The 70950-nt window shown below is 48.1% G+C and overlaps 3 protein-coding genes across 6 annotated transcripts in view; 1 reads left to right on the forward strand and 2 right to left on the reverse strand.

Moving 5' to 3' along the window:
- FBXW10B (F-box and WD repeat domain containing 10B) overlaps positions 1 to 7539 on the reverse strand; it is a gene marked incomplete at both ends in the record, with an annotated part of 35391 nt that extends 27852 nt beyond the window's left edge. Inside the window, 5 exons of the mRNA XM_082861462.1 lie at positions 2660 to 2782; positions 3474 to 3601; positions 3707 to 3910; positions 4934 to 5110; positions 7035 to 7539. Of these exons, the coding sequence (XP_082717588.1) occupies positions 2660 to 2782; positions 3474 to 3601; positions 3707 to 3910; positions 4934 to 5110; positions 7035 to 7539 (1137 nt within the window). The remainder of the gene's footprint in view (positions 1 to 2659; positions 2783 to 3473; positions 3602 to 3706; positions 3911 to 4933; positions 5111 to 7034) is intronic.
- Positions 7540 to 14268: 6729 nt separating this feature from the next.
- Positions 14269 to 46520, reverse strand: TRIM16 (tripartite motif containing 16; the record flags this gene model as incomplete). Of its 2 annotated transcripts, none has more annotated exons than XM_082860072.1 (6): positions 14269 to 15476; positions 19290 to 19385; positions 19820 to 19985; positions 22219 to 22452; positions 25656 to 25751; positions 46393 to 46520. In XM_082860072.1, the coding sequence occupies 6 exons, from the start codon at positions 46480 to 46482 to the stop codon at positions 14893 to 14895; spliced, it is 1266 nt and encodes a 421-aa protein (XP_082716198.1). In that variant the 3' UTR covers positions 14269 to 14892. The 2 variants fall into 2 exon arrangements, with proteins under 2 accessions (XP_082716198.1, XP_082716197.1); XM_082860071.1 differs by lacking the exon at positions 46393 to 46520 and adding an exon at positions 31415 to 31921.
- Positions 46521 to 56789: 10269 nt separating this feature from the next.
- ZNF286A (zinc finger protein 286A) lies at positions 56790 to 68725 on the forward strand. 3 transcript variants are annotated; one of them, XM_082860260.1, is made up of 6 exons: positions 56790 to 56955; positions 58005 to 58093; positions 61780 to 61894; positions 62961 to 63053; positions 66327 to 67581; positions 68458 to 68725. In XM_082860260.1, exons 1-5 carry the CDS (start codon positions 56910 to 56912, stop codon positions 67556 to 67558), a joined length of 1575 nt encoding a protein of 524 aa, XP_082716386.1. In that variant the 5' UTR covers positions 56790 to 56909; the 3' UTR covers positions 67559 to 67581; positions 68458 to 68725. The 3 variants fall into 3 exon arrangements, with proteins under 3 accessions (XP_082716386.1, XP_082716385.1, XP_082716387.1); XM_082860259.1 differs by lacking the exon at positions 68458 to 68725 and having other exon boundaries at positions 66327 to 67846; XM_082860261.1 differs by lacking the exons at positions 66327 to 67581; positions 68458 to 68725 and having other exon boundaries at positions 62961 to 63641.
- The last annotated feature ends 2225 nt before the right edge of the window (positions 68726 to 70950 follow it).

The raw sequence follows: 70950 nt of genomic DNA on the forward strand, positions 1-70950 counted from the left end.
ACATTCCTTCCTCCTTCCTTCCTTCCCTCCTTCCTTCCCTCCTTCCTTCCTTCCTTCCTTCCTCCTTCCCTTCCTTCCTTCCCTCCTTCCTTCCTCCCTCCTTCCCTTCCTTCCTTCCCTCACTTCCTTCCCTCCTTCCTTCCTCCTTCCCTCCTTCCTTCCTTCCCTCCCTCCTTCCTCCCTCCCTTCCTTCCTCCCTCCTTCCCTTCCTTCCTTCCCTCCTTCCTTCCTTCCTTCCCTCCTTCCTTCCTTCCTCCTTCCTTCCTTCCCTCCTTCCTTCCTCCCTCCTTCCCTTCCTTCCTTCCCTCCTTCCATCCTCCCTCCCTCCTCTCTCCCTCCTTCCCTTCCCTCCTTCCTTCCTCCCTCCTTCCCTCCCTTCCCTTCCCTCCTTCCTTCCCTCCTTCCTTCTTCCCTCCTTCCTTCCTTCCTTCCTCCCTCCCCACTCCCTCCCTTCATCACACACTTTCTGAGTAGCTATGGCCCTCCAGGGATGCTAAACTCTGGTATAGATGACTCAACTGGAATTCCAGTTCCAGTCTTCTTCCCAGCCTCATTTTCTTCAACCTCAAAAAGCAGGAAATAGCAATCACACTAACAGGAAACCGATAAGACAAGGTGAGTTTATGATGAAAGCAAAGAGGACCACAGCACGACATCTGTGTCTGGGGACCTGTCTTCCTTCCCAACCTCAGCCTTCTCTTCCATGCCCGTCCACTCTTCCTCAGCCCATCCTCCTTCTCGATCTTTCACCGGGTCCTGACGTCCACATAGAAGTCTCTCCCCAGAAGAATCCATCAGCCTGCTCCCCCTCGCGTGTTCAGGCAGCTCTGATATCCTGCCATGAATTAAACGAGGCTTCCCTGGCTTCTCACAGCCCAGGTTGGAATTCCTTGGCTCTCGCCTACCCACTGAGCTTTGAGAGCCTGGAGGCTACTCGGTGGAGTCGATGGGGTGAAAAAGATCTGGGTTCGAATCCCAGCTCTGCCATGACCAGCCAGGAGACCTTGGGCAAGTATTCTAACAGCACAGCCTCATTTCCACACCCACACACTGGGAGCAACGCTGTCCACCCGACCCGTTGTGAGGACCAAGTAGATCAAGTAGATCACGGAAATCAAGCACAGGCAGTACCCGCTGTAGCCACCACCCCCGGAAGCACTCGCCACTCGCCTCGGCCTCTTCCCAGCAGCCCGCTCTCTGCTGAGTCCCACTGCCTCCCTACCGGTCTCCATACCTTTACCTGTTTCTCTTTCTTTTCTTAAATTAATTATACATTTCTAAGCAGCAAACACTGTCCGGGTAGTCCTTGTTTGTCTGGCAATTACTAGCTACATCACCTAAGGAAGAAGGGTGCTGGCTGTGTTACACTTAACAGAACGACGGGCTTGGAAAGAGCGGGTCAGCCTTGAACTTATGTCTCTTTCCCTCCAGTGGAGGCCTGACACTCTGTTTCTTCTTCTGTAAAATGAGTAGAGGGGCCAACTCAAAGATTTCAAAAATTGCAGGCCCACAAATGTGCTTTCTTTGGCCCATGTAGTTTTGGGGTTTTTTTTTAATGCTTTTAATTGGTTGCCTGCATTAAAGAAAAGCAAGAGTTGTCCCGTGATAATTCAGATTTCTCACTTCCCTTGAAAGCTCAGGCAGCCTGGGAAGCCGGGGTGCACAGTCTCCCGTGGCAATGCTCAGCTGGACCTGAGTATTGACTGGACCCCCCAGAGTCACCACGGTCCCATCATCCTGCTGCCCTCCCCGCCTCCCTCCCTCCTTTGTGTCATCAGAACGGCCTCTACAGACATAAGAACTGGACCCTTCTCTTTCTCAACTTCTGATTGAAACTGCACAGTCTTCCTATGAATAGATTTCAAAATAGAAGGCCCTTGAGCAGAGAGGAGGTGACAGGAGTCCAATGGTCTGGAGAACGACCACCACGCCTGAATGGGCAGAACCCAGAGCTCAGAGTCTCCCATCTGAAACACGGCACTTTTTTTGTTACTACCCAAGGTTTTGTAGAGAGGTCTGAGGCTAAGTAACGCTCTCCTTCCATCCTAGAACCAGAATGAACCTGGAAGTGAAAGGTCGGAAAGCTTAATTCATTCTGGACCCTGGACGTTTGGGGACGGCCCTAGCCCTGCCCTCATGTCCTCAATCCCGAGCGACAGACCCCCCTGCAGCCTCTCAATGCAGGGACAGAGGTGGTGAGGAAAACCCCAGCGATCCTGACACTGCTCCTGACTCTGAGCTCCCCGCTAGACGACAGATGCCATGGACACAGGACCTGACGTGGGAGCTGCAGTCAGGAAGAACCCTGAGAAGACAACCATATCAGCGCCCTCATTTAACAGAAGAGGTAGTTAAGGCTTAAGGAGAGAAAGTCGCCCCCTTAAGGACACACAGCACCCAACTGTGGTCTCCCTTAGGGAATGTTAGGGAATGTAGGGTCTCCCATATCCTACATCTGTATGCTCTATGCTACACCCTCCCATACCTTACATCCATATGCTCTAACCTACAGCCTCCCATATCCTACAGTCATATGCCCCATCCTACATCCTCCCATATCCGACATCCGTATGTGAGGGCCGAGTCTGGACTTCAGCCTTCGATGGCCAGTAGGAAACGACGCCCACAGTCGCTTGCCCCAGGTGCCATTGGAACCCACCTTCGTTCTCAGTTTCCGTTTCGGATTTTTCACGCATAGGTGCTTCCCGTCATCCGCCATCTTAGGAACTGGGATAGTAACCTTGTTGGCGTAAGTAGGGTCTATTCCCCTGGTGTAGGACCCCTGGGGGAAAAGAACCGAAAATGGCTACTCTTAGTTCCTACACTCCAAGAGGAGGGGAAAAACTAGTGTTTGGCAAGATCTGAAAGATGGGTTAGTTCTGGGCAAGGAAGCCCTGGGCCTGGCCAGCTAGGCCAGTGGTGTGTGTAGACTGGCTGAAGGAGGGTAACACCCACCAAACATCCGGAGAGGGACCAGCGAGGATGGTGGGCAGTTCCCAGCTTCCAGCATGTCCCCTGGCTCAAGGCCTCCTCTCCCTCTGCTGGGAAAAATCCAAGCTACCAGGAACCCATGATTTAGGGTCAGGCTTCTGGCAAGAAACAGAAGTATGAATACCCGAGACAGTTACTATCCAGGGAAAACTGCATTTTAATCTAAAAAATACTCTGTGGCTCTGTAAACATCTGTGTACACGAGGCTTTCTTATATGGCACAAGCTGCAGTATGGCTGCCTGGGGAAGTTCCCTGCTCTGTGAGGCGCCGGAAAGGCTCTGCCTCTGTCTTGCCAAGAGGTTTCTATACACGTCATCCCTGCTAGATGCACCAACAAGGGGAGAGTAAATGGGGTTATCGGGAGTCCGGACAAAAAGGCAGTTGAGGAAGCAGCAGGAGGCCAGCTCAGGGTCTACCGCAGATGGAAAGGCTGGTGCAGACATGAGGCTGGTCTACAGCTGTCCCCTCCCAAAGAAAGTACCTGCAGTACGGTGATCTGGTGCTGGATGAAAGACTGCATGGACAGGTCGGTCCTGACCTGCTGTGCCAGCACTGCCCAGTGCTGGCTCACGAACACACACCTGTTCAGGCTGTTCTTATCCAGCATACCTGGAAAACAAGAGGTGGACCTGGGGACCTCCCAACTGCGCTGCGATGGTGGCGGTGGGGGGGGGGGGGCGAGTCTTGAGAAATCCCCCAACAGGCCCCGTGTACCGAGGATATACTTGGAGAGATGGACCGGCAGGTGACGGATGAAGTCGCGGTATGTGCTGACCCCAGAAGACAGCTCTCTGACGGCCTCCAGATCCACCAGCACATCGGCGGCGGGGGCCAAGCCTGCTTTGAACACGCTTGCTTTTTCAGAAGACAGCCTATTCATCTCGGAAATATACTGGAGTGAACTCTTCCACTGTCCTTCTAGAGGAAAGCCGGAGAAGGGGGCACGGTTGGGGCGTCTTTGGGGTGACTCCGGGCCAAGAGCAAGTCCTTGCCAAAAGCTTTCCCCAAAACAGAGCTCACCAGGGTCTACCCTGAGGCCACCGGGGTTTGGCCATTTCTTCCGCCAAAATGAAAACAGAGCTTCCCCAACCAAACGCACCAGCAGTTTTCAACGTTCCCAGCTCAAGTCGATGTCTGTGGCATCCAAACTGCCCTGCTGGTGAGATGGCATGGTGTCTGGAGTTTCCTCTAAATGAGCCCAACAAGAAAAAGTCGCAATTTCAAAAGCGGGGGTTGGAGGAAATAAGATTGTAAGGCGGTGATAATTGTTGAGGCTGGATGACGGTTATGTGGGTAATGATTACACTACTTTTGAAACTTGAAAATTTCTGTATAAAAAGCGTTTCTGAATCTATGTTTTGTGTTTCCCGTAATTTTTCCGTGTATATGTCTTGCTTCAAAACCCAAGTGAGGACGGCCCTGAGGTCAGGGCCCAATTCCCCACTGCTTTTGTTTCCACCTCAAGACTGAATCCAATGCTGCAAAAATAGCTCCTGGGGGGTTGGATTCTGGAGGTGCCCCTCCCCATATCCCCCCACACCAGAGGTCAGGGGCTAGACCTAGAGATTCCGGCCTGGGGCAAAAGGGCACTTAAGGTCACACTGACTGATTTTATTTTATCTTTTGGCCACGCCCCACAGCATGTGGGATCTGAGCTCCCGACCAGGGATCGAACCCGCACCCCCTGCAGGGGAAGCGCAGAGTCTTAACCGCTGGACTGCCAGGGAAGTCCCACACTGACTGATTTTAATCCTTGTTTCTCTCCTTACCAGATGTGGGATTAAATGAGGGAATAAATATCACAGAGCCCAACCCACTTCGTAGGTGACAAGTGAATGTTAGTTGCCCAACTCTGTCCTCCCCAGATACGGCTGCCCTACCAGCCCCTCCATCTCCACGGGACTCCCTCCCCATCGGCTTTCTTCCTACCAGCAGACTTACCAGTAGTGGCTGCTCCCCACGACACATTTTCGTGCAAGCTTGCTTTTCCTGTAGTTTTGGAGAACGGGAAGGATGTGTGCCCGGGTCTGGCTGCCCAGCAGACTTGTGAGGTCTCGCACGGGGGCGTGTGGCCTTTCTCAGGGACGAAAAGCACATCCTTGGAGTCTGGGTCGTTCCCTGAAAAACAAAAGGCCAAGATGAGTGGCTCTTTCGTACAGGTGTGTGGAGAGGAAGTGGTAGAGAGAGATGGTGTTATTTCTACTGGCTTCTTTTTCATCGACACAAAGCGGACCAGGCCAGTTGTGTCTGTTTTTATTTGGGGCCTCTGAGTTTCTACATAAAAATCACAGAGAGCCTCTGTTAGCCTTTGCCAGCCCACCTGCACTGCAAACTTCATCAGAGCTCTATATACAGGAGGACAGAGAGAGAATGAGAGGGAGAGAGGGAGGGAAAGAGGAAGAGAGAGAGCGAGGAGCTGGAAGAGGGACTGCTTTTCTGAAGCTTTTGCGTCATGTTCTTCAATGATATGAATAAATGCCCTTGAGTCAAATTAGAAAATTTAATTTTTTTTCTTTCTTTTTGGCCGTACCGCGCAGCATGCAGAACTTCCCCCAGCAGGGATCGAACCCATGCCCCCTGCAGGAGAAGCACAGAGTCTTAACCACTGGATGACCAGGGAAGTCCTAGAAAATTTAATTTTTAAGACAGAAGCTCCCCTAGGAAAAGGGGAAGGTTGCCACAACCCGTAACTGGACTTACACGACTTTTAATACAAGGAGCTGATTCCTGTGGTGGGTGAGGACCTGTGTGTACAGATGAGGCTACTCAAGCCTGCCGCCCCTGTCCGGGGGCCAGCATTGCCCACGGGAGATGATCAGGATGGGGGGCCTGGTTTTCAACCCCCCGACTGGGTGACCACGGCCAAATCACTCAGGTTCCCTGAACTTCGACTTCCTTACCTATACAATGAAGGAGCTGGACTGATCAATCTCTAATCTAACTTATGGGATCCTCTGATTTTCTCCACCACTTCTTCATTCCAGATGATTATTCTTTTACTTCCTGGACACACCAAAGAAATCAAGGGCATCTAACGGGATCTAACTGCCCCCAAGGTCACGTAGCTTTAAACTTCCCCGGGATTCTATGAGTCTGCAAACAGGACCACAAACCAGGTCTCGTGGACAGCAGGAATTCCCCGCCCTCAAGAGCTCAACCTCTGAATCCCTCCATCTGATGCCCTCTCCCAGCCTTGTCCCAGTCTGCTAATCCTCTGCTTCTCATACTGGACCCCCTGCAACCCCCAGTCCCTTGCCTCCTTTCTGGTTGCTTTTGCTGCCCCAGTCCAGCTGGCCAAACATGTCCAAGACCTTGTCACCGACACCCTAGACCACCGGCTCTCCAAGTGAGGTCACCAGACCAGCAGCAGCATCCGCTGGGAACTTTTTAGAAATGCAGACTCGTGGCCCACATCACACCTGCTGGGTCAGGACCTTTCAGGGAGGACCCCGGCCACCTCGGTTTTAATAAGCCCTCCCAGTGATTCTGATACAAGCAACGATCGAGAACGCCTACCCCAGCCTTATGTGGCCCCTCCACTACCTCCAGCCTTGGATAAACTCCAAGTCGAGGTTGGATTTTATGTGCGAGCAAGGAATACGGTGGGATGAATGACCTCTTGGCCTAGTTTCCGTGCAGTGCAAACCGAAGGGCAAGACAACTCAGTAGCACCCCCCTTACCACCTTCTCAAACCCGCTTCAACCCCTAACCCGCTAAAGCAGGAACCGCCCCAGCATTAAGCAGCAGAGGCGCAGACCCGCCACTTCTGGGCCTAAGGGAGGCAGAAATCCCTTCGAAAAGCCTGACAGTTGAAAGTTCCTTCTGCATTTGTCCTTTTAGAATTTTCTAGAAGGAAGTCACATTCAGCAGCTTCTCCTTCGGTCAACAGGATCAGGTGTCAGGACAAAGCGCTCTGTTCTGCAATCTGGAAGATCCCCATCTACCTAAGCTTGTCCACACCTCCCGTTCCTTGACGGGCTCCTGAAGTCTGGCCTCCTGGTGTCTGGGGACCCTTAGGTCTCTACCTGTGGCCTCGCTCACCTGAGGCATCGTTCCGCCCTCTCAGAAACAGGACTCTGATGACATCAACAGCAGTGAGCAGTAACTCGGGGTCGCACATCTGCAGCAGCAAGAGTGTGTAATTCGTCTTCGTCCGGTAGCTGCTGTTCCCAAACCAGTACAAAATCTCCCTCATCTTCTGTTCCACCATCTTGTCCAGCATTTGGTTCAAGGAGGACTTGATGATTTTCCCCTCCTTCTTGCTGAGGTTGACCCGGGACCTGTGGTAGACAAAATCCTTCCCCTGCGTGGTCTGAAGGATATTTTGAAAATAGTGTAACAAATGCAAGCTATCCAGCTGCTGCAGGATGCTGACTAGAAACCTCCTCTGGGACATCTTGCCCACCCTTCGGAACCACTCTTTGGTGGAGAAGATCTTCCAGGCCAGGACACACGTCTCACACTTCTGGCACACGGGGACAGAATTGTTCCCCTTCTCACATAGAAAATAAGGGGCATTCTTGAGCCTCGATGCCATGTTTTCCATGGTCCCGAGACGACCAGCTCATTTGATCCTTGCCGGTTGTCAACTGCACCAAACCCCAGAGGAACAGGAGAGGCTGATAAATATCCCAATTGAGCCTTTTCTTCCTCCCAAAGAAAAAGGAAACTGCTGCAATGGGCAGAAGGCTGCTCTCCCCAGAAACTGCCGTTGAGTCTGGCTTTCCGTACCGACCTCCTAGGAAACATGCCTTTACCGTAAATCTCCTAAGCCTGGCGCTGCTCAGGAGGAGGCAGTTGCTGTATATTCTGAAAGAGCCGGTCATGTCGTTTGTAGAACAACAGAAAGAGAGGTAGTCAAATTTAAATAATGTATGGACCCCTTTCAAAGGGGGGAAAAAAAAACATCGTGGAGCCTGGTGTTGAGCTTCCATTGTTGCTGTTTGTGAGTGACTTTTAAATATTTCTGAATATGAAATTAGATGGAAACGTCTGTGTATGGCTGTTTGGTTAGAATGATCTTGAATATGTTTATGGTCATCTTCTTAACTCATCATCAAAGTGAAAACACAAATGTTTAATATATATTTGTTACTTAACTGCTTCAGAAGGTTAACCAGAAACCTCTGCAGGGAAAACTCCCTGGTGGAAAAAAATGTCTGTGGGCCTGAGAATATATTTGGGGACTTCTAGCCTCAATCACACACCAACCCAGGTATCTGGGAGGAAGCACAGCTGAGCGGAGTGTGGGGTCTGGGGTCAGACTCCTGGGTTTGGACCCCAGCCCAGCTGCTCACTAGCTCTGTGAACACGGACACATTACTTAACCCTTTATGCTTCAGTCTCCTCGTCTGTAAAATGGAAACAACAGTAGTTCCTACTTCAGAGGCAGTGTGAGGATGAAATGGGGTATTATATGCAAAGCACTTAGAAGACTGCCTGGTACATATTTAGCCCCCAATAAACGCTAACTATCGTCCTACTGTCATCAGTATTATTGTCATTGCGATCATTATTCTGGGCAGCCACATAATCAATGTCCACTATGATGTTTATACATGCATATGTACAGACATTGAGATGCATGGGAAGAAACAGTATGTGTGGAGCTTTTAAAAGAAAAATGACATGACAGTGACTTACCTGTTTCATGAGATCATTACCATTTAGCACTGGCTTGGGATCCACTCAGAAGTGGTGACTTGGGCCATTACAGCCAAACACGTGAGCACACACGGCCCTCGGGGCCCCCGAAAGATGGTCAGTGATGACCCAGAAGGAGACCAGGGGCTCACTGAGATTTCCAAAACTTTTTAGTAACAAAAGCCTGTTTGCAAATTATATCTTCTGTAAAAACCCAACATGCAACACAGACATAGTGATAGTCTATTAGTACAAATTTATAAGTTCAAAAGTTGACTTGTTAGCAGGGCAGTTGTTGAGAGCCACGGGGCTATTCTGAAGACAAAACCTCTACACCTGAGGCCAAAGATGACAGACATTGTCTTACACCAGCTTCAGACTCCACAAAATTTAAATTAGCAGCAGCTCCAGAGAACCCAGAGAGTCCACAGAAAACAGCTTGAAAATCACTCCTAAATGCTGACATACTCAGAATGAAGTGTCTCCAAATAACTTTCAAAAGGTCTGAGAAAAATACGCACACACGCACACACACACACACCACACACATATTCAGTGTGTATATGTGCATACACAGAAAGAGAGCACAGATGCAACAAACTGCTAATAACTGGTGAAGCGGGTGAAGAGCATGTGAGTGTTCATCATTCTATTCTTTCAGCTTTTCACAGGTTTGAAATTTTTCAAAATAACTAATAAAGCTATACTGCTAAATTAGGAAAAATGACTGTGAAAGACTACTACGTAACCATAGCCCCTCAGCTCACCACCGCAGCCAAAATGCCCTTGCAAACGTAGGACAACCCAGAAAAGAGTTTTGAGGACACACTGAGACAACTCTACTTCAGGTGGGACCAGGTTCACACACTGATTCTGGTACCACGGAGCTGGATGATCATGAGCTCCCTGTCTGGCTTCTCTGAGCCTCAGTTTCTCCATCTTACTGATGATGAGGAAGGAGGAGATGAAGGCAGATGATGGAAATTACGCTACCTTCTACCATCAGATCAAATGTGTGAGGCCAGTTGCCTCTGCTCTCGGTGTTGTTATTACTACCCCGCATTAAACCAAAAGGTTGGCAATACCGTGAGCATGTCTAGCGCCCGCGTCTGGCGACCGGGCACCGATAGAGAAAGGCAGCGTGAGTCATCGCTGGGTTGGTTGGCCGTGAAGGTCTTGTAAAGAGTGGGGGTGGGGACAGGAACCAGGCCGGGAAGGAGGTCAGTGCTAACAGCTCAAGCTCCTCTAACTGACAGATGCCTGGAGAAAAGGCCAGAGTGGATTAGCATCTCACCCACCAGGAAGGCCAGACAGAGGAGGGAGGCCCAAAGCACCTGAGTATATAAGGGGGCACATTAGCCCCAGAAATGCTACAAGCTGAAAATACAATAGCTTGTTCCTAAAGGTCCAAATAAATGAGGATTTTCATCTGTGAAGCTGACATACTTCAAGGGAGCAGTTTTACAATCCAACTCAGCCTTGGAGTCAGAGATTGGCTGGAATCCTGCTGCTTTCTTACTAGGGCTGTGGCCTTGGGCAAGCCCCTCGGCCCCTCTGGGCCCCCATCTCTCCTCCTCTGTAGAAGATGTGTGATCACCAGTGCCCTGCAGGGTGAGGCTTACATTCGTTAGTGTAACTAAGCCTGGTGGTTACTTCTGCTGCTGCCGCATCCCACATACACAGGTGTGAGCACGCACACACGTGCACACACGGCATGTCAGCCGGCTCAGGCAGGGACACTGGAGCCATTTGAGATCGGGTGTTAGAGTTTAGAATGTGACCTTGGCGGATGGCGGGATGCGACAGCCTGATGGGTAAGCCAGTGGTGGGGAAGTGGCGCCGGTGGTACCCAGAGAGGTAGGCGGGCAAACAGGTCTCGCTGGAGTAAGACCCAGGAGGGGAAAACACTTCTCAGAGGAAAGCTTTGGGGCTGAGACGTACATCTGGAGATTTCTCAAATATCCAGGCTACCAGCAGCCTGCAGGCTCCACGCAGTCCCCGAGCTGCCTTCTGCCCTTTGCATTGTTTTGTTCATGACTGATTAAAGCCTACACCGCCCCAAGCCTTCACCTCCTCTGCCCGGCCCCTGCATGGCGTAGCGAGCCCCAGAAGGCATGGCTGCTGTACCCCCATCGGCTCCGCTGTCCTGCCCAACGACGTGCACCTGAGGTTCTGCTGGTTCCCACCCAGCACCTGACCTGGGTCAGATGGCGGGAAATCAGGGAAGGGCTCAGGCTGCAGAGCAGGAGGGTCTCGGCTACGGAGCAGCAAACATACCTCCACCCCGCGACTCCCTTGCCGCCCTCGGCTGCCCGCCTCTGTAGATGGAGATCGTGAGTCCACCTCGCTCACAGGCGGGTGATGTCTTTGCAAAGGCACTTGATCACATGGGAAAAGCTGTACTAGGATCGTTCTCAAGAGGAAAGGTGGGAAAACCATCGTGTTTGAGCCACCGCCTGCCCATCAGGTGGTGTCACACTTGTTGGCAAAGTTAACTGAAACAAGTCTTCATTCCTGAGAAATCGTGGAGTTTCCAGTTGCCATTTGCCCTTTGGTTTAAAGAGAAGCAGGTGGGGGGCTTCCCTGGTGGCGCAGTGGTTGAGAGTCCGTCTGCCGATGCAGGGGACACGGGTTCGTGCCCTGGTCCGGGAAGATCCCACATGCCGCGGAACGGCTGGGTCTGTGAGCCATGGCCGCCAAGCCTGCGTGTCTGGAGCCTGTGCTCCGCAATGGGAGAGGCCACAACAGTGAGAGGCCCGCATAGCGCCAAAAAAAAAAAAAAAAAAGAGAGAGAAGCAGGTGGGGAACGAGGGCATTGGCTAGAAATGTCTCCCTCTCCGGGAGGGGGAGAAACACGAGAGCACAGAAAAGTTCTGACCTGGCTGACACGGCCAGGTCCTCAAGGAGGTCGGGTGACTTCCTGCTTGTTCGGAAACTCACGGCCACTTGCCATTGGTATGAAGGGTGGAACAGACTCAAGAGAGTAGATGGGGCAGACAGAGGTTCTCAAACCCAAGTCTGCATCAGAACGCCCAGAGGCCTTGTGAAAACACTGCCCAGAGCTTCTGATTCAGTAGGTCTGGCTGACGCCCGAGGATTTGCTTTTCTAATAGGTTCCCAGGTGGTGCCGATGCTGCTGGTCAGGAAGCCACACTCTGAGAACCACTGATGTTCATGTCTCAGAACCTGTGAACGTAACCTCGTTTTAGAAATAAACACAAACGTTTTTTTCAAGACGTCCTACTGAGCGTCCTTGACCAAGTTTTGCCTCTCTGAGCCGCCAACCTTTTCATTTTCATTCCATAGAACAGGAAAAATACTCCCTATCTCACAGGGCTGCGAAGATTAAATGAGGTAAGAAATGGGGGACGGTCCTCAAAATGCCAAAGCCCTCCCTACTCATCATTAACTTTAAAAACCTAAGCTTTAAAATTTTTTTTAATTTTTATTTTTTGCCGGCGTCGCAAGGCAGGCGAGATCCTAGCTCCCTGACCAGGGATCAAACCAGAGCCCCCCGACCTCGCAGTGGAAGCGTGGAGTCTGAACCACTGGACCGCCAGGGAAGTCCCCAAACCTAAGCTTTTTAGAGGAAACCCGAGGGCCTCAGCAAAACTTCAGTGAAGGAACGCGGCAGCCAGCAGTGGGTGTGAAGAGGAAAGAGGACCCAGAACCTCTGGAATGTCGGATCAGCTGCATCTGCTATTATATGTTCCTGTCTATGCTTAGGGAGTTGCCAACGACCGTGGAGGCTTCTGTGGGACATACAGAAGAGTGGCACACACTGACACAGCTTGGGGAAAATGACAGAGGGCGTAAAATTGGCCTTTGTTATCTTTTTTAATTTCTTATTTTGTTTGTTTTAGGCGATTTTCGGTTTTTGGACCCAGGGGAAGAAAAAAGGTATGCCCATCGCTTAAGGCAATGCTAATGCTCAATTTTGCTTTGATCTTCTATCTCGAGAAGAAAGGTCTTAAAACCAAAAATGAGTGGACAAAAAGAGGAACTGAAGTTCAAAACAGGTAAGGAGACACCCAAAGGGTTCCTTTTATGAATCTGAGTGTGGCCTAAACAAATTACATCTCACGACACTGACACAGTTTACCGTCGTGACTGAAATCCAGGCAGTAAATTTTGAGAAATTAGGGAGAATGGTGGAGGATGAAGACAGGCAACGTTGTCTTGATTTTTTAAAAGAAAAAAAAGGTAGATTCTGGAAACAGCAGATGATGTGTGAACTTACACCAGAATTCTAAAATGGTTTGTCAAATATTATGTGAGCATTTGGGGAAGAAGGTAAGGAGCGATCAACAACCCAGCCAAGCTGATCTCACTTTCCCCCCAGAGGGCATCATTAGAGAGGAAATGCTGACATAGTATATCCTGATCTCTGCCACTGCAAAGGCCTTCATGGTGTGCAGTGGATAAAGGGCCATAAGGTGGGCTACATTAGCAAACAGTTCTACCGATGCATAACTTACTGAATAACTAAACCCAAACCTTGCTGAGGACTGCAAGATCCTAATCAATATAGGTATCAACCTAATCAATATGTATAGCAACAAGAGTAAGATTTAAGAAGAAAAGGTTACCAATTCTGTAGGTGACACCGGGCTAGGAAGGAGAGCTATTACACTGGGCACAGAGTCATGAATAAAACTATCTCCGCAAGCAGCAACGATGTGATGAAATGTAAAATGCAAATTTAAAAATTTCTAAGGACGCACAGTATAGCCCAGGGAACTCTACTCAATACTCTGTAATGGCCCATATGGGAAAAGAATCTAAAAAAGAGTGGATATATGTGTACGTATAACTGATTCACTTTGCTGTACAGCGGAAACTAATACAACATTGTAAATCAACTATACTCCAATAAAAATTTTTTTTAATATTTTCAAGGTCAATAAAATTCAAAGCTTTTAAATTCAATTAAAAAATTCAAATCCTATACTATATAAATCCTAGAATTCAAATGTAGGGCAGGGTCTCTGGAAACGAGTCGAGTGACGCTGAAGTGAAGTACTCTTGACACAGGACCGTCAGACTGGCCAAAGAGGAAGGGACTTGACTTGACACAGGTCACGGAAAAGACCCAGAAGTTGTATTTCCAGGGAATCCCAAAAGGGGCCTCAGGTTATGTCCTCAGAAACCCATTTAAATACAGTTTGTCATTTGCCTAAGGGTTTGATGAATGTATATCATTAATCTTAGGGAGCGTGTCTGAAGAAAGGAGGGGGATGTGATCAGAGGAGTAGAAGGTCCGGAAACCACAAAGGAAAGTGGGAGATAGAGTGAGAAGCCAAGAATAATTCCCGGGGGGGACGGTGTGAGAGCTGCCCCCAAACACGTGGAGAACTGCCCTTGAATGAGGAATCAGACGCGTCCACACCGTCCGGGTGGCTCCAGGAGCAAGGAAGGAGCCCCGTTGCCTGAGGTCACAGGGACTATAGGACTCGGACCCCACTAAGACATTCCTGCAATCCTCACTGTCCCCAAACCAGGTGAGCTTCCAGGTGAGGTAGTGAGCTCTCCATCACGGCACAGCTGCAAGACCCGGTCAGACATGCGGGTGCAAAGCGACGGAGGCCGTAAGACGCTCTACTCCTATGAACGCAGTTCATGATGTGGTTTATTCCCGTGCACACAACACCCACCGTCTAAGGAGCAAGGCAGCGTGGGGTCGGGGTTAGAAGTTCAACGTCAGCCCTCCCAGGTCTGAATCCCGGCTCGGCCACTCACTCACCACGTGACCACGGTGACCCCGAGCAAGTTCACGGACCCCCACCGGACCACAGCTTCCCCACCTGCAAAATGGGGACGGTGTGAGCAGCTACCCCACGGGGCTGCCGTGAGAGCCACGAGGGCTGACGCACGGGAGGAGCTCAGGACAGTGCCAGGGACGCGGGGGAAGCGAGATAAAGTTAGCGATTTATTCTGATTCCTCTACAGTCTTTCTGACGGTTCTGAGGATTCCTGGTGACCACCTCTGGGCACAGTGCGCCGTTCACCTGAGCAGACAGGACATCACGAGAAGATGGCGAGGGGGACTTAGGGCCTGAGGATTATTGCAAACGTGGGGAACAGCGCCGCACGGAGCCCAAGACGGCGGCCAGAGACCCTTCCCCTCATCCTGTGACCCACGTGATTTCTAAAGCCAGCAACCGCTGGCAGGGATTCTGCCCCCCAGTCAGCCTTAAAACGCAAGCTGCCGCCCCGTCTGTGTGTTAGCACAGGTCTGGGCTCTGGACCCCGGCATCTAGGGTGCAGGCTCTACCGGGGTCGGTGCCGGCTTCTCGGGTTCCTCTCCCAGATCCGCAATCCGGATGGCGTTGTCCTTCTTGGAAAGCCAGAAGGCTGGGTAGACGGGCTCCGAAAACTTACAGTCGAAACGGTGCACCAGCGTCATGGCCTCCGGCTCAATGCCGTAGAAGGAGAGGACGCCTCTGGGGAAGTCCACATATACCCCCAGCCTCTGACAAGGGCGGGCCCTGAGTGGGGTCTCCGTGTCACTGTGCCAGGCCCTGAACCCCTTGCCATCCCACTGGAGGCTCCAGGAGAAGTCGTTTCCGGAAATGCAACCATTGCGTTCCTCGCCCTTGCGGTCGATGCCCTGGCACGTCAGGCCCACGTAGATGCCCGCCCCGGAGAGCTCCACCTCGAAGTAGTACCTGTGCAGGTAGAGGCTCTGCTGGGCCAGCACCTGCCGCCAGTGTGTGAACCTGCTGGGGAGGCCCGGGTACGGGTGCGCCCAGGGCGTGGTGTTGGTGACCTTGCGGTTGTCCTCCTGCAGCCGGAGGTACCTGTGTGCCGTGTCGGGGTCGAAGGCAATGTCACAGGCATCTGAGGGGACACAGAAAGTCAGGGACCGACAGCTGATTCAGACCCAACACTTCAAACCTAGCGAGCCTCCAAAGGACGAAAAGACATCCATCTCCCAGACCCCTGTTCCTTCCCAGAAAAGAGGTGGGTGAAAACCAGAAAACAGAACGCAAGTGTGATATTGTGATTTATAATAAATATATATTTGGTCTCCGGTTCCCGGTTGCCGGCACAAAGCTCCTTGTGATCTCCTGAGTGATAAGAGCACTAGGACCATCTGTTGTTCTAATATTTGCTCTTTGGCCCCTGTTCCCGACACAGAGCTCCTGAAACCCTTGTAATTTCCCAGGTTATACATGTATCTTCTGTTCTGACGAGGCAACTCTGGGTGGGCTCCTGGAGGGGGCTGGCTGGTCACCAGAAAGACCAAGTCATGACTAGAAGCTTGGAACTTGCAGCCCTGACTCCTATTCTCATGAGAAGTGAGAGGGGCTGGAAATGGAGTTAGTGGGCCATCATGCCTATGAGATGAAGCCTCCATGAAATCTCAACAGTGCAGGGTTCTGAGTGCTTCCAGGTTGGCAAACATCCACACCAGAAGGCGATGCACCCCATCTCCATGGGGATAGAAGCTCCTGAAATCGGGACCCTCCCGGCCTTGCCCCGTGCCTCTCTCTCTCCATCTGGCTGCTCATCTGTGTCCTTTACCACATCCTTTAATAAACTGGTGAACATAAGTGTCTCCCTCAGTTCTGTGAGCTGCTCTAGCAAATGCTCGAGTCCAAGGGGCGGGGGCAGGAGGGGGGGTCCTGGGAACCTCTGATTTGTAGCCAAGTCGGACAGAAGTTGTCCGTCACCTGGGGACCCAGTACTTGGCGACTGGCATCTGAAGTGGAAGCCATCCTGTGGGATCTGACGCCATCTCCAGGCAGTGCCAGAACCGAGTTAAACTGTGGGATGCCAGGCCAGTGTCACGGGGAACTGCTTGCGGGGGACACCTTGCCCACGCAGGTCGTAAGTGGTCCCAGACCCCACCTCCTTCCTTCCTGAAGCTCAAATTGCTTGGAATTTGCTGTATTATTTGCTGAATTGAATCAAGAAATAAAACCTACGGATGGGCTCATGCTTTCATTCATTCGACAAATACGTCCTGAAATCCAGGCACTTTTCTACCCAGCGTTGGCAAGGGTTTGGGGCAGACAGGCACTCATACACCCACATTTGATTCACTCATTTGTTAAAATATCTGGCCAATATTCAGCAGGGGAACCCTCAAGCAGTCCCCCACCCCACACATTCTCTTCCTGGTCCCAGAGAACAACACCTCCGCGCACCCAGGTGCCCAAGTCACACTCCATTTCTTTTCCCTCATCCTCCCACGTCTTGTCCCACCACACACACAGGCAGCCCTGAGTCCTCTCAGTGCCCTGCTTCACCCCCATCTGAGCCACCCCCAAATCTCCCCCAGAGCGTGCAGTAGCCCCACGCTGGTCGGGGTGCTCTCTCCCGCCTCCCCCGCCCAGACCTTCTCCCCGACAGGAGCTCGCTTCAGGGAGCCAGCTGAGCTGAATCGCGTCGCCCCAGCTTACAGCCTCTGATGGCACCCCTGCCCTTAGGAAAAAGCGGTGACCCGCCTCCCTGGCCTCCCGGCCCTGCGAGACTGGCGCTTACCTGCCTCAGCAACCTCGTCTCCTGCCCTCTCCCCCTTGACCTCCACACTCCAGCACCCTGACCTCAGACCCACCCAACGCTGAACCCGCTCGGGCGGCTTCAGCACAGACCATTCCCTCCGCGGTGGGGTCCTCGCCCTGACCTGAGTCAGGGAGCTCCCGACTGATCCGTTTGGATTGCGGTTGTGAGTCTGTCCTCAAAAAGGTCTCCATGCCTGCCTGTCAATGTCTCTCGGAGCACCCTGGCTTTATAACTTCCTGGTACTCATCACAATGTGTAATTATTTATCAGTGTGCTTGTTTCGTGAATGTTCTCCTTTTATTCTGTCAGCTCCATATCTTATGCGGGACTCTATCCTGGGGTTCTAGCTCTGAGAAGATGCTCGGTATACACGTGCCAAATGAATGAGTGCGTTAGTACTCTTCTCATCTAGGGGGACCCAGGGCTCCTTACAGGGTAGGTGATTCTATGCCTTGGGACAAGAAAACCAGAATGGGTCTGGAACATTCTGTTAGTGCCAGAAAGCAGCAATACTTTTTAGAATCTCAAGGGCAGAAGGTCAAGGCTTAAAGGTCAAAGAGGCCAGCTTACAAGTGGCTCCCACTGGCCAGTCAAGTTGGCAATTTGACAGAACTTGGACAGGTGAAACGATCTGAGTCCATAAAAGGCTACAAGTTCACAGCAATACTCTAGGAGCAAAAGTTAATGTCATGCATGAAAAGAGACGACTGTCATGCAACAGAAAACAGATTATAATAGGATGTGGTTCACTTTTATTTTAATATTAAGCACAAAAGGTGTTTGGCTTCTTGTATTAACTATATCTGTTAGTAAAACATACACGTGGGGCTTCCCTCGTGGCACAGTGGTTAAGAATCTGCCTGCCAATGCAGGGGACACGGGTTCGAGCCCTGGTCCACGAAGATCCCACATGCCACGGAGCAACTAAGCCCATGCACCACAACTACTGAGCCTGAGCTCTAAAGCCCGTGAGCCACAACTACTGAAGCCCATGTGCCACAACTACTGAGCCCACGCGCCACAACTACTGAAGCCGCACACCTAGAGCCCGCACTCTGCAACAAGAGAAGCCACCGCGATGAGAAGCCCGTGCACCACAACAAAGAGTAGCCCCTGCTTGCCACAACTAGAGAAAGCCCGCGCGCAGCAACGAAGACCCGACGCAGCCAAAAATAGATAATTAATAAATAAATAAATTTATTTAAAAAAAAATAGACGTGCTGGTGTCAGGAAGCAGGAAAGAATAAATCAAGGAAACTGTGTGGAAACCGAGAGGTCCTGGGGAAAATGAGGAGCTGTGGAAAGAACAGGAGACAGTCATCGAACCCGAGGCTCCACGTCACGACCAGAGCAAAAGGGGCTCAGGAGTTGGTCCGCCAGCACTCACCCCCAGAAAGCAAGCAGAAGCAGGGTTCAACGGCACGTTCCAAAGAGATGAAGCAGCTGCATGTCCTAAAAGTGAGCCTTGACTACCCAGATGCAGCCCTTCCTCTCCTGGGAGATGAAACCTCCCTGCCTTGTTAACCATAAGGAAGTATTGATTGGAAATAACGTGTTTTCAAAAATGCTGACAGCCCAGGACACTCCCACATCATGACGGGACAATGGGTTTTGCAGTTCTGGCCAAGTCAGACTTAACAGGGAGCCATTTGGGAACTAGCCAGGATCTTTGAAAGGGCCAAGGTCATGAAGGACAGAGAAGGACAAAGGGATTGGACCCAGACTGGAGACAAAGAAACATCTGTGACCTTGGACCGGACTTGCAGCCAGAAAAAGGACACTGGGAGGAATACCTCGCGAAACCTGAATAAATTCCATAGATTAGTTAATAGACTTGCAGTAATTTCATTTTCCAGTTTGGATCAGTGGACCATTGTAACGTAAAGTGTTAACGTTTGGAAAAACCGGATGAAAGGTATACAAGAATTCTTGGTCCTCTTTTTGCAATGTTTTCGTAAGTTTGAAACTGTTTCAAAATGAAAAGTTCAAACGTTTTTTAAATTAAACTTTTTAAAATGTACCATTTGGGCATAGACCCTGATGTTGCAAGAACCTGAAACCTACGTGAAAGACGGCATCCTTGCTTCCAAAGCCTCACACGTACACCCACACCCAGGGAAAGGGAAGCTGTTCACGACTTACACAGGAGGAACTGCTGCCTGGTGCTGGGCTCTGGTTCTGAGGTCCAGTGTTTGTGTTCAGTGATGGCACACACCTGAGTTCCGATGTCGTACTCCTCTAGAAAAGCAGAGAATTGTGAATGCACACCTGTCCAGGTGGGCAGGAGAACCTAAGAAGCAGGAACCCCCAGTCCCTCTTCCCTGGGCTTCCTCGGGGAAGAAGGGCCCGGACACTAGTCACGTGTCAGAGACCCCTGCTCAATGGACCACACTAAAGTAAAACACGCCGAGGAAAGACCCCAGCCTGACTTGCATTTCCCTTGAAAGTACAGGCATCAGCAACCTCGGAAGCTAGTCTCGGAGATGCTGGCCAAGGGCGTGATGTGACTGACTCACATCCTCTGGTCTCTGTCATCAAGGTAAGTGTCCATCAGTAGCACGGCTAGCCAGAGGATGGCTCTGAAAATGAGAAGCTCCCCGGTTCTGCTCTCCCTCCCAACTCCCACCTCCCGCGTCAGCTCCTCCGAGACACTACAAGCCACAGCTTCTCACCTTCCTTGGAGAACTCCTGGAGCTTCTCCTTGTAGTTCTGCAGCAACTGGATCAGGTGTGCGGTGGAGTCCGTGATGACCTTGCGGATGCCCGAGAGCTTGTCCTTGAGTCCAATGTAGACACTGGGGAAAGCATCGTCCTTCATGTTCTTGAACTTGCAGTACTCCTGCAGGAAAGGACACATGGCAGAACTTGCCCTGGCTTTTGTGCTTCTTAAACAGGACTGCCCTCCTCAATACGGCACCTTCCTCTGTAAAACAGATCTGTAAAACAGACTGATGGTGACGTGCACTTCACAAAGAACGTGTGTGTAATGGGTCCAGCTCAGCATCTGATCATGTAGAAAGCATTCGTGTTTTTTAACTGGGAAAGTGGACTTTTAAAAATCAAGAGATACTAGGCACCCACGAGCAGATGCAATACACAGCCCAAACAGGGAATCGAAGAACAAACGTGTTACACCAACAGCGCAGATGGCGGTAACATTCCTGCAATCTTCATTCTATCAGTACTTTTTTTTTTTTTTTTAACTAATTTAAACACAAACCACGACACGGATGGAGGAAGGGGTGTAGCACGTGGAAGATTCACAAACAAGTCCTCAGGCGGGAGTGCTTGCTGCTGCATTTTCCTGGTCGGTTCAATCCAATACACAGTGTTCTCTAATTCTTGTTCTGTGCTTTAGAGTTTGAAAAGTGTTTTCAAATAGATAATCACATTAAGCCTCTCATGCTTCAAAACTCTGCAGTGATCAGGAAAGGTTGCTTTCAGGTGTAACACATTATCAAAATTCAAATGCAATGGAAGCACTGAATTACAGAGTGGGTACGGCAGAAAACTGAGTGATGAAAACAGTTGTACCAGAATGGTTAGATTAATAATGGAAGAGAAGAACGAGGCCAAGCCAGAGAGTAGACAGGGAGGAAAATGAACATTTTAACACCATATGCAGAATTAGTGCCATATATGATAAAAGTAACATTTTAGATCACTGGGGGGACTTCCCTGGCGGTCCAGTGGTTAAGACTCTACGCTTCCAAGGCAGGGGACGAGAGTTGGATCCCTGGTTGGGGCACTAAGATCCCTCATACCACACGGCACAGCGAAAAAATAAAAAACAAAATAAAATAAAATGGTCTATTTCTAAAAAAAAGAATCACGGGGGAACAATACATGTCATTTCGATTGGCTAAAAATTTGTGGAAAAAGAAGTTATGTTTAACTAAAATAAGTTGTCCTATACTAAAATATATTTTAGACATATTAAAGTTTTTATGTTAAAGTTACAAAAGGAGAAAAAATAAAGAGATTTTATTTCTTTTTTAAAATTATTTATATGCTCTTTAGGAAACTCATGACATGGGAAGCCAAGTTTTTCTTCATAGTTTCTTTGTTTTGATATTGAAAAGTAAAGGAACTGAAAGACATTCTTTGGTATGTCTGTCTGTCTCTGTCTGCTTCTCTTTCTCTCACTCACTACAAGGCTAACGATGATTATCTTGGGTGATGGGAATATGAATGATCATGTTCCTTTATATTTTCCCATATTTTCCAAGGTTTTTTTTCATAATAAACATTTATGTTTGCCATTAACTAGAAGGGAATCTTCCCAAAATGCAATAAAAGAATTATTTGTATGTAGGAATATTAGCACTGAAGGAACCTTGGATATCACTGACTCCGACCTGCTTGTTTATAAATGAGGAATTTGAGACCCAAAAAGGTTAAGTGACTTGCTAAAAACTACACAGCGCTCTAGTGACAGATCCAGGAGGATGGAAGGTCTGATGGCAGGTGGCTTAACATACAATGAATGGCACATTGTAATGAAAGGTCTCATCTTCTCTGCTGGGCTGTCTGTCCTCAGTCACCCCCAGCACGTGCAGCCCTCTCCGAAAGGCAGCAGGACCCGGGTCTCACCCCGGCCCAGCAAGCATCCCTCCGCTGTCGGAGTGGTTTATAAAGCACACTGAGGCCTGAGCTCATCACCCCTCAGCTGAAGTCCTCCCTGGGCTGCTGTGACTTCACGATGAAGAACAAGCTTCGACAGTCAGAGGCCCACCTGGCCCCGCCAGCCTCGCCTCCCATCACCCTGTGCCCAGCGTCCCACACCCCATCCTTGTGAAAGCACCTTAGCTCCCCACATCAGCTGTGCTGTCTCAAACCTCTCTGCCTCTGCACATGCCGTTACCTCTGCTGGCACGGGATGCATCTTCCACGACCCGGTTCCAGCCTCTCCGCTCTGGAAAGCCCTCCCTCCTGTACCCCTGTACTCAGCTCCTCTCTGCCCTCACGGCTCCCTGCGCACCCGTTGATCAGCGGGCAGTCCCCTTCCCCCGTGCGCCACAGGCCGAGCAGAGCGAAGGTCTCCCTGGCATCAGCGGCACGGCAGCCCATACCTCCAGGAAAAGCACGGGGTTGCCGATGGCAGCGATTCTGTCCAGTTCCTGCCTGGTCTTCTCCATCTCTGCGCTCCTGTACTCCAGGTGGGTCTTGATGCCATTGGCCTGGCCCAGGGCAGCTTGTTCCTTCTCCTCCAAGAAAAGCATCATGTCAGCCTGGGCCTTCCTCATGGCAGCAAGGAGATTCCCAAACTGCTCCTTGGCCACCGCCTTTACCTCCGACACCGACACCTGGCGGGGGCGGGGGGGTGAAGAACCTGTTAGTGAGGCGTCCAACCTTCTCAAAGCTCAACACACAGAAACGCAAACCCGAGAAACCCGCAAATCAGGGAGCGATTTCCTATTGTAAAAGGAAGCCTTTATTCTCATTTGAATCCTGGGTTCCCGGAAACAAGAAGGACTCTCCAGGGTATAAGGACTTATTTGCCAATCATTCCCTTAGTCTCTCATCCATCAGATGAGAGAGTGAATTATCTGATTTCTGAGTCCAGCTCTGACAGTCGGGCTGCTCTTCAAGTCTGTGACATCAGTCTTCCAAGCAGGACAATGTGCGTATTCAGTATACTTGATAGTCATGTCTCTTGCAGTAAAATAATAATTTGGCTTCTTTGTACAAATCAGTAGCATGAATTTGCTTTCCTAGCATTTCATTCATGTCCAGTTAAACTGCCCACCGGGTCCGTCTGAGCCAAAAGTACATCTAACCGTATGGTGTCTGTGCCAGGCACGAAATGTTTAGGGTGTGTGCAGGTGTCCACAGCACCTAGGCATCGCAGGACCAGCCTACCTATGCAGAATGGATGCCACGTTCAAAAACATATAAAACAAATTCCATGCGATGAATAGCAAGGATCTGCATGACGGCACTTGTGCATGTGGGATGCTACCCTTCCACATCCTTTACAAATGCCTTCAGTCAATGTCATATTCACAACTTCAATCCACGTTTTCAACGGTTTCCACTCCTCTTTGGTAGTTCTTAGGTCCTGGTGCTGACGGCTCCCTCTGACAATGCCCAACTCCAGATCGTTGCCCCAACACAAATTACCTGGTTAAACTTCATGTAAAGTTCTTGGAAACGCTTTCCGCTCACCCTCCCTTCACCCCACTCCACAGCCCGGAGCCCATGCCCTGCCTGCCTCAGTCTCCCCCATTGTCCCTCCATGACCATCCCATCCGAGAGCCCTCTGAGCAGCCCCTCCAGGTACTATTTTTGGTTCTCCTGGGGTCCTGCCGCCTGCCTGGTCACTTTTTAATTACATAACATAGTAATACAATACCGGCCACATTTAGTAAGTGCTTATCGTGGGCCGGGCACTGTTCTGAGCACTGTATACATATTCTCTCATGGCAACCCTAGAAGGTAAATACAGATGTCCCTCCACATCTGCGGATTCCACATCCACGAATCCAACCAACCACAGAACGAAAATATTTGGGAAAATATTCCAGAAAGTTCCAAAAAGCAAAACTAGACTCTGCCAAGCTGGCCACTATTTACATAGCATCTACATTTTATCCGGTATCGTAAGTAATCTAGAGAAGATTTAAAGTATACGGGAGGATATGCGTAGGTTTACGTGCAAATACGAGGCCATTTTATACAAGGGACTTGAGCATCTGTGGATTTTGGTATCCGTGGTGGGGGCATCGGGGGTTGTCCTAAAACCAATCCCCTGAGGACACCAAGGCACGACTGTACTACTACAGTCCCCATTTCTTAGATAAAGAAACTAAAGCACCACCATTTCAACAGACTGAGTAATTCTTAGGTCAAGGGAGCAACACTCGCAGGCCCTCCTGTCCCATCAATCTAGGGACCCTGGACGATTCTTGTTGTCTCTGTGTCCTCATGTACCTCCTACATGGTGGCCACTGTGGTAACTACCTCACCTGGTTACCATGCAGTTAAGAGAAGAACTGAGTAGGGATCAAAGTGTCTGGAAAATAAAGAGCTGGAAAAAGGCAAGGTGCTCCATGCGGTTCTCCAGATTACGCTGAGCACGGAAATCAACAATCTCTGAAGGTTTCCAAGGCTTTAAAGGGATAATTATTGTTCTTCTTTTCATAAGATTATATGGGTGAGAAATAGGTATTCATTCTTCCACAGCCAGTTAGTTATAAACACCAAGAAGGAAGAAATTAAGTTGAAATGGTTACATGTATTAGATATGGATGGATGGATGGATGGACGGATGGATGGGTGAGTGGATGCGTAAGTGATGGATGGATGGAAGGATGGATAGGTGGATGGGTGGGTGGGTGGATGGATGGATGAATGGATGGATGGGTGAGTGGATGGGTAGGTGATGGGTGGGTGGATGGATAGATGGATGGGTGGATGGATGGATGGATAGGTGGGTGGATGGGTGGATGGATGGATGGATGGATGGATGGATGGATGGATGGACGGGTGAGTGGATGGGTAGGTGATGGGTGGATGGATGGATGGATAGGTGGGTGGATGGATGGACGGATGGATGGATGGATGGATGGACGGGTGAGTCGATGGGTAGGTGATGGATGGATGGATGGGTGAGTGGATGGGTAGGTGATGGATGGGTGGATGGATGGATGGATGGGTGAGTGGATGGGTAGGTGATGGATGGATGGATGGACAGATGGGTGGATGGATGGATGGATGGATAGGTGGGTGGATGGATGGATGGGTGGATGGATGGATAGTGGATACATAGGTGGATGGATGGATGAATGGATAGAATCATTCTTGATATGCAGAGATGCTGCTGCTGACTGACTGCCATAGGGTAGTTGTTTTGCATTCTCCTCTGAGCTGTGGTTATTGGCTTGCCACTAATGAGAAGCCTTTGTGGAACTGTTTGGGTCTACTTAGGGTTTATTATAGAAAGTGGTCACAAACCAGAGAGACTAAAACTAAGTAGCCTGGCACGCCACTGGCCTTATCAAGTACCATCCACTAATCCAGCAGCTCTCGCCTCTCTTTTCTGGCTGCCAGGATTTAGGACTGGTGAGAATTGCATGCAGAACACCCTCCTATGACGGAAGAATCCAAGATTATGCATAATTTCTGGAGCTCTGGCTAACCACCCCCCTTGATTCCCACATACACCCTTTTCTCCCGGTCAAAAAAGCATATACACATGTACAAATAAGGACACTGTCATTACAGGACTAGCTTGCTTCTACTCTATAACATTAAAAAGTAAATCACTTGCCAGTTCTGAATCTTGAACTAATTTCATAGCAAATCCCCATAACAAGTTGAAGCCACCCTGCAGTGTGGCCGACCTTATCTGTACCCACAGTTCTCACCCAATGATAAAACCCATGGGGCCCATGGACATGGGGGCCGGGCCTGCACCCTGCATCCCACAACCCTGGGTGGGGCTGGCTGGGCATGCAGCAGCTGCCAGGTGTGCCAAAGCCCGGCAGGTGACCCCGGCCAGCCTTACCAGAACGGATTTATGGTTGTCTTGGAGCCTGGCGATGGCGTTTTCATTCAACTTGAGTTTCCGCTCCAGGTCTAACCGGGTGATCCGAAGCTCAGCCTAAGAAGAGGAAAGGTCAGCGTCAAGGAGGAAGGAGCCCAGGGCACTCGGAAGGTCCCCAGGAGCAAGGGCACCGTCTGCCCTTCTTCCATGGAATGGGGAGTCTGTCTCAGAAGCTGCTCTCAGAAGCCAGGCTGGAGCACCCACCCTCAGTGGAGGCACAGAGGGTCAGCTGTGTGCCAGCACTTCCTGGGATGAACTGGCTAAAATGCAGGGAGAGCTTACGCTGCACTGGGCATCGCTTCAAGCATTTCTCTGTGTCACCTCTTATCATCCTGACCATGCCCATAGCAGGTAAACACATTATCTCCGTTGTACAGGTGAGAAAGTGGAGCCACCTATCCAAGGTCACACAGTTGTTAGTAGAGTTGAGTCCAGCCCATCCGGCCCAGAACGGCCTGACAAGGAGCACAGGGCGCTTGAAGTCGGGGGTGGGCATCCCAGGGTTTCTAGTTAGCAGACGAGACTTCGGGAAAATCTACTTGATGCTTCCACACTTGCATTTCTTCACCTGTGAGGTGGGAGCAGCTAAAGTGCCCAATTCACAGGGTTCCCGCAAGGATGGGAGGCGTGTCAGCAGGAACTCTGTACGGTAGCGGGCACGTTGCAGGCGCTCCCTCCGTGTCGGTGGTGTCATCATCCTCATCGCTACTAGCACTACCTCGGCTGCTTTCCATCACGGACTCTTATGCTCTGCCGGATGCAGGCAGAGCGAACCCTCCCCGCCGAGGCAAGTGCCCGCCTGAGAACGCCGGGTCTGCCACGTCGACGCCCCTGCCCAGCCCCACTCTCGCCTCCTGAAACTCCCCAAGCACTGTCTGCCGAGAACGTGCCGAGGCATGAAACCAGAGCCTTTGCAGACTTCAGAGGCCCTGTCACTTTCTGCGTCCACAAGGGCACGAGACAGCAGCAACAGAAAGAAGAGGTTTCACTGATTTTCACAGCAGCGTGTCTGCACTCGCCCTAACAGAACTCGGGGTGCGGGGGCACCGTGACGCGTCTCCCCTTCCTCCCACTGAAGCCCACGGGAATCCCAGGCCCCAGTGGTGGCAGCCCAGGCAGGCAGGGGACTCGCCTCCCTCTGCAGAAGCCTGGCAACGTTTGCTCAGGCCCTGCGGCCCTGACTCAGAGCCGAGTGAGCCCGGGTGACCTCCCGCCCCTGAGGCCTGAGACCTGATGCCCGGGAGTGGGGGAAGAAGGGAAGATGCGGGGTCCGACCTATTCGGGGGCAACGTGGAATCTTGGTCTGTCTAGAAGGCTTATTACCCAGTGACCTGTTCCACGACGGGAGGGGACATGAGCTGCTTGTTGAAAGGTGGTGGGAGACACAACAGAACACACATTAGCAACGAGTGCAGAGCGTATTAAAGCGGTCGGCCCCAGCACCATCCGGGGACACAGGAGACCCCCAGAGTGTCCAGGGAGGGGGCTTCTCCCCACTGTCTGCGGATTACCATAAAAGGAGAAAGGGACTCCCAAGTGCCTAACGGGACTTCTGAGTGAATCACCCCACAAGCAGGCACTCCTGCTTATCACAAGAGGCGGGGCCACTTCGGAGACCAGCATCTCCAGTTTTTCCTGTTCCCAGGAAATGACGGGGTGCCTTAGACCCTGGCTCCGGGTCGCAGGCCCAGGCAGGCCCCACACAAAAGCAGGACAGCAGTGCCAATGAGAGTAGACGGCCCCATGTCCAAGGGCACAGAGAGTCCTCCCCGCTTCAGCAAAAGGCACCACATCCGGGGTACAAGACCTGCCTCTCTCAGGCTCTACGACCCTCATCAGATGGTTTAGTGTCTCCTCCGGTGCCTCAAGAATATGTTAACAAAATCGTTCTTGCTTCTGTCTCCAGGGCAAAGGTGGTACCCAGCTCAGTGGCCAGGGTCTGGGTAGAGATGCAAACTGGAACAGCAGACGGAGGGAGAAGAGAGAAGGAGATTCCACATGGTGCCAGTTGCTTTGTGTTTCCCTCTAGAGAGTCTGTGTCTGGGAACACTAGGGTCCCAGCTGGGCCCTGACTTCACCCCTTGGCCTGCTGATCAGAGTTCACTACATGTCAGTCCAGTTATACAAGACACCGCCCCTGCTCCTGAAAGACGCACAGCCTGGTGCAATGTTCAGGATAAAACAAGTCGCATAATACTGAGTCCAAGGCACTCCTCGGAACTTCCAGAAGAAATTCTCCTGAACAGCCTCAAGCCATCCGCCTTTCGGCAGCAGACGGGCCGTGAACAACGCTGGTTATCGGCGCCCCCAAGAAGCGGGAACACTTGTGGCTCTCAGAGCTCAGCTCCCGCTCTAGCTGCAGACTGCGTCCGAGACCCCCGCCATATCCTGAGCTTTCTGGAACCAATGCTGAGATCGGATGCGGTGACCTGCCACTAATGGACCTGAAGGTCTAAGGCGGGGCCCAGCCGAGCCTTCCTTCCCCCAAGATACCTGCCCTGACCTCACTGCCGGGGGTCTTCCTCCTTGGAACACGCAGCAGGGCCCTTGTGCTGCCCCAGCCCTTTGGCATCCAGGCAGACGTGGACCTGCCCTGGCTTCCTGACTACAGCCCACGCTCCCTGAGATAGTGTAGCACACTTAGCCCATAGAAAGTGCTCGATAATGTTTGATAAACTTGAAAAGGAACAGAAAAAAACAGGAAAGCAGTCACAGGAAGAGTGCAAACTTCACAACTCACACACACGCGTGCTACAGCTTCCTTTCCCAGCAGCGAGCCTGAGTTCAGAGAAGGTGAGTGGAGTTAAGATCAGCTGCTCTTAAAAGCTAAGGGAAGGGCTTCCCTGGTGGTCCAGTGGTTAAGACTCTGCACTTCCACTGCAGGGGGCACAGTGGTCGGGGAAGTTCTGCATGCTGCAGGGTGCGGCCAAAAAGAAAAAAAAAAAGCTAAGGGAGAGGGATGGTCTGGGAATTTGGGGTTGGTAGATGCAAACTATTACATGTAGAATGGATAAACAACAAGGTCCTACTGTAGAGCACAGGGAACCATATCCAATCTCCTGGGGCAAGCCATAATGGAAAAGAATATTTTAAAAAGAATGTCTATATGTGTAAAACGGAGTCACTTTGCTGTACAGCAGAAATTAACACAACGTTGTAAATCAACTACACTTCCATTTAAAAAAAAAAAAAAAAAACTAAGAGGCTTTGGGACGCTGGCCTGGGCAAGGGGAAGAGCTGAGTCCCCATTGGGAAGAGCTGGGCTCTGGAAGCCCAGCGGCACAGAACAATAATCAGAGAACACCCAGATTCCCAAATCCAGAGTTTTTGCCCACTGGCATAGCTAGAGACCGCAGGAGCCTCAGAAGGGGCTCTGTCGGTGAACTGAGAAATCCATCGCTGTGGACCCGATGCAGCTCCCGGCCGCTCTGTGTCCCTGTGGCTGGCCCTGCTGTTCACGGTTTCCCTTGCACAACATTCCTGAGTGACTAGCGCTTGACTCGATCCAAAGTGACCTTCAGTAAGCAGCCCCGGTGGGCTTGGGCTGGCTGGAGGAAAGATGGAGCTTCCGGAGCCTTACTGACGTCTAATAAGACTTTCAAAATAATTCTGGTGGTGGCCGAAGCCTCATCCAGGTACTGTGTCTTCGGAGCTGGTCTCCTGGGCTCCTTGCAAGAAATCTTTTGGCTCCTGAGCCATGGCAGGGCCACCCAAAAAGCGCTGACAGAGCACACACTCACTCTCAGGGTTGAAAGCAAGGATGCAGGGTGGAAAGGCAGGAACTCTGATAGGCACACCAGGGAGCAGAGGCTGGGAACTGGGCCCGCACCAAGGATCTGGGGTACGGGGCTGCTGCATCGCACCTGTAACCGGCCTGCTTTCAGCACCAAGAACTGCCCCAGTTGTCTGTATTTTACCTGACACAGCTTCCTCCTGGGATGTCTGAATTTGGGGTTCCACACAGGAGCAACACAACTCTCCCTGCTCAGAATGACGATTACCCTATGTCTCTGTAATGCACCAGCTTACACTACGTTAAAATTCGTATTGTAGCTATGCTGCTACAGGCATAGAACTTCTGAAAGGAAACAGAAGAAAAGAGTAGATCGTGGTGTCTGCCTCTGAGGAGGGAGATGGGCAGATCCAGGCTGGGAGGGAGGGCTTTTATGGGAAAATCTACCTCAGTATCTGGTGGAGATTGTTTCTGAACGGGGGCACGCACCACTTTTCCAGTCAAATGTAACAGAATTCAGATATTATACCCTGAACAAGGGAAAAGCAGTACACTCTGCTTTAATCTCTCTACGACATGTGTGGCAGGGTTTTGGTGCAAAATAAATAAAGTAAGGTCATAATATTGTGACCTCGGGGTCCTTCCCTGTGTTCCTCCAGTGGGGTGGCTTTCCAAAAGCTTCCATTCCCACTCCATGGCTTAGTCATCTGTATGAGTCTGGACAAATTTGGTGAAGACGAAAAGAGTCACCACCTCAGTGAGTTATTCCAGGACTGGATGGGAAACCACGGAAAGCACATAGCGCACGGCAAGGCTCCATGAAGACCGTGTAGTCAGTTACATGGAGCTTTAATCTCTGACCTGTCTGCTGACACAGAGCCTCCTCTGTGAACGTGGCTGTGAACGTGGGGAGCGGGTGGCAGTGACCTGCTCTCCTGAGTGGACATTTCCTGGCACTGGAGATGCTGGGAACTGTTGGCAAGTGGACTGTGGAGTTGATAACAGTGACTCACTGGCATCTGGAATGCAGAGCTTTCTGGAACAATTCCCACTAAGGGAGGGTGTGGAGAAGCGGGTCCTGCTCCAGGAAGCTCCTTGTCTGCTGTCCAGGAAGCCCGGGGCCAAGACGCGGCCACGGGCCCGTGCTCAGCGCAGACAGGGAGCTGCCCGGAGTCTGGACACAAGAAATGTGGGACAAAAGAACTGCACTTCCCCACTGAGAACAAACGTGCTCGTGGAAAGTCCGAGTATGAGAAACGAAGCACATGAATCCATTCCCAGGAACTTCTCCAGGCTCTCAGCTTTCTCAGGGCAAAGAAGTCAGCTGTTCTAGAAACAGTTGCCCTACCTGATGGGAATAAAATTACAGGCTGTGAGCACAGCATTTCTCAGTCTCTCCTGATACCTCTATCTGATGAGGAGATTTATTTTCCCTAAGGTAAGCAGTCCTTGACATTGTACCCGGAGGGAAGTTTCCAGTTCTCTGTTATCTCGGCACTATTCGAGCTCTTGGATTTCATACCCGGTATCTCCAAAGGGGCCCTTGCTACTGATCTCTTGTTTGGGGTAAAGGGAAAAAGAGAACTTCGGGCAAAGTTTAGGCTCTTTTCTCTTGAATTTCTGCTAAGCTTTACATTGCATTCATTGCCACTCAGATCCAGCCAGAGGGAAACACCTTCTGCACCCAACACCCACCCACGGACGAGTCACCAAAAGCTGAGTGAGAAGTAGTAGGAAACTCGCCACAGGAGCGACAGACAGACGCAGACAGAGAGGTACAGGGACAGCAGGACCGAGATGGCGACAGAGTAACCGACTCGGAGTTTCCAAAGCAAATGCAAGGACAGGGCTGCTGGCTGCACGGCCAGGGGCCAAAGCTAAGAGCACAGGAGTGAAGCCGGCAGCCCCAGGAGCTGAGGCAGAGGCCAGGCCTCTCCCTGGCCCACGGCCCTCCCACCTCCCTCTCCGCACGGACCCCAGCACTTGCCTCCTTGTCCCTGTGGGCGGCATAGAGGGAGACAGAGGCGTGGCCCCTGTGCTCGGCCCGGCCGCACTCCTGGCAGATGCACTGCCCATCGGGGCAGCAGAAGGCAACCAGGGGACTGTGGTGGGCCGGGCACACGAGCAGGTCCCGGTCCTTCACGGGCTCTGTCAGCTGGTGGCCGTGCAGCCTGCTGTTCTCCTGGTGCGGCCGCAGGTGCTCCGGGCAGTAGTTCACCATGCAGGTCAGGCAGGACTTCACGGCCCTCACCCTGCTGGCCCCGAGGCAGAAGTCGCACAGGACCTCCGCCTCCGCCTCTGCCTCTGCCCCAGGACGCCCCTGCCAGGCAGAGCCATGCCTCTGTCCCCAGCTCTCCCCCAGGGAGCTCCCCGGGGCGGCTGAGTCCTTTTCTTCTGCTGGGCTGGCCGACCCACGGTCTGGGCTGCAAGTGGCCGGAGGGTGAGCGGGAACCCCGGGCAGCGGCCCTGGAGCCGTCAGATCAAACTCAGCCATGTGGAAGTTCTGCGCCAGAGCTGGGCTTCCTCCGCTCCTGGGCCCAGAATCCTGCGCCCCAGTCCTGGGCCCCAGTCAGATGCGAGCACCACGCCCAGCTGACTGCAGCTGCCTCAGGGTTTTAACTGTTTCCTCCCCACAGAGGAAGCTCAGTTGGCCGTCCTCACTCTGCTCCGCTTAGAGGACAGCCAGCTGCAGTGGCCACAAGGCAGCCCGGGTCCCCAGGCTCAGGGAGACCCAGGCTGTCTCCCCACAGGCTCCGACCCGTCCTCCAGCCCAGACCCGAAACTGCTATTCTGCTGTGAATCATTCGCCCCCCATAATCTCAGCCAAGCTGGGGGATCGGTCTGGAAAGGACTGGAGATTCCTGAGCTCTGCAGTCAAAGCCGACGTTGCTTTATGTGGCTTGACAGGTTCGATTTTTTGTTTTCTGTTTTTCTCTATTTATTTTTTTTGGCTGCACTGCGTGGCATGGGGAACCTTAGTTCCCTGACCAGGGATCCAACCTGCGCCCCCTGCATTGGAAGCATGGAATCTTAACCAATGCACCACCAGGGAAGTCCCCTGTTTTCAATTTTTAAAGGGACCCAGAATGTAAGGACTTCAGCAATAGGGCAGCCCTCATCTCTTCCCACCTCGTAGAATTGGACGTGAAACAGCTGGGAAGAGGATCTGTGTCTCTGACCCTGACCTTTTCCATATGACCTTCTGGCACATTCCAGGAGATGGACTTCTCTCGGAGGGGGATTCAGTGGCGATCAGGAGGCTCAGGAAGAACGTGCCTCCTTCCACATAAAGCTCTAAGCAGACAGCCCCCCCGGGCTGCACAACCTGCCCAGTGGCTCCTAGAGAGGGGCGGGCGCTTTATCTACTTACTAAGGTTTTCCTAGACGAGGTGTATGGGTTTGCTCCCAGTGCCATAACAAAGTACCACAGACTGGTTGGTTTAAACAACAGAAATTTATCTCCTCCCAGTTCTGGAGGCTGGAAGTCCAAGATCAAGGTGTCGGCAGGGTTGGTCTCTCTTGAGGGCTCTCTCCTTGGCGTGTAGACAGCCATCTTCTCCTTGTATCTTTACATGCTCTCCCCTCTGTACACATCTGTGTCCTAATCTCCTCTTTTTATAAGGACAGCAGTCAGATTTGGATTAGGGCCCAACCTCATGACCTCATCCTACCTTAATGACCTCTTGAAAAGCCCAGTCTCGAAATACAGTCACATTCTGAGGTACTGGGGGTTATGAAGCCGAACGGGGCCCCGTGGGGCCCAGACATGGAGGGCTTTTCCTTTTGTCCCGCATTTACTGTGGGCAAGACTCCAGCCTCCATGACCTTCCCTGAGATCCAAAGGGCAGATTCCCTTTGAACAGCTGCTCATCAAGGGAGAAGCAGCCAAACAACCACCTGGGGCGAGATTCAAGGGGCCAGAGAACCTCATCAAGATTAGGGGATCCGGGCTGCCCTGGGGGCGCAGTGGGTGAGAGTCCACCTGCCGATGCAGGGGACGCGGGTTCGTGCCCCGGTCCGGGAGGATCCCACATGCCGTGGAGCGGCTGGGCCCGTGAGCCGTGGCCGCTGAGCCTGTGCGTCCGGAGCCTGTGCTCCGCAACGGGAGGGGCCACGACAGGGAGAGGCCCGCGTACCGCAAATAAAAAAAAAAAAAAATTAGGAGACCCACCTGAGACCCGGCACACACCCTAATCTTGTCAGCGATCCCACCTCTGAACCACTGTTATAAAACCCCTCATCAGATCCTCCTGAGTTGGGACACATAGTTCTTCGAGGCAGGCACTGGCTGTGGCCCCTTTTGCCTGGCAAAGCAATAAAGCTATTCTTTTCTTTCTACTTCACCCAAAACGCCGAGATTCAATTCGGCACCAGTACAGGGAAGCTGAGCTTTCGGCATCAGTTAGGACTTCAACATACGATGCGGGGTTTTGGCGGGGGGGCAGGCAGTTCACAATTCAGCCCATAACAGATGCCAGGGGATAAGGTGGGAAGCATCTAGCTCCTCAGAAGAAAGGTGCTCCTGGGCACCACCACTGGGTGGGGACGCCAGGTGGGCACCAAGGAACCCAGGACTATCCCAGGGTACCTGGCCCCCAGTATGTGTACCCTAGAGCAGCAGTCCCCAACCTTTTTGGCACCAGGGACTGGTTTCACGGAAGACAATTTTTCCACGGAGCGGGGTCGGGGGGAATGTTTCGGGATGAGTCAAGCGCATTACCTTTACTGTGCACTTTATTTCTATTATCACTACATTGTAACGTATAATGAAACAATTACACAACCCACCACAATGCTGACAGGAGGTGGAGCTCAGGCAGTAATGCGAGCGATGGGGAGCGGCTGTAAATACAGGCGAAGCTTCGCTCTCTCTCCCCCCACTCACCTCCTGCTGTGCAGCCTGGCTCCTAACAGGCCACCGACCACTACTGGTCCGTGGCCCAGGGATTGGGGACCCCTGTCCTGGACAGGTTCTCCAGCTCCCCCGCAGGATTTCTTCATATACACTCAAGTGGATTTGGAAAACTAATGGAACAGAGAGAGAATGGGGTGGGGGCCGGTGCAGCTCGCCCCTGAGATTAGGCTTGGGGTGGGTCCAAGCCATCGCACTCCCCCATGGCTCTCCACCCCGTGTGATTCGGTGGGATCTGGATTAAAGCACATAAACCAAAGGGCAGTTCTTGTCACTGACCGAGAATTCCTGCTTGGTGTTGGAGGGCGTGGAAGACAGTAAAAATCTATGTCAGATGCAGCTCTGTTGATGGTCAACATGCACAGAGCATGCATGTCATGATGGCCTAGATGCGGCCCTTTTCAGCAGTACGAATTTTCCTGAGTATCCCTGACCTGACTGTCCTCTTCCACGGCTGAGGATACCCCAGAAGAGGTTCCCAGAGGTTCCCCTGCATTTCATTTCATGGTTTTAAATCTCTGGCCAGGAGGGAAAGGAGCTGGCTTCTCGCAGTCCAGAACATTCCCGGAGTTTTCTCCAACATTAACGAATAGGGCTGCTTTCTTTTCTGTCCCTTTCTCTGAATGACTTGGTTCTGGAAGCTGAACTGGTCCACCCCACATGCCACAGAGCCTCTGATATTTCTGGGGGTGGGGGGGGCGGTGGCTGCCCATTCTGACCTGTTCCACAACCTCAGGCGCCAATCAGAGGACACTGAGCCAGGCTCTCTCTTATCCCCCCCACCCCTTCTCTCCTGCTGACCCCAGAGGGCAGCCCACAGCTTTGCTCAGCCCGTCCTGGTGCCCCATCGGAGCTCCAAGCCACCAGACATTCTGCAGCAGCTTGGAAAACAGGAAACCTGAATTTTCAGTCCCAGCCTGAACTGGGAAAATCATTTGTCCTCTCTCGACCCCAGCTTCCTCATCTATGAAGTGAGCAGGTTGGCCGAAGCCAGAGCCGGGAAACAGATTCCCGGTGCGGCTCTCGTGGAAACTGTGCTGTGTCTGAGATTCACCTGAGCTTGTGGGGAAAGGGCGCCGTGGCTAAGCTGTGACATCTGCCCGGACTTGGGCCTGAGAGCACTGACCCTGTGGCGGCCTCTGGCCCTCCCAGGACCACAGAATCCACCCCAATTTCTAAATCCCCTCCCCGGCCCGGCCTGACACAGCACCTTCCGGACGACCTCCAGGAGCTGCAGGGCACCTCACCACACCCAGGCCTCCTGGGTCAACACTCCCGCACCGGAAGGTGGGGCTCATGCCCACGTATCTCCTAGACCCTAATTCCCTACTGACCCAGCGCTCACAGTCACCACCCCACCCCCACTGCACCCTGAGCACCCCAACATCCTCAGCCTCTTCTTAGACAGTCCCCTGCCTCCCTGCCTTAACCGAAGCTCGGCTTTCGCCAAAGACGCTGTTTCTCCTGCTGCCTCTCAGCTGGTGTTATCCTTCTCCCCCACACCGCGCCCCGCCAACGTATCTCAGAGCTGAGGTGAGGGTCCTCCTGACCCCCCGTCACAATGTCCAGACCCCCTCCCGGCCCTCTCATCACACCTGCTCCCCGGACGTCAGATGGCCCTGCAATTCCGCCCTCTCCTGTCCTCCAGGCCAGCCTCCGATCACTCAACCTCACATGAAATGAGTGTCTCTCTCTCTTCGGCACAAAACAAGTTTTGTCATTACAAATTTTGTAATTTCCTTCTTTCCTGAATCAAACCTGCCCAGGGATGTTAGGGCCACCATCCTACGTGTTGTGGCTTGGTATTCCTTCCCAGAATTGAGGGAGGTTTCCCTGCTCAGAATTTTGAAACTCAAACTCTACCAAGCCATGTGGTAGGAAATCGGTCGGCAGGTAGGTCATCATTAATCTTTCATCCAGTTGACTCTGTGATGAATAATCCCACAAACTGACAAACTCCCTTGGAGTCACATGAACGATGGCTGCCAACAGATGCCCTCCCAGTTTACGGGTTTAAGGCCATCATCCTGAGGGGTCTGGAAGAATTCAAGAAGAGCATTCTCAACCCAAAGACTCTATCTGGCAGTTTCAGACTAAGGAAGCCCCGCAGCCTCTCTCCTAAGGAAACAGCTTCGAAAATCTCTCTAGATATTTTTCATCTGTGTCTGCCGAGCTGTGATTCACAAACCTAGCTAATATTTGTCCGTCAGAAATTAAGAAAAAGCAGGCAATCAGACTGAGAAGAATAAGAATAACATAATAAACAAGTCACAGATCTGACTCTGACTGATTTCAAGGGATGATACTTGATGAAGAGTATGTCCTTCCCCCCTTCTCTGGAATTGAAAGTCGTATCTTCTATGAAACGATGGTGATAACAGTGAGGTGGAGTTACCTGGAAGAGTTACATTTAAATCAGTCCTCCAAATTCACTGTGCAGTTTTTCTGGTCAAATCCCCAAATCAGAGAACCACAGAGCTGGAAGCTGCATCATCACTCTTCCAGAAACCAGCCCAGACTTTTCCTGATTCACCTTGAGGGGGGTGGGCCCAACAGACTTTCTGGCCTGGGGTTGCCATCAGCAAACTGGTCCCCAGCCCTGCTTTTTTCCTAAAATGAGAAGCCAGCCTCTTAGATCGTTTTTGGTAATTCTACTGCAAAACAAGAGAACAAACTGCAGGAGAGGAGAACAGACTGAAAGGATCTTTGCTCCTAGTCTCAGAGCACAACAGTTGTGACCACCTAAACCCCTTCTCAGGTCCTCCCCCAAGCCTCCTGTTTCTTTGTCAGGTAGCGACTGGCCCACTAATGAAGGCAGGGCTGTCCCAGGGTGTTCCATATGCCTGCTCTTCACAAAGACGGGGGCACACATGTTGGCTCAGCAAACAAGACTGTGAGCCTGCATAGGGTCTGCCTTGCCCGTGAGCACCTAACACAATGCCTGCAGGACTCCTGATGATGGGTGGAGAAAACCGGCCTACAGACCACCTGCAACTAAGGAAGCACACGGGGTCATTTCCTGCCAAGGCCACAGAAGGTCTGGCCCGGGGCTGTTCCCAGCTCACTCGTTTGCCGACAAGGCGTGGCCATGGTGCACCCTTGAGCAGCAATCCTCCAGTCACCCAGGCTCTCAGGGCCAGCTGGACCTCCCAGGAACCCCCGCAGGAGCATTCAATGTCCTAGAAACGAAGAGCCCAGAACCCGGACCACACTCTGCAATCATTCCTCGTAAATTCCAGACCCAAAGACATGACGTTTTATGTGGCACATGGTTAGCACATTCCTCGAACTCTGAGAGCTGTGTATGAGAAAACCCAAAGTAACTACACAGAGTAAACTCCAGTCACCTATACGGCTTAGGCTTAAAATGGCAAAACAACCTATTCCGACCAAATGAGCAAATCTTTTAAAACGCACAACAAATGCTCTCTCTTTCCCTGGGGATGGAAGATGGGTTCCAAGTCTAGCTCACCCCAGAGGTCCCAGGACAGCTGTTGCTTTGGTACCACTGTTGTTGGGCCAGTTTTCTGGACCTGGGACAGCTGCGCACCCCCAACCAGTCAGAATGGGCACCTCAGATGGAAAGATGCAGAAAATGACCCCAGAGCCCCTGTATTTCCCTGTGCTGTACAATATATCCTGGTTGCTTATCTATTTTATACATAGTAGTTTGTACATCTTAATCTCCTACCCCTGTCTTGCCTATTCCCCCTCCCCTCTCCCCACTGGTAACCACTAGTCTGTTCTCTATATCTGTGAGTCTGTTTCTGTTTTGTTATATTCATTCCTTTGTTTCATTTTTTAGATTCCACATAGAATATTTGTCTTTGTCTGATTTATTTCGCTTAGCATAATACTCTCTAGATCCATCCATGTTGCTGCAAATGACAAAATTTCATTCTTTTTTATGGCTGAGTAGTATTCCATTGTATATATGTACCATATCTTCCTTATCCATTCATCTGTTGAAAGGCACTTGGGTTGCTTCCATTATCTTGGCTATTGTAAATAATGCTGCCATGAACATTGGGTGCATATATCTTTTCAAATTAGTGTTTTCACTTTCTTTGGATATATACCTAGGAGTGGAATTGCTGGATCATATGGTAGTTCTATTTTTAGTTTTTTGAGAACACTCCATACTGTTTTCCACAATGACTGTACCACTTTACATTCCCACCAACATTGTACAAGGGTTCTGTTTTCTTCACACCCTCTCCAACATTTGTTATTTGTGTTATTTTTGATGATGGCCATTCTGACAGGTGTGAGGTGATATCTCATTGTGGTTTTGATTTATATTTCCCTGATGATTAGTGGCATTAAGCATCTTTTCATGTGCCTGTTGCCCATCTGCATGTCCTCTTTGGAAAAATGTCTATTCAGGTCTTCTGTCCATTTTTTTATTGGGTTGTTTGGGTTTTTTTGCTGTTGAGTTCTATGAGCTGTTTATATATTTTGGTTATTAACCCCTTATTGGTTATATCATTTGCAAATATTTTCTCCCATCCTATAGGTTGTCTTTGCATGTTGTCAATGGTTTCCTTTGCTATACAGAAGCTTTAAAGCTTCATTAGGTACCATTTATTTTTGTTTTTATTTCTTTTGCCTTAGGAGACATATCCAAAAATATACTGTTACAATTTATATCAAAGAGTGTTCTGCCTAGCAACAAGGGACATGATGGACCCAGGGCAAGCAGCAACCACCCTGGCATCAAGGGACAAATATTTTCATCATCAATATTTTCTGTCAAAATACTTGCAATCAAAAGATGAAAATGACAGAGGAAATTTTCACATATTGAAGTAGGGGGAAGTCTTTCTGGCTTACACATGATTTAACTGAAACTTTACGCTACCCAGAACAGTCTGCTTTGTGGCCTGTCACACATACACTGCACATCTGTTTTAGCCATGGAAGAAAAGAATGTATTTAAAAAATCAAAATGCAGTAACTGTGGTGCAGGCATCTCTACATGTGGAGTTAGATGAAGCCCAGAGGAGCGTGCTGGTGATAGCACTAACACCAGTATAAATGCTGAGGGCCCTCATGCACCAACTGGGTGAGTCGCACAGCAGTCCTGAGACAGCGGCCATTACTATTGCTATTTAGCAGATGAGGAAACTAAGTTTTCTGGGGTTAGATAACCTGCCCAAAGACCCTTGGTTCTGAACCAGCTGGATTTGAACCCAAGAGGCTGATTCAGAACCCATGACACTGCAGGGGAGCAAAAGTAGACCCCAAAATGTGTCTCTTAGGCATGAGGACTAATTTAGGCTGATTATTTTTAAGAAACAGAAGACTCAAGAAGTCTTTCTGTTTACCTCCCCTGAGCAGCCTAAAAGAATGTAGAGCAAGGACCCATTCCAGTAAGTGAGCTATCCCCATAGATATATATAGTATGAACTGAGTGGCAGACAGGGAGGAACCAGCCAAGTCTGTTTGTTAAAATTCTTCTCCGAGTCCCATTGTCTCTGCTGGCCCAGCAAACACTTGTTTTCCAAACATTCGCTTTTCCATCTTCATGTGAATTGCATTCCTCCCCTTTGACATCCCAAACCACTACCCCCAACATCCTCTTTTGTCTTTAGCTGAAGATGGTATTTAAGGTGAGAGTTTCAGCCATTTTGGTGAGTTACTCATTTTTCCTGGGTCTTTCCCAGGTACACGTTATTAAACTTTCATTTAATTTCCTCCTCTTGATCTGTTTCATGTCACTTTAATTCTCAGACCAGCCAGAAGAACCTAGAAGGGTAGAGGGAAATGTTTTCCTCCCCCAACAATGCTAACGAGGACATGTTTACAGTTTCTATTACAATGTGCATTACCACACTGCATTGTGTTAACTCTCCTCCAGCAATCTTGGAATGGGCTCCTTAGTTATTTACTTATTTTTTAATAATAAAAAAGGACTACTGACCTAGATCCCTGAACAAAGAGAGGAAAAACCACAGACCTTCCCCACCTCCCACCCCAGGGATTGTCTGTGGCTGGGTCTGAGGACAAAAGGTCTGTATACATAATACACTCTCTTCCTCACCAAAGCCCCCTCCCTGCAGGAAGATGCCGTGTCTCAGGAGCTATAGAAGCTGCATCCTTACTTGTACTTTGCCACAGCCCCCACACACTTGCTCAAATGGTTTCAATTTCCACCTCACTGTTGCAAACCAGAAGTTGAAGAACGCTCTGAATTTCTGTACCCCTGACTGGGTGGAGGAAGCGTAACATCTGTATCTGGATTTCCAGGGGTAAGGAGGTCGCCCTGATCCAAAGCCTGGTGCACAGACTCAGGAACTAAATAAAACACCAAGAGTAGGAGCTATTACCTCCATGGGAATGAAATAACTGCTGTCTTGCCACGAATATTTTAGTAGGAAAGAAACAAGCTTATTAAACAGGAGATGTGTCTGTATATGTTGGGGGAATCCAAATATAGTCAGAAAGGGAACCTGGAGTAGAAGCGTTAGGTGGTCAGAGCCCTGATCCTAGCACCTGCCAGCTGTGTGACCTTGGTAAGTAGCTTAACCTCTCTGAATCTCCATTTCCTCATCCAACAAATGGGGATGCAATATCTGCTCCAACTAATTTATAGTGTGGTTTGTGAAAAAATGGAAGTGAAGCCATCATATAATGCAAGTGAATCTGTATACTAATGATATTATGGTCACAAACACACCAGGATTTAATGAGCAGAAGACTCCTTCAAATGAATTCTCTTAAGCTGTGAGACAAGGAACAGGCTAAGGATGACCCTCCTCTCTCTAAAAGTTATGAAGCCCTAATTTCTCCCGGTCACAGAAGCCTGTGAATATGAAGAGGGTCACATTTATAGTCACCATTCATGTTTCCTTGCTCCTTCCCCTGTAGACTAAGGCCAGGGTCCCAGACCCGTACAACCCCTCCTCCCAGTGTTTCTGGGGGTCCCCGGGGGCACCACTGTCCACTGGGTACCTTCTTCTCCCACCATTGCTGCCTCTGATGCTCTAGAGTCCAAAGGGGCCCAGGGTTGCCCAGGGATTTGTAACATGTTTGTTTGTTTGCTGGTTTTGGCTGTACCGGGTCTTAGTTACGGCACACGGGATTTTTAGTTGTGGCATGTGGACTTCTTAGTTGTGGCATGCATGCGGTATCTAGTTCCCCAACCAGGGATCGAACCCAGGCCCCCTGCATTGGGAGCGCTCACCAGACCACCAGGGATGGAACCCGGGCCCCCTGCATTGGGAGCGCCCGCTGGACCACCAGGGATGGAACCCAGGCCCCTTGCACTGGGAGCACCCGCTGGACCACCAGGGAGGTCCCGTAACATGTTTTGTCAGAGGCGTCCCAAACCCAGGGTCCCTCCCATCTTCCTGAAACTGCTCATTCTCTCTTTGCTCAGAGCCCCTTTTCTCCCTGAAACTCCATGATCCCACAGAGGCTAGCTGTGGACATATTCTGCCCTCCTCAGGACCACCTTCTGCTCTGACCCTGAAGCTGTGCACAGCCAAACCCACCATAGTCGACCCCTTCCCTTGGGACAGGCGCTCTGCTGGGACCCTCCTTGGCCTCTCGTGCGGAGACCCCTTGGGGGGCTGCCCCACGAGTTCACCAGAGAGGCCCAGACTTTCTGAATCCCACATTCTAGCTTCACTCTAAATCACCAGAACATGGCTTTTTATTTTTTTCTTCCGCAGCTTGGAAAACAGGACTCCCCAGCACCCAGGGGGCTCCAGGGATAGACTCTGTTCATCTACGCCGGGCCTGGTCATTCCATCCCATTGGCCTATGCTGACTGCTCCAGGGATGGGGATGTCCATGCAAATTTAGGCCAAAGATATCTGAGAAGTTTGCTGGGGTTTTCCTGGCTCCTAAGAGCTACTTGGGAAACTGGCCTCTTTCCCTCTGGAAATGGACTAAGAAGCGTTGTTCCTGGCAACCATCCTAGGTACGAAGGGACCAGCTTAGGATGGTACCCTCACTGCACACAGCAAAGCAGAGAGGCTAAGAGGACCTCGTCCTTGGCACCATCGAGCTGCAGAATCAAACTGATCCACTTTCTAAGCATTTCGTTATGATTTTTAAATGTTTGGATTGGTCAGCAAATAGCCTGAAACATCTGACCTGACGGAGGAATACTTTCAAAAACATGTGCCCTGAACTGGCTTGAATTCTTTTTTTTTTTTTTTTTTTTCTTTGCGGTACGCGGCCCTCTCACTGTTGTGGCCTCTCCCGTTGTGGAGCACAGGCCCCGGACGTGCAGCCTCAGTGGCCATGGCTCACGGGCCCAGCCGCTCCGCGGCACATGGGACCTTCCCGGACCGGGGCACGAACCCGTGTCCCCTGCATCGGCAGGCCGACTCTCAACCACTGCGCCACCAGGGAAGCCCCCCGCTTGAATTCTTTTGCCGCAAGAACTTTAAGTCAGGTGTACCTACAGGTGCTACTGGCCTTTTCTCAGGAAGGAATGGACATTGCCAGGAAACCTCAACCACAAAGCTCATCACAACACCCTTGGAGCTATGTGAGATGGTCTCCTCAGCACGCAGGAGCCCTTTCACTTTACAGGCATAATTTCTACTGGTGGCAGTCACCGGACGCTGCTCCCCACCCCCTGTCGCAGCATGGCATTTGACGCTTCCTGCCTTCCTCGCCCATCCTTAACTCTTGGTACTCCTTTCGGGGTATAAGGGCGGGCTCAGGCTGCCTGTGTGATGTGGCCACCCGAGGCGGCTCCTGCACCCTCGTCTTGGCCGGGAAACTGGCAACTCCTGCAGCTCTGCAGTGCATGCTCTGGAATCAGGTCATCTGGGTTCAAACCTTCAGGGGTGACCTTGGACACGTCCTTACCTCCTCCAAGTTTACCCAGATGGAAGTGATACCAGCACTCAGCCTCCAGGATGCTGAGAGCATTAGATTATACGGTGCATGTCTCGTACAGCCTCCCTTTTCAACAGGCCAGCGTCCTCAGGGGTCACTCCCACGTGGGGATTTAGCAGAAGGTGAATGGTGGCTGCGTATGCTCCCACCAGCCTCCGAGCCGCTCAGAGGCCACTTCTCCCTCCTCCAGACCCGGTCCTGCCCTCTCAGCCCCACACTCTCTCCTCTGGCTTCTTCTCTGACAGACTCTTAAAGAAACTCTGAGTCCTAGATTTGAGCTAAGGGATCATTTCTGCCTCAAGATCCCACCCACTCCAAACATCACCCCTCAAGTACCAGCTCAGGTTCTGCCCCCTTCATAAATAAATATTGGTTTTTCCATTTCCTCACTGCCCCTAGAGCTTCTCATCTATTCGAAAAAGACAGCATTTGGCAGATTACATAATACATACAGTAGGTGCCTAATAAATACCTGTTAAAGTGAATCCTCCTGAGACCTGGCTGTGAGAGGCCAGGCCCAGAGTCAGCTGTGAGCTCAGGTACGGCTGCCCCAAAACCAGGTCTCTATTTGCACTGATTCCGGCCCAGTTTTCATAAGCGTCCCAGATTCCGTACCATGACCTTGTTGGGGTTTCCTTGAACTTCCTGGTTCAGACTCACCTATGTCTCGTCCACTATTTACAGACATTGCATACATGCTGCTTTGAATCCTTCGGTTTCTGGTCCTCCAACTTCATCTTTCACACAATCAGGCCCTCAGACCACGTCCACGTGACCCCCAATCACAGAGCATTTCCAAGCCAAGGCTGTGTTCTTCCTGAGCCCGGCAGCAGGACTGTCTCTGAAATCCCAGCCACTGCCACCACCAGCACCATCACCACAGCTGACCGCTCACGTGCTGAGTGGCGGATACATGTTATAACATCTCTGTGAGAGCGGGTTTATACATGAGATTGGGTAGCCACACATCTCACGTATGATGGAGTTGGGATTTAAACGCACATTGGTCACTCCAAAGCCAGGAGAAGCCCCAGCTGGTCCTCGGGAGGGGCAGAGTTGCTCTGAGGTGCCTTTCATCTCCGCGGACAGGGAGGTGGTCCCTTACCAGCAGATTTGGGGAAGCTTCTTCTGACTTGGCTGGTAGTGGAGAAGTGGGCTGCCCATGCTCGAGCTCTGTCTGTTCTTCAGCTGAATCTTCTCAGGAGGTCCTCCTCCCCAAGAGAGGAGAAAACGGGCACATTGTCTCCTGAAACATCTTTACCTCATTTCAATTCTTTCCCAAACACCAAAGTGCCCTCCAGTGAAAAGGGTCTCCATGTGTCTCCCCCACCCCAGGATAGGTTCATTCATCCATCCATATCCAGGCTGCACCCATCACACGCTTGTTGTGAGATCCTGTGCAGGTCACAAAACATACACAGGCTATGCCACAGGCCCTGCCCACAAAGGGCACAGTTGGCCAGTCCCACCTTCACAAAATCTCCGGAATTCCACCTTGACTGGGCTGAGAGCTCTGCTTTTTGTGCTGCGGCAGCCACCTTGCAGTCGTGAGGACCAAGGCAAGGGCCAAGCCAGTAGTTGAGGAAGATGGAACAGGAAGATGGGAAGAGCTTCGGTGACACTGCTGAGCTGTTCAAAACTGCTTGTTTTCAGGCTTCAAGTCATATGAGATAATAAATGTCCTTGAGGTCCAGCTGGAAGCATAGTAAGTGGTACGCTCTCTCCACGTGGCAGGAAAGGTTCCCAGAAGCAGGTCCGATCTACACCCTTACAGCCTGGGATCCAAAAGGGAAGAGACCTTCTTCCCACCAGTCTCCACACAGCAAATGTCATGGAAGGGCTAGTCAATGCCACTTACCCTGCCTGCCCACCCCAGGTCAGTCACTACCAGTAATACCCTGGGTCAGTCTGGTGGATCACAGAATGGTGGGCAGCCCAGAAAGCAGTACTGGACGTTGAGTCTGCCCATGGCCACAAAGGAGGGGCACAGTGTTTGACTAAAACCACACCTCATAGGTCCCTTATGGTGAACACAAGCCCACCAGGGCAATACAGTGGCTAAAATGGGATTTAAGAGCCAAGTTGAACCCCCGGTTCTGGATCATCTTTGAAAAGCACAAACGGGCTCCTATGGTGGCAGCTGTAATTTAGAGGGTGGTACGGGTGCGTTTCACACTTTGCTGGGATGACATGTCAGCTGTAAGGGTGAAGAGGCAGCACCGTGACCCCATCTCCCGACTTGCGGCAGAAGGGAGGGCAGGTGAGGCCCAGAAAGGAGCACCTGCCCACGGTGGGGTGCAGGCTTGGATGAAGTTGAAAGTTAAATCAGCATCAGGATGGTCAAAACTGGTTGGAGGATTCATAATGCACAGCAGATGGGGACAGTAAATATGCGAGCTGTAGGACAGCAAAGGGGATAAAAAAAAAAGCCTGGATGGGGGAAGAGTGTGTTGATTCTGTCCCCATAAACAAGAAGCCCAAGTGGACCCACAGGCCTGGGAACATCGGGTCAGGCCGAGGCTCACGCCCTCCAGGGTTGCACAAGAGCGGTGGAAATCACAAGTCTGTGCCGTGGAAGCTTCAGTTCCTGCACCACCACTCAGTCCAAAAAGCCGATGCAAATGTTCAATAGAAAGTATATAAAAAGGTCATAGGCAGCTGGGTGGGACTGAAGGTCATCCAGCCAATAAGCCTTGTTTGCTTTTGGCAAGTCGTTCTGTTTGCTTTTCTTTCTAAGTCATTCAAACCAGTTACTCATTATTTAAAGGTATGAGGAAGGATCACAATATATTAAGTTTCTTAAAGGTTATGAAATGGATCGTACACTTGGAGACTAATTATGTCAAAAAGAACAGCTTTAGTGTATGTGTCTCTACGTGTAGACAGCGGGAAAAGAGCTCCATGAAATTATCGCGGGTAGTTACTTTTTTCCCATATTTTCCTTTTTTTTTTCGGTACACGGGCCTCTCACTGTTGTTGCCTCCGGATCCGCAGGCACAGCGGCCATGGCTCACGGGCCCAGCCGCTCCGCGGCACGTGGGATCTTCCCGGACCGGGGCACGAACCCGCGTCCCCTGCATCGGCAGGCGGACTCTCAACCACTGCGCCACCAGGGAAGCCCTCATATTTTCCAATTTTTAAACCAACAACTCATAATGTACAAAATCATAAAACTGCAACTTTAAAAAATAAACCTGTTTGTTGGCACATCTCCTGTGGCCGCTCAGTGATCGTCTTCCAAGCAGAGACGTCCAGGGTTCAGAAGTCAGAAGACGGGGTTGCATGCAGCTCAGCTGTTCGTTAGCCACTTCCAGACGTCATTTGCCTTCCGAGTCTCTAGTTCCTTCACCTGTAAAATTAGAGTAGTACTCACTTTGTCTAACTCTCAGGGTTATTGCAAGATTCTAAATTTTAAATCAGGATGATGTAGTGGGAAGTTCGAAAATGACTAGACAGCCTTCCAGGGACCCCCTTTCTCCCAGTCGCCCTCATCTCCCGGCCACTACTCTCCCATCTGCTCTTCTCGCTTCTCTCTTTCTCCCCGGCTGGTAAAGACGGAGAAGCTCTTTGAAGCTCAAGCCACGATCACTTCCCCTTCCTGACTTACTCTCTGCCCTCGATGAGTTCACCCCTTCCTTAGACTTCAGCTACCGTCGGTACAAACTGACGTCTCCAGCTCAGACTTTCAAATCCGTATCTCCAGCTACGTTCTAAATATAAAGACTTGACGCTCTCAGTCACCTCAAACACAGCACAGCCTGAATGAAACTGACGACCTTTCCGGATCCCCCCAGACAAAGCTGGTCCTCTTCCTGGTTCTCTTCCCTGAGGTTGCTGTCAGCACTCAACCAGATACCCAGGGAGCGCCCCTCGCTCCTCCCTTTCCCTCGTCGCCCACGTCCATTCCATCACCATTTCACATTCCAAGTACCTCCGGAACCTTTACTCTTTATGCTCCATGACTGTAGTCGGGGCCACCACTGTCTCTCACCTGCATTACGGTGACAGCCCACAAACTGGAACCCCTGCATCCACTCACCACTCCCTGCAATCCGTTCTCCATAGTGCATCCAGGAAAAGTTTTTTTATTTTTTTATTTACTTATTATTTTGTGGGATCTTAGTTCCCCATCCAGGGATTGAACCCAGGGCCACCGCAGTGAAAGCACACAATCCTAACCACTGGACCACCAGGGAACTCCCGAGGGAAAGATTTTTCAAATCCACCTTACCGAGGTGTAATGTACATGCAATCGGAGTGTTGTGTTTCTTTACACAACACCCTCCTCTGTGTACCTCGCCTCACAGTTTCCAGCTGCTTCAGCTGCTCTGAACCCTGATTTCTTCCAGACCCTCAGCTTAGCGGGACCTCTGTGCTCTGCTGGACTCCAGCTCTCTGTGTCATGGTTGGGAAATTGTTCCCAGACAGAAAGTTGGGTGGCCACTGGGCTCACCTCATGAGTTTTTCCTTCTGTCAGGGATCAACAGTCTTCTGCTGCCTGTCATTCAATGCCTGAAAATAGTTATCTCTTACATCTTGTCAAGTTTTATAGAGGTGTGTGGTGGGAGGGCTAGTCTGGTACCAGTTACTCCATCGTGGGTGGAAACAGAAGTCCAGAGAAAGCTAAATAAAATATAGATCTGATCATATTATTCCTCTGGTCAGAATCCGTCTATGGATTCATGGCTCTAAGGATAAAGATCCAATTTGAAACGGCCTGCAGGGCCCTGTGTCATCTGAGCCGGCTCTCACTCCAACTCTATCCCCTTCTCCTCCCGCCTACATGCCTTCCTCAGCTTCTGGCGACTTTGAGTCTCTTGCCATGTCTTCTCCTCCCACTCGGCTTTTGTACATCACAGTACTCATCCTAGCACTCTTCCCCTCCCTCCTCACCAGCTATAAAGTTACCATGAACAAAACACTGTGAAGCTGGCACAAGATTAGATAGAACAGAGTCCAAAAACAGACACAGGGATGCATGCAACTCATTACAAGGGGAAAGGAAGGGATTATTTAATAAAGGCTGTTAGTTCGATTGGCTAGCTATTTGAGAAAATAGTAAGTTTTATCCCTAACTCACCCCTTATTCAAAATCAAAATTCAGACAAAGTATTAATAAGCAAAACATATAAAGAACTACTTCAAATTGATTTTTTTAAAAAAACAAATATAAAAATGGGAAAGGGAAATACACTGATAAACATATGAAAATAGAAACATATAAAAATATATCCCGGGCTTCCCTGGTGGCGCAGTGGTTGAGAATCCGCCTGCTGATGCAGGGGACACGGGTTCGTGCCCCGGTCTGGGAAGATCCCACATGCCGCGGAGCGGCTGGGCCCGTGAGCCATGGCCGCTGAGCCTGCGCGTCCGGAGCCTGTGCTCCGCAACGGGAGAGGCCACAGCAGTGAGAGGCCCGCGTACCGCAAAAAAAAAAAAAAAAAAAAATATATATATCCCAACTCATACAATAAAATATAAATTAAAGATAGTAACATATCAATAGTATCCAATGTAGGTGAGAGTAGGGGAAACAGGTCCTCTCCTGCACTGTTAGAACATGAATTAGTGCTGCCGTGTCCTCAAGTTTCCAACGAACATACACTCTGACTTATCACATTTCCGGGAATCTATCCTACAGAAATAGCAGCATGACCGCAAAATTGCTTGCATCAGCAAAAAAAAAAAAAAAAATTTGGAAAGAACTCTAGCGCCCATCAATAAGAATATATATAAATAAATTATAGTGCATTAATACACCATCCATTTAAAACGTGAGGTAGCTCTAAAGTACTTGTAAATGTGTCCACAGGACGATGTTGAGAACTAAAAGTGAGTTGCTAAACAAAAGAAACAGTATGATACTAGTGACGTGTGTGTCTACACACACACAACATATGCATATATATACACACACATATCTGAGAAAGGAATCGGGATAGATCCTCCGATTCAAACTCAATTCTTTAAGGGTAAGACTTTAAGGGTAAGGGGGAACAGAAGAACCCTTATGTTGTACTTCATATACTTCTATGTTATTTGAACCTGTTACAAAGAATGTTTCACTTTTGTAATTTAAAAACAACTCGTGTGTATGTTAAGAGTGATGGACTGTTATTACAATCAACTATGGGGCTGGTGAGCTCCTGTGATTTAACATCTCAGCAGCAGGCATGACTGCCGCCTGGTGGTCACATGCCGCCATGGCGGGTTGCCTATCTGAGGGTTTCTCAGCCTCCCCACTGTTGCCACGTGGGGCGGGATCGCTCTTTACTGCAGGGAGGCTGCCCTGTGCCTTGTAGGATGTCTAGAGCATCCCTTGCCTCTGTCTCTAGATGCCAGTGACACCCCCTCCCCAAGTGGAGACAACCAAAAAGGTTTCCAGACACTGGCAACTGTCCCCCTTAGGGGCAAAAGCATCCCTGGTTGAGAACCATGGATCTAAGATTCTTGTGAATGCAAAATAAATAGATAAAATGTGTTCGTTCATTTGCTCACAAACAGCTCACGTGAGGCAAAGTCTTTGCGAGATAAGTTCCTAATGTCAGCTGGAAGGAGTGAACTCTAGCCCACGGCGGCTCTTCACAGCTTTGTGAGGTTCTGAGCTTTAAATTCAGTTAACAGGAAAATCCCCTCTTATCCAGCGACCCCCACAAGAGCCTCAGGCAGAAATAACAAAGATGGCGATTCCTGGCACACATGCCCCACACTCTACTCAGACCTCTGGCAGCAACTCACAGCGATCCACGCTACGGCCTCATCACAGTGCTCCAGTCAGCAACTGTCACAACCACCACCCAGACAGGAAGCCTCTTTATCCCTTGGACTTGAGTCTTCCCTCCCCCACCTAGAGCTGAAGCAGGGGTGAAGCGGCACTGACGAGGGGGATCCTGTTTGAGAAGCCTCTCTGTCCCCCCAAACCTGAGACCCCACTCACCCACAGAGAGAATCCAAGCTCCAGATGGTACCAGCAGGGGGATCCTGCCACAACAATCGGCTGGCCCAGGAAGTACTCTGTCTCAACTGGACCTGGGAATCTCCACTCCCCCCCAAAACACACACACACACACACACACACACACACACACACACACCCCTAGAGACAGCAGGTGGTTGGGTGGCACTGGCAGTGGGATGCCACCACACCCGACCCAAGAAGCACTCTTTTTCCTCAAGGGCTGAAGACCCCTTTCCCCACCTTGGACCAGCCTGGGAAAGCTCTTTCCACCAACTCAGGCAGCAACAGCAGGCAACAGCGGGAGCCCTAGCAGTACCAGATAAACCAAGCAGACCAAATGAGTACCACAAAGGCTCTGAAAATTAAATTGCCATTGAAACCACAGCCCACGAAAGTACACCAAGACCTCCAAGTAGGTTGACGATGTTCTAAAATAGAAGATTTACATAGGACCTAGAGTCTCCTAACATAACAGACAAAATATCCTGGAATCAATACAAAATCATCCATTATACCAAGAGCCAGGAAAATCACAACCTGGAGGAGAAAAGGCAACAAACTAACGCCAATACTGAGACAAATCGGACATTGGAATCATCTGACAAGGATTTAAAGCAGCCATCGTGGACTTCCCTGGTGGCGCAGTGGTTAAGCATCCATCTGGTAACTCGGGGACACAGGTTTGGGCCCTGGTCCGGGAAGATCTCACATGCCATGAAGCAACTAAACCCGTGCGCCACAACTACTGAGCCTGCACTCTAGAGCCCACAAGCCACAACTACTGAAGCCCGTGCAGCACAACTACTGAAGCCCGCGTGCCTAGAGCCTGTGCTCCGCAAAAAGAGAAGCCACCGCAATGAGAAGCCCGCGCACCGCAACGAAGAGTAGCCCCCGCTCGCCGCAACTAGAGAAAGCCTGTGTGCAGCAACGAAGACCCAACGCAGCCAAAAAGTAAATAAATAAATAAAGCAGCCATTGTTTGAAAAAAATGTTCAATAAGAATTTACAAATTCTCTCAAAACAAACTATATAGAAAATCTTAGCAAAGAAAAAGAAGTTATAAAAGAAAGGACCAAAGGAACATTATAAAACTAAAAAATACAAATACTGAAATTAAAAACTCACTGGATGGACTCAACAGCAGAGCGGAAATGACAGATTTTCGAATCAGTGAACTTGAGGACAGATCAATTGAATGTACCCAATCTGAACAACACAGAGAAAACAGACTGAAAAGAAATGAACAGAGCCTCAGAGACCTGTTGCAACAATGACAAAAGATCCAGCAATCGTAACATCAGAGTCCCAAAAGCACAGGAAAGAGAAGGTGGAGCTGATAGAGTATTCAAGAGAACAATGGCAGATAAGTTTCCAAATTTGGTGAAAGACATAAACTTAACAGATTCAAGAAATAAACTCAACAAAATCCCTACTGAGACACATCATAATTAAAATTCTGCAAATTAAAGACAAAGAAAAAAATACTGAAAGCAGCAGAGAGAAATGTCGCATTACCTACAGGAGAGCACCAATCTGAATGACAGCAGGCTTCTCATTTGAAACCATGAAGGCCAGAAAGAAATGGCACATTTTCAAGTGCTGTCAACTTGAAGGACAAGAACTGTCAACCACGATTGAATATCCAGCTAAACTATCCTTCAGGAATGAAGAGGAAATCCAGACATTCTCAGATGACTGGAAACTAAAAGAATTTGTCACTTAGCAGACTTACCCTTAAAGAATGGCTAAGAGAAGTTCTATCAAAAAATGAATGCTAAAGGAAGGAATCAGGGAGCATCAGCAAAGAAGAAAAATGGAAAGAGCAGAAATATGGGCAAATACAATTGACTACACTTATCCTCATGAGTTTTACAAATATATAATGTTCCTCTTTTGTCCCATATGATGTTTTATCTTGAATCTACTTTTATTAATAATAACATTGTGGTCTGGGTATTCTTTTAATTCATATTTGCCTGGTATATCTTTTGCCATCACTTTGTTTTTAATCTTTCTGTGTTGCTTGGTTTCTGATGTAAAGAACATATTGTTGCATCTTGGGGTTTGTCTTTTGTGGGGGTTTTTTCCATTTGTTTGTTTCTTTTTAATTTAAACTGAAGTTCTCTGCCTTTTGATCAGTAGGTTTGGCCCATTTACATATATTGTGATAAGTGATATAACAGGTCTTATTCTGTGTTTTCCCTTTACCACTTTCTTGTTTTTTGCTTTCCTCTTGTCCAGTTTTCTATTGAATAATCGTTTTCTTCTGGTTTGAGTGTTATATGTTCTACTTTTATTCTCATGGTACTTGTACCTAAGTTGTAAAATCCACACCTATGTTTCTTCTCTCCCTATCCATTTATTAAGCTTGTGAATATGTACATCCCCTCTCTAATCAAGACAAGTAACTTACTCTCACTTTCTCATTTCTACTTCCTACCCTCTTCCCCACTGGTATCATTAAAATTTTAGTATCCCACTGTTATGTACATGTAGTCGGTGTCACCCTGTCTCACTATCTCTGCTCCTTGATTATTAAGACAATAACAAACTCTTTACTAAAGTATTCTTTTTTTTTTTTTTTTTTTTTTTTTTGCGGTACACTGGCCTCTCACAGTTGTGGCCTCTCCCGCTGCGGAGCACAGGCTCTGGACGCGCAGGCTCAGTGGCCATGGCTCATGGGCCCAGCCACTCCGCGGCATGTGGGATCTTCCCGGACCGGGGCACGAACCCGTGTCCCCTGCATCGGCAGGCGGACTCTCAACCACTGCGCCACCAGGGAAGCCCTTTACTAAATTATTCTTATCCTTACTTTCTTTGTATCTTGAAGCATCTCCCTCATTTTTTCTCTTCTTGCTGAAATACTTCCTCCAAGAATATTTCCAAAGTCTTACATGCATAAGAGTATCTATATTTTACCTCATTTACATGATTCTTAAGTAAAATATCAAATTCTAGATTCAAAGTTTTATCTTTTACAATTTGAAGATATCATTACATTTTCTTGTTGCAGTCAGTGCTACTGACAAGTCAGATTTATTTAGTCAATTGTTACTCATTGAGGGGCCACAAAATGCCAGGCACTGCTTTTGACACTTTGGTTTTTGACCCAAGAACTAGACTCAGGCAACTGGAGGCTCCTCATGTCCTCCCTGTCCTTGGAATGTACATTCTGCCCACTGTTCCCACAGTAGGAGTTGTTTCAGGGATGCAGCCTTGAGAGAGCAGTGTGTTGTTGAGAACATCTGGACTGAATACGTGACTGAACCCACTTAAGGCCTCTGTGTAAACTTTTAAGACTCTGGTGGTTGGGTGCAGAGATCAACTCGTCTTGTAGCAGGCCCAAGACAAGGCTCGTATCTGAGTTCCCTTATTAATCCTGCCACCTACCAACCTAGAGTGTGGTCTGCATCTTTCTTTGGTCTCTCCTTGCCCCCCATATACAGGGGCCAGTTTCGAATTTCACCCAGGAAACTCCTGAAGTTGTGAACCAACATTTATGTTGTTAGATTTTATTATAACGTGTAATGTCTTTTCCTATATTTCCTGTTTGTCTTTCAATGAGCACTTTCCATCCAAGTTCTTTAACCTTTATTTCTCCATAATTTGTGGTTGTTATTTCTTAAAACATGCCCTCCTCTCTGTCTATTCTTTCTTCCCTTCTAGGACTCTCATTATATGAATATCTAGTCAGTTTCTATATTGCTTAACATTCCTTTCACATTTTTCAAGTTTCTATCCCTTCCTGATATCTTATGGCAAAGTAGAGTTCCTTGATCCGAGAGTCCAGCTTTCAAATTCACTCTTCAGTTTTACACATTCTGCTAGTCAATAAAAAATTGAATACTACAAGTTCTTGCTTAATATTTCTTATGTCCTCCTTTAACTCTTTTAGGATAGCTTTTTAAAAATACATACATTCTAAATGGCCCACTAATTCTGCCTTATCTGTTATAGATCGTTCAAATTATTGTTTTTCTTTTATAGCAATAGAATGCTTCAGGTCTTATTTTTTTCACTGTGAGTCCACATTCCCCAATCCCAGGATATAAGCTGGTAATGTAGGGACAAAGGGAACCAAAACCCTGGGGTATTTCCTATACCTCCTTCAACTCACTAGGAAGGGAACAAGCTGTGGCTGAATTATATGTATGTATGTGTATGTGGGGAGGGAAAAGGGGGCTTACGGAAATTTGAGTTATTTTCAAAGCAGAGAATCTATGATGTTAAAATTGGGGCAAGACCACTCCCCATTTACCTCCCTCTTCCTACCAGGTGATCTTATCCCACAAGGAACCTCATCGTCCCACCTCTTTTTTGCAATAATCACCTGGCTCACGGTGTGTGTGTTTGTGCATGTATATGTGTGTGTGGGTGTTTGTGTGTATCAGGGTGGGAGAAAGGTGAATAAAAACCTTTGAGGTGCAGCTGCCTGTATCTTGTATTACTATCCACGCCTCTCCCAGACCAGCTCTAAGGTTACCCTGTGTGATGGTGAAAGAGTGGGCAAAGATTTACCTGGGGCAATTTGGGAGTGAACAGAAAGGAGCACCCAAAACAACAGAAAGCACCTCCCTGCAGTCCCCTTGGGGCATCTGGTAATATCCATTGCTGCTACCGTTCCCTCCCCATGTAGACACACACACACACACACACACACACACACACACACACACACCCTGTAGGACCAACTGTAGCCATCTGTCTCCCAGAAGGTCTCCAATCAGTTTTTCAATAGTTTCTCAATCCAACAACCTCCCTCCTTCCAGAGGCCTCCAGGTTGGGTTTTGGACAAGGAGCTAGCCACTTACATTAGGATGCTGTGTTAGCTACTTTTTCTGTATAACAATATTACTACAGACTTAGTGGCTCAAAACAGCACACACTTATTATCTCACGGTATCTGTGGCTGAAGGTCCGGGCACAGCTTAGCTGGGTCCTCTGCAGCCAGCTGTCAAGGTTTCAGCCAGGACTGGGTTCTCATATGAACTCTACTAGGGATGATCCACTTCCAAGCACCTGGGGGTTGTTGGCAGGGGTTAGGTCCCTGCTGGCTGACAATTCCCTGTCATGTGGATTTCCCCAACATTACACTTGCTTCACCAATGCCAGCAAAGAGGATTACCCTAGCAAAACAAGCATTAGAATCATGTCACCTTTGTTATGTTTTATGGGTTAAAAGTGAGTCACAAGTCCTATCCACACTCAGTGGCGGGTGGATTACACACAGGTGTGAATACCAGGAGGCTCAGATGATGAGAACCACATTGGAAAATGAGAACTGGATAAGGGGGTGCCTTCTTGTAGGAACTAAAAATCATCTTTCCCAAAGTTTCTGAAAGCCATTGAAGGGTTAAGTAACATCTTATTCTTGCTTTAGAACGATCACAAGCCAGAACGTGTGGCAGATTGGTGGGAAAGCAAACCCGACTTGTAGAAATCAGCTAAGAGACTGGTACTGTAATCCTAGTGAAATGTCGGTGGCTAGAACTAGGGTAATACTGGTGGGAAAAGAGAAAGATGGACAAACTGGAGAATACAATAAATAGGACTCCGTGATGAACAGAGAGCGAGAGTTGAGGATATTCTGCTTCTGGCTTTTGCAAATGGGTTTGTGAGCAGTAATATTATTCACTAAGAAGAAGAGGGGCATTTAGACATTTTGAGTTTGAGTGTGTGCAGTAACAGAATTAGAGACGAAACGTGCTCCCTTGAGAGAACACCTCCTTTGATAAATCTAATTTTTATGCTTGCAAATAACCTGTTGCTCAAATTTGTTGAAACTGGTTAAATCTTTTCAACTCCCCTATCTCACATGTGTGAATTTTCAGTATAACAAGTAGCCTACGGACGCATGCACATCGGTTTGCAAAGTACACCTTTCACATTGACGGCAAAGGATGAACCTTGGGAGGACAAGAATATGGGGAAAGCCATATACTCTAAGATACCTTGCACTGGAGTGACGTGAGTGGGTAGCTTCAGCAGCACCAAGTACACCGTCGGACCACCAACAACGCAGCTCTGTGGTTCACGCTCTCGCGTGTCCGCGGGATCCCGCACGAGCTAAGCGACCGCTACTCTCGCGAGAGGTAGGGAGACCGCAGCTGCTTGGATTCCCCAAACCGCGCTACGAGAGCTCCCACCTGCTGAGGAGCGGAGTCCGGCCACTCCCGCAGGCTTCTGGGAATCGTAGTTCCGGGGCCGGACGAGGCCCGCCAGCCTTGCCCTATGCTTTTGCGCATGCGCGGCCCCGCTGGCCAGAGAAGTTCGTAGCCTTTGTGAGGCCGGGTGTGGGAGGTGAGTTGTTGCTCAGGTGCGGCTCTCCTTGCTCGGCCTCGGCGGTGCCCCCGGGACATTAGTCTGCGCCGAGCCGGGTGGAGTGCGCGCTGGAGAAAGGGGCGTCGAGGGCAGGCACGAGCCCCATCCCCGAAGCCCCGGGGCGCGGGGTGGGCGGGGGCTTGGTCTGCGCGGCGGCTCCTTGGCTGCGGCCCCGGCGCCTCTCCTCCGGCCGCTCGGCCCCCGCGCAGCTCCGAGCGGCAGCGCCAGGCGCGAGCGCCCAGCTTCAGGGATGCTGTCCCGGCTTTCCAGGTGCCAGCCTCGAGGGCCAAGCCGGTTCGGGACGGAGCGAAGCCTTTCGGAGGAGCCCCCCGAGGGGAGGCGGGACGGAGGACCACGAGGCCTCGGGGCTTCCCGCTCCTCCGCGCGGAGAGGGCTGCGCTGGGGGGAGAGCCGAACCTTCGCGGCCGGGAGATGGTGACCATGGAGACAGATATGGCCGAAATGCCTGGGAAGAGCGGTGAGGGGGGCCGGTGTTGAACTTGTGCTGGGGGCCGGGCCGAATTCTTCCTCCTGAACGGGAGTCACTGCTGTCCGGCTCCTTTGTCTGGGGATGGAAGGGCTCTTTGGGTGAGAGTGGAGGGCTTGCTGTGGGATCCCAGCTGGGTGCACAGCGGACCCTCCAAAGACACCCCCAAAATGTGAGCGAAATGTCAGCTTCTGAGGCTTGAGCATAGCCTCGTACTTTGTCTCACACCTTCTTCCTCCCGGGGGATTATACCATCCTAGCTTCATCAGTGGGTCTGACAGTTTAGCTTTTTTGGTTGGCAAAAGTATTTTCCACTCCTGTTCCTCCACTTTGACGAAAACCCTTTGGTTTCAGTAGAGCAGATACTTTTGCTTAATAGAGGAGGCACCAGGCAGAAGAGTCAGTGACTGGCTTCCAGTTCTCCTAGAAGTTTGGTCTGTGGCCTCTTATATCAGAATCCACACCCCGCCCCTACCTGTGCTTGTTGGATTTCTAGATTGTACCCCAGTCTTAACTAGTGATAATTATTTAGAGATGGGATCCAGCAAGCTACATTTGGACTAAGCTTGCAGGGTGATTTTTCAGAACCGTTGAGCCTCTTTCTCCCATATTGATTTAATGTAGATTAAGCTCAGAGAAAAACTTATTTTAATTTCCAGATCAGAGAGTGCCGTCTTCCAGGACGTCGTTGTTTCAGGTTCCCTTCAGTTGCAGTGTTTGTAGGGACGACCAGGAGTACGGTGGTGGGAATTTTTTTTTTTAAATATTTATTTATTTATTTGGTTGTGCCGGGTCTTAGTTGCGGCAGGTAGACTCCTTAGTTGTGGCTCCAGGGCTCCTTAGTTGTGGCATGCAAACTCTTAGTTGCGGCATGCATGTGGCGTCTAGTTCCCTGACCAGGGATGAAACCGGGGCCCCCTGCATTGGGAGCACGGAGTCTTATCCACTGGGCCACCAGGGAAGTCCCGAGAATTTTAAGCTCATAAATCTGAGTCACAAGATAGATCTAGGCCCTATCATGACTGCTTTCTTGCCCTTAGCTCTGTCTTCCCAGGATTCTCCCTTTTCCCAAGAAAAGAGCACAGAAGAGGGAGAAGTGGCAGCTTTGCGCCTCACAGCCAGATCACAGGTGAGTGAGTCTCTGCTGGTTATTGAAATTCCACCTTATTTCTCAGAGTGCAGATGCACTCCCTTCTTTTTGATGTGGAGCTTCTGTGTCCACTAGAGCTGAATTCTAATTCTAAGAGACAACTCGAGTGACTAAAGGGCTCAGTGGAAAATGTTTTCTGCTTCTTCGTGGTATCTTGTCCGTCTAGTATTTATTATCACTCAGAAGGCGTGGAAGAGGCATTGCCCTTCTTTAGCCCATTAGCTAATTTCTATGCTTGTTATTTGGGAAACGATTTTAAAAGACAATGTGGTGCATACCTCTTAAAATGTATGTTTCACTAGGGGAAACAACATACACATGACTGTTAAGTAGGAATTTAAGAAAACACCTGAAGTGCTGGAGTGAATTATGAACATGGTGAGTACTCAAATAGTTCAAAGGAATGCTGGAAAAGGAAGCCTATAGGGGCTTCCCTGGTGGCACAGTGGTTGAGAGTGCTCCTGCCGATGCAGGGGACACGGGTTCGTGCCCCGGTCCGGGAAGATCCCACATGCCGCGGAGCGGCTGGGCCTGTGAGCCATGGCCGCTGATCCTGCGCGTCCGGAGCCTCTGCTCCGCAACGGGAGAGGCCACACCAGTGAGAGACCCGCGTACCACAAAAAAAAAAAAAAACTTAAAAAAAAAAAAAAGGAAGCCTATAGAAGATTTACTTTAAAGAGTTAGAATCCAGCCCAACAAGATGATGAATGCGGATGTATTTTAGAGGTGAACTGTTACCAAGTTACAACTCAGTTTCCAAACTCTCACTTCCCCAAGGGCAAATATTAATAATTGCTGAATTTAAGCGGTAGTTGTATATGGGTGATTAGTGTGTTAGTCTCTCAACTTTTTGTATGTCTGAACATTTTTCTTAAATGAGTTGAGCGGGAGTGTGTCATACCACATGGTGTGTGTCATACCACAATGCAAAGATTCCTCCACTAGCCTCTCTTTTTGCTACTTTAATCCAAAGTGTGAAAGTGGACATTGCACATTGCTGCCGTTCGTCAACGTGATTTCCCAGGATCCTTGTATACTTGCTTGCCTCCACTGGTTTCTTAAATACTTTACGTGAATATTGAAGACTTTATTAGTCAAGAAGCTTTAAGTTGCACCTGATGAAAACTCGATTCAAACTGGCTTAAGCAAAAAGGTATTTATTGACTATTATAAGTGAAAAATCCAGGTCTGGCTAAAATTGAGTTCAGGCAGTGACATTAGAATCTATTTTCTCCATTTCAGTGACCTTTTCTTTTCTTTCTGTGTGTTTTGCACTCAAGCAGGCTTTTCTTCTCGTGCAGGGTAGCCCCTAACAAATTTAGGCCTACATCTTCCCACGTTGAAGATCAGAGAAAAGGGGCATCTTCCCTTCTGGTCGTTCCAGAAGAAGGACTGAGGTTAACTCTATAATGGGTATTAGGCCCATTGTTGGACCATTATTGGCAAATCTGAGTGTTATGATCAGACTAGAAAATATACCTGTACATACACATAAAAACACACATCCCACCCACGGGTCAGAGATGGAGTTGTACTACCTGAACTGCATGGACTAAAAGTGGTCAGGCATAGCAGCCAGAGGAAAGTCAGAGTACAGATACCAGAAAAAGGGTGAATGCTTTATACATTTCAGCACATTTCAGCACATGTAGATTCAAGACTGCTTGTATAGCTTCAGAATTGATTAAACCTTTTATGGAAATTTTTAAAACTGTCCTTTTTGCATTGCATTGGATTTTGTTTGATGCTAATACTGCAACTGTCTTTCTTATTAGAATTTGCCTGGGCTGTTTATCTTTTACTTATTAGACTTTTTTAATAATTAGAGTTTTAATTTTTGCTCATGGTAACCAGGTGAACGGTACAGACGTATATAAATATTAAAGTATATTACCCGTCCTTACTTTCCCAAGTTCAGTCCACCACCTCTCCCTACTGAGGATAACAGTTTGGTGTATATTTTTCCATATGTTTTTGTTGAGCTTGAAGTACTGTATTCAAATATGTAGTATACTATATTTCCTTCCATCCCCCCCTCCATCCCCAATTTTGGGGTTTTGTCTGGATCTTTTTTCTGTAAAGAGGATGTGGCTATTTTAAGAAACCTTTTTATAAGAGAAATTAATTTATTCATTTTATTATGATTACTTGTATGTTTCACATTTTTCTTACTATGTGATTTTTATAATTCTGTTTACTATGCTTTGTTCTTTTGTATTTTTTTGTGCCTTTTGTGCTGTAGTTCGCATTTTTGTAATTCTGATTTTTTTTTTTTTCTTTTATGGTTTGGAAGTTAATTTCCACTGTCAGTTTAGCTATAGATATGCAGATTGTAGGATCAAAGTTATTTTTTCTCACAGTATCTTGTCTATTTAGTAGCAGCTTAATGATTTTTACATTTTATTTTCCAAGGATGATTCTTATATTTTTTAAGTCTCAGATTATTTCCATTTTGAGGAACTTTATTTTGAAATAATTTGAGACTTATAGAAATTTAGCAAGTGGTAGAAAGATTTCTCATATGATCTCCTTTCAGATTCTCCAAAATTTAGCATTTCACCTCACTTTTATTATTCTTTTTCCAAAATCAGGAAGTTAACATTGGTATAGTACTATAACCTACTGCTCTTATTCAGATTTCCCATCTGTCTTATTTTTCTTGTTTTTCTTCCCCTTAATTTCTACTTTTATCCTGTAATTCCTTCTGTTTTCCCTAATTTGTTGTTGGGCTCTGTCTCCAATTTGACTTGTATGCTTTGTTCATTTAATTATATTGATTTTCTTTTAATGAAATTGAAGTGTTTCCTCTAAGTACTATTTTAGCCTTATGGCATTGATTTTTGCGTTTTATTTCATTATTATTTTGAAATTTTGATACTTTTTTTAGTTATCAGTTATTGCACTTTCTTTTCTGTTTTGGAATTTATTAACATTTACTTTGTTACTTTTGCAAGTGCTTCATGAACAGTTAAATAGAAGGTGTTTTCTATCCAGTTATAGCATTTGGTATATATTTATTTCAGTAACCTGGAATATTATTCCCATTCTCTATGTCTTTACTTAAAGAGACATGTTCAGTACTGGTATGTGTCTATCTCTATACAGTTTTTGTATTTTATGTCTTGTATAAATAATCCTATGGTGTTTACCCATAAACATTTATATGTGATATCTGTACCCTTAATGAATTTGTTGCTGTCATTTTCCAATTTAATGCATCTTGCGTTGAATTGATTCCGTGCTTCACTGGATTTGGTGCCAGTCTGTTCATTCCATGGTGAGGTCTCACAAGGAGAATTATACAGACACATGCCTTTTTTTCTCTGCCTATATTTTGTTTACTTTGCCAGACTACATTGTTGATTCATTGTTGATTCATGTTTTAACTCTTTCTTCCCCAGAAAAATTAGTCTGTCAGTGGAGAAACCGTGGTCTTGTTTCGTTTGGTTCTCATGTTGAATCTTGGATAGTGTGCCTGGCACATAATTGATGCCCAGTGACTTTCCATGGAATGTCCAGGACACATGAGAATGCTTGTCATTTTTCACAGTGATTTCCCCCGTTGAATACATGTACGCATCCACTCCAGGGCCAACAGAAACTGGGGCATGAAAGGGAGGCTGTGGAGTGACAGCTGGTGAACAAAAGTATGTTTTGTGTCTTAGGCATCAGTGACATTCAAGGATGTGGCCATGGACTTTACCCCAGAGGAGTGGGGGAGGCTGGATCCTGCACAGAGGGACGTGATGCTGGAGAACTACAGGAACCTCGTCTCACTCTGTAAGGATGGGCTCCTGCCATGACTCCGGCTCCTGCTTATGGGGACATCATTACCTTATTGACAATGAAGTAGCATAACAAAGCCAGTAATTGTAAAGTAGTGATCCCTTTGGGCCTAGAGAAAATCTGTTTCTGCTCTGGGTTCTTGGTGAAATGTCTAGGCTTGTTTTGTATCCGGAGTCTTTGGATTCAAGTGACAGAAACCGAATTCACACTAGCTTAAAAGGGAATCAGATATATTATCAGGAATTTTTTTTATTTACTTATTTTTTAATTACGTGGTATAGCTTGTCCTGATCTCCCTGTGTGGCACAGATGGCCATTGGCTGCTCTAGGGTTACATTATTCTTCTAGTTAGAGAGCTAAGGAAAAAAAGAAGGCTTCTATCCTGGGAGTTTCAGCAGATAGGGTCACATGTCCATCAGTGAAGCAGTAACTCGAGCCAGGGAGATAAGAGTATGCTCTGACCAGTTTGGATACTGTGCCCACCTCTGGGTGGGGGGAGGTATTTGCATGTGTACACATGTAGACACATGCATGTACACGTATGTGTTCGTATCAGTGGTGGAAGGAAGTATGTTAGCTCCTCCCAAACCTCGTATAATAAATTCCCTAAGAAAGCAGGTTCTAGTAACTGAAGAAGGAAGAAAGGAAAAACATCAGAAGACAGCTAGTCACAGAGTCACAGGCTTGTGGTGCTGCCACTGGGGTCCCACTTCACCCAACTCCTTCCCTGAGCTGAGGACTGGTCTGCAGTATCTCCCCAGAACTCCCACAGTAAACAAGACAAATTATCTTCTATTTTTTTACAGGCTAAATATTTGTCTTTTCAAATGCGTGTAACTCTTTATGAGGCCCAGGCTCTTGCTGCACCTGTTTTAAGGTTCATTTTGAGGCCCCCCGCTCCCTTATTCCAAAACTTCCTATGATGTCCTGTCTTTTTTGTGGATCCAGGGGTTGGGACCGTGCTCTGGAATAGAGCTTTGTGCCCATCACAAAGAGTTAAGTCCCTTTTCTTTTTTTGTCTTTCTTTCTTTTTTTTTTTTTTTTCTTTTTTAATGAGCAGGGCTTCCAGTTTCCAAACCTGAGAACCACAATTTGGAGAATGGAAAAGAACCATTGATGCTTGAGAGAAAAGCCCCCAAAAGCAGCTGTTCAGGTGAGTCAGATAGACGGGAATCTTCGGAAAGAATAACCCCACAAGACAGTAAAGAAGTGGCGCTCTTCAGTGCTTAAGAAAGAATATAGAAGTGCCAACATGCTTTTATTTTTTAAATATCTTATTTTAAATTATATTGCATTTTGAATACATACAAAGTCAAGGAAATAAAACAACACTGAGATCAAACGCATGCTCACATTTGCTTCATTTGCCTTTTTTCTTTTCCTTCTTTTTGTAATGTAAAATAGATTAAAATGTCATAACTGTACAGTTTTATGAATTTTCCCAAATTGAACACATTCATGTAGCTAGCATCCACATCAAGAAACAACCTTACTAATAAAAAAAATAAAAAAAACACAAACAAAATATAATTAATATACTTTCCAGATAATTGGCTATTCTGATACTACGCCAAAGTTGGGCGAGTTGTAGTTTCTTAAAGGTTAGGTGCAAGGTGCATCTGAAACCATATCCATGAATTTTTCCTACTCTTAAAATCTATTGATCTTTTGGGAAATATTGGTTCACTGAGTTATGCATATCTTCCAAATATTGACACAATACATCATGCAATATTTTAAAAACCACAATTTTCAGTGTCACCACTGACGTTACCAGAAAAGCCTTTAAGTATTAGGAAGCTATCCAGCTCTCAGTGGTAGATAAAAGCTTTCCAAAATTCTAATTTCTGCCCAAAAGCTCACATTTTATCAAATACTGTCAGTTGTTTTCCTTGAAGTGACAGGCTTGTTTTTTTTTTCAGTTTTGAGGAAATATCTGCCAAATACCCAACATGGATAACATAGTTTGTTAGTGATTCTTTCAAGTAAAAGTGATGGTCCATGAAAAAAAAAAAATGGCCAGTTCAGCTCTCAAACAGTCTCATGAGTGGTTTTCCTCAAGGCAAGCATCATACTTTGATATGAGCAGACTTGCATTATGAATATTTCCTATTTCATCATCCAGAATATTAAGAAGGCATGTAGTCAAGGTTTAATAAATAAAATTAATTTATTAAGTTAATAACGATTCCTGTTGTTTCCTCAGAAATTTTTACGTGAAACTGGCTTTTTCTTTTTTAACTGAGAGTACATGGTGGGGAAAAATACAACTACTACTAGTACATTTGGTGTCTTGTCCTGATTTGTGCATAAGTTGTGGGCAGTTTTACCACCACCACTTTTGCAACATCAATGCAAATGTCAAGACAATGAAAAAGGCAAATAAGATCTAAGCATTATTCTGAAAATAGTTTTGAACCTACAGACTCCCAGGAGTCCTCAGACCGCACTTTGAGGTCACAGCCTCTACGTACCTACACTATCCTTGTATCAATTTATGTTTTACTGATTTAACAAACACTTATGTAGCACCAATGCTGTGTCAGAGTTTTAAGTGTTTTATAAATATTTTCATTAAGTGTTCCTTAAGGTAGGTGTTGTTTTTATTCCTCATGAGGTAGGTACCATTATTGCCCCATCTTACAGATAAGGAAACTGAAGTAGAAACGTAAAAAAACATGCCCCAGGTCACACAGCTAGTAAGTGGCAGAGCTGAGATTAAATTCATGCATTCTGATTTCAGAGTCCATTGCTCTCAACCACTGTACTCTTCCTAAATGTCCCCTCTCACCTTGGGGCTTCTGTACATGTCATTCCCTCTACCTGGAACACTCACCCCCGTTCTTCTCTACCTGTTACCTGGAACACTCATCCCCGTGCTGCTGTACCTGTTACCTGGAACACTCACCTGAGCCCCAAACCCAATTCAATTTCAGCTCAGTCATTTACCTTCTCAGGGAGGCCTCTCCTCATCCCCCTGGGTTCCCCTTATCATCCTTCACAGCATCATTTGCCTTTTATTTCTTAGTACTTACCACAGGTGCATTTTTATATGTATTTGTAGATGTTAGACTAAATTTTCTCTCCCTTCATGTACATAGGGACTGTGTGTTTTTCCCCAGAGCCTAGCGTATGGTAGACATCCAATAGGTAATCGTTGAATAAATGGATAGAATAATATATAGGTGAAGGAACAGAATTCACTTGGCTGTGTGGAATGAGGGGCAGATCTAACTTAACTGTCTTTTGAATGTTTAATCACTCACAGGACCATTTGTTGTAAAAACAAATTATCTTTAGTTCACTGACTGAAATACTACCTTTGTATTGTCCTTAATTCCTATATTTACTTGACTTCTGAAATTGCCCTTTTGTTTCATTGGTCTATTTACTTATTCCTTTGAACGAAACTCTTTATTTTAGCTTTATAGTTTCATATTGAATATAAAAATTCTAATAGATTTATAGTAGATATATTCAGAGAGGTTGGCTTCCATCCTTGCCCTCTCTATTCTGGTGTTCTCTCTGTAGGCAATCATTTTTATTAGTATTTCATTTATCTGTTCTTAGTTTTGGAAAATATAACCAAATATGTCTATATATTTGTATCTCCCCTTTTTTCTCCTACACAAAAAGTAGCAGACCATACACACTCCTTCACAGCTTGCTGGGTTTTTTAAGTTTAATGTATCCTGAAGATCACTTCGTAGCAATATGTAGAGATCATTCTCATATTATTTTAAGTTGCACATACTTCATTGTATGTGTACACTGTAGTTTAATCAGTTCTTTATAGTATTAAAATATTACTGTATTTTAATATTTGAGATGTTACCAGTCTTTTGCTACCTCAATTAGTGTTGTAATGATTAGCCTTGTTCAGATATAATTTAATGTATCTGCCATTATATCTTTGGGAGATCACTGATTTTTCAACAGGGACATATTATAAAAGAATTCTTAGGGAAGATTTTAAACTGGAAATGGAATGCATATTATGATGTGAGTAGGGTTGGGTAACTGAAAATTTAGAAGTCATCACTGTGCCCTGCACTAAGGTGGTAACTGCCTGGAAGTTTATGACAGCACTTGATATTCTATAGAGGTTGTTCCTCCCCTTTCCTGATCTGGGATGCTCATTTCCTGCTCATCTGGTGAAATGGTGCTTCATCTGCATCCCTCCTCCTGTCTTTCTGGTCATCTTTCCCCCATTCTGATTCCTGGGTAGGGTCTGCTGATTTTCTCTGCATCTACTGTGCATTTGTTTCCCTCCATTTGCTTCTCTTTGCAAGTCATCTTCTAAGAGTCAGATCCACTTATTCGTTGAAGCCATGCTCTTCACCTTCATTAACTCTTACCCGTTACAGACCTGCCTTTTTGTTGAACTCAGAAAACAAAGGAAATTTGCATTTCCAATTTGTTTCAGACTCAGAGACTAGACCCGGGAGCAAAGATTCAACTTCAGTGCAAGATTTTTCCAAAGAAGAATCATGCCAGGTTGCAGTCATAGACAGGCTGACAAGGAATGGTATCTATGACTCCAACTTGGAAACAACTCTCACATGTGAAAACCGGTTAGAGAATCAGCAAGGAAATCAGGAGAGATGCTTAAGAGAAATGTTCACCCACATGAATTCACTCCCGGAAGAGAGAGCTCATGAGCATGGTGTTTACTGGAAAAACTTGAACCAGAAGTCAGTACTTCTCACTCAAGACAGAGTTCCCAAAGGATCCTGTGCCTTCCATACCCTTGAAAAAAGATTGAAACAGAAATCAACCTTAATGAAAAAGCAGAGGACCTACAAAGAGAAGAAACCTCATAAATGTAACGACTGTGGTGAGCTCTTCACTTACCATTCAGTGCTCATTCGACACCAGAGAGTCCATACCGGGGAAAAACCCTACAGCTGCACTGAGTGTGGGAAGTCTTTCAGCCACAGGGCCAATTTAACTAAACATCAGAGAACTCACACTAGAATTCTCTTCGAGTGCAGCGAATGCAAGAAGGCCTTCACAGAAAGCGCATCCCTTGCAATACATCAGAGGATTCACATTGGAGAGAGACCGTATGAGTGCAGTGAGTGTGGGAAAGGCTTTAATCGAAGCACACACCTCGTGCAGCACCAGCTGATCCACACAGGGGTGAAGCCTTATGAATGCAACGAGTGTGATAAAGCCTTCATTCATTCTTCAGCACTCATTAAACATCAAAGAACTCACACTGGAGAGAAACCCTATAAATGTCAGGAATGTGGGAAAGCCTTTAGCCACTGCTCATCCCTTACCAAACATCAGAGGGTTCATACCGGAGAAAAACCCTATGAATGTAGTGAATGTGGAAAAACCTTCAGTCAGAGCACACATCTTGTTCAGCATCAGAGAATTCACACTGGAGAGAAACCCTACGAGTGTAACGAATGTGGGAAAACGTTCAGCCGGAGCTCAAATTTCGCTAAACATCAAAGAATTCATATTGGGAAGAAACCATACAAATGTAACGAATGCGGAAAAGCCTTCATTCATTCATCAGCCCTTATTCAACACCAGAGAACTCATACTGGGGAGAAACCATATAGGTGTAACGAATGTGGAAAAAGCTTTAAGTGCAGTTCATCCCTCATCAGACATCAAAGGATTCACACGGAAGAGCAGCCCTGAAAAATGACTGAATGTGAAGAAATGTGAGTTGGTTTTATCGCTGTGTTAAATACCTGAGCATTTTGTGTGGAAGACACATAAACTGCTATCTGAGGACCAGTTCTGTGTGTATCTAACTCTACTTACATAATATATAGCTTTGAGGCATAAACAGAATGTTCCTTATATCCATTGATTTGATCATTCTGAATGCTTCCAGCCAGGAATCTCATAGGTTGATCCCTAACCCACCCCCTTGCCCCCAATACCCTTTTGTGGAAATTCAGAAAATCCTTGGGAGTGGGTAGCAATGCAATCAATGTGAAATCCAGTTCCCCTCTCTTTGTCACATCAAAGCCTGTTATAGCATCTCACTTTGTAAGGACATTCTTATCTGGTAGGTGAGGCAGAGGGCTTATATTCTCATCATTGGGAAGACACAGAGCTGTTCCTCTTTGAATCCAAAGTGGAGACCCAGATATACAGAGAATGTCATTTCTTTTACATTAACTATAAAAACTTAAAGGTTAAGAGCTGAAATGTGCTTTGGATTCCCTCCCAATCCCAAAGGCTACTATCTCATTTGATGAATATAAGAGGTCTAAATTATGCTCACATGGGTTATGCTGAGATTTAGATGATTATTATCCCCCCGCTGGGTACATCTTCACTTTACACTTCCTTAGAAGTTACCCTGAGGTAGAGAAAGTCAGAACCTTAACTGTAGTTTTTGATCAAGTCCCTCTTTTCTTATCCTTGGCACTGAATGAATCCTTGGTTTTCTGTAATCACAGTATTAGGGAGATTTCATTTCTTTACCTTATTCTGCTCTCTGTAAAGTATGTTTTGTCATTTGGAGAGAAAGCCCCTGGGATGTGCAGAGTGAAAAGTTGATGGGTTCCATGTGTGGTTACATATAGAGTCTCGGACAAGAAGAAGAACTGAAGCAGCTTTGAGGCACAAACACCGTGTCCCATACGGAAAAGAGTCACAGGACAGTGACTTCAGGAGGACAAGCGGCTTCTCCCCCTACCCTGCACCCCGGGAAGAAGTTGTCGTTTCTCAGGCCTCACGTTTACCCACATTTTTGTTGTCCTCCTGTATGTCGGTTGGTCTTTGCTGTATCCCAGGGCCCCAAGGAAGGTAGAAAAGGCTTGAAGCCACAGTGATCGATTGACATAAGTTACATGGGTGACCAAAGAACCGTGTGATGGGATTGGAAACAAAAGCAAAAGCTCAAATAAATATTTAGCAAAACACTATACAAATGTCAGTTTTTATTGTTGCTTTGTTATACGGTGTGAAAAGAAGATTATAGAAAAGATAGAGAGGGAAAGATTAGTTACAGGTTTCTTCTTTCTCCTCTCCTAAATCCTATCCTTGGACATTCAGCAATCAGCCCGCACTCTTCCCCCTACACATTATCCCAGTTACTTCTTATAATTTTTATAGTTTCCTCTGTAGACCTTAGTTCTATTACTGAGGAAAAGAAGAGGAATAGAGTTTTAAAAAGTGGTGGTAAAAGAGGTCAAGGTCAAGTCTAATCCAGCAACGATGGAAATCAAAACAATAGGAAATGGGACGGGAAGGACTGGGAAGAAAGAGGCTTTGAAAATAATTTTTAAAAAACAAGAATACATTGAAAGGGGCTGAGGTCTGAGAGGTGAGGGTCGGAGAATGGCTGACACAGGACAAAATAAAATAGAGCTCAGCCCTCTCATCACCTCGATATTCAGATTAACGGTCTGAGGTGGAAGTTGACAAGCTGTGGCCTGGACCCACTACCTAGTTCTGTAAATAATGTTTAATTGGAACTGGGCTTCACTCATCATTTACATGTGTTTGGCTGTTTTTGTGCTAAAACAGCAGAGTTGAATAGTTCGAGCAGAGATTACATGTCCCGGAAAATATTTGCTGTTTCTCAACAGGCCAAATGCTTGAGTGAGAAGAAATTCATCTGGGGGCCAATATTTGACTAACCCAAAATCAATGGGTTTGAATTCTGCCACCTCCACTTGGCAATTATGTGACTTTGGAAAGCTACTTACTGTTTCTGAGCCCCAGTTTGCTTATCTGTAAAATGGGGACAGATCAACCCTCTCTCAAGGCTGTTGTGAGGATAAGACAATGAATGTAGAGAACCTGGCACATAGTCAGTTGTATTGAGAGACCTCCTCCGCCTCTGTCATTCGCTTTCTCTCTGTCGTTAGTTTCCAGGAGCCCTCACATATGCTAAAATCCACAGATGCTCAAGTCCCTTATGTTAAATGGTGTGGCACAGTCGGCCCTCCGTATCTGCGGCTTTTGCATCCTCAGATTCAACCAACCATGGATGGAAATTTGGATCCACTGTTGGTTGAATCTGCTGATGCAAAACCCTCGAATACGGAGGGCCGACAGTATTTATTGAAGAAATCCCTGTAAGTGGACCTGAGTAGTTCAAACCCATGCACTTGGAGGATCCACTGTTACAGATATTTTAATGAAGTGGTGAGTCTGTTTTAGGCTACCTGTAACAAAATATCATTGACTAAGTGGCTTATTTATAAACAACCTTCTCACGGTTCCAGAGACTGGGAAGTCCAGGATCAAGGCCCTGGCAGATTCAGTGTCTGGTGAGGCCTCCTCCCCAGTTCTCAGATGGCTATCTTGTCACTGTGTCCTACCATGGTAGAAGGGCAGGGGAGCCTTCTGGGGCCTCTTTCATGAGGGCGCTAGTCCGATTCATGGGGGCTCTACCCTCATGACCTCATCACTTCCCAAAGGTCCTGCCTCCAAATACCACCACTTCGGGGATTGGGGTTCCACAGGAATTTGAGGGGGACACAAAACGTTCTGTCTATAGCAAGTGACTAAGCATCAATCAGAAATGACTTAAGAATGAGTGAGTCTTCCACAACTTTACTTACTGATCTATAGCCGACCATCCTGCTTGCCTGGCATATCGTAGAGAAGGGCTTCACTTCTTTCTGCTATTGCTTCCATCTGGTGCAGCTCCCTGCACAGCCTCCTGGAGACCTCGTGGAATCTGCCTTTTTTCCTTCTAATTATCACTTAACCAGGAGCCACACCATGGTTCCAGAGACTCAAGTATTATTGTCATTTAATTAGTGTCAAAGGACTTACTCTAAGCTAGTTTTACTGAGAGCTCTGGCCCTTTGCGTTTCAGTATTTGTTCCTTTTATGCTTGGAGTTCAATCAGTTCTGACTGTGTATTTGTGCTCCCACAGGAATCTTGGAAGTTTTAGTGTTCTGCTTTTCGAATGTTTTTGGTTACGTGTAAACAAAATTTGATTGTTCTTATTGGCCCACTGTCAATAAAGATGTCATTTATGTATTTGTTGTCAGAAACTTCTATAACTTGCTTTTAAATTCTCACTTAAGCATGTTTTAAGAGGCAAAGAAAAACCAAC

The sequence above is a fragment of the Leucopleurus acutus genome (assembly GCF_964270905.1).
Source record: "Leucopleurus acutus genome assembly, chromosome: 19".
NCBI lineage: Eukaryota > Metazoa > Chordata > Mammalia > Artiodactyla > Delphinidae > Leucopleurus > Leucopleurus acutus.

Bases quoted from the DNA above. Each gene is read 5' to 3' on its own strand.
- ZNF286A (XM_082860260.1), top strand. From the start codon at position 56,910: ATGGTGACCATGGAGACAGATATGGCCGAAATGCCTGGGAAGAGCG. The intron at 56,956-58,004 runs GTGAGGGGGGCC...TCTTGCCCTTAG, and splicing joins CGAAATGCCTGGGAAGAGCG to CTCTGTCTTCCCAGGATTCT. The intron at 58,094-61,779 runs GTGAGTGAGTCT...TTTGTGTCTTAG, and splicing joins GCCTCACAGCCAGATCACAG to GCATCAGTGACATTCAAGGA.